The 72089-nt window shown below is 34.0% G+C and overlaps 2 protein-coding genes across 2 annotated transcripts; one reads left to right on the top strand and one right to left on the bottom strand.

Annotated features, from left to right (window-relative positions):
• Nucleotides 1-18514: 18514 nt before the first annotated feature.
• On the top strand, nucleotides 18515-23822 carry LOC139840547 (uncharacterized). Its single transcript, XM_071830808.1, has 2 exons — nucleotides 18515-19231; nucleotides 23691-23822. The coding sequence occupies exons 1-2, from the start codon at nucleotides 18515-18517 to the stop codon at nucleotides 23820-23822; spliced, it is 849 nt and encodes a 282-aa protein (XP_071686909.1).
• A 5058-nt stretch (nucleotides 23823-28880) lies between these two features.
• On the bottom strand, nucleotides 28881-29784 carry LOC139904131 (uncharacterized). Its single transcript, XM_071886067.1, has one exon. It carries the CDS (start codon nucleotides 29655-29657, stop codon nucleotides 28923-28925), a length of 735 nt encoding a protein of 244 aa, XP_071742168.1. The 5' UTR covers nucleotides 29658-29784; the 3' UTR covers nucleotides 28881-28922.
• Nucleotides 29785-72089: the final 42305 nt, after the last annotated feature.

Genomic DNA, 72089 nt, shown 5'->3' with positions numbered 1-72089 from the left:
AAATTAATAGACATCAAAATTTTCTGGTTCGTAGTAATAGTTGGATTTGTACGTGGACCGGGTTATTGGAGCCAAACAGTCCTCAATTATATTGAGACCAAACGAATCCTGCCCCTCTGCTGCATCTTTTGGCTATTCGAAACGTGGGCAAAATCAGAAAAGTCTATTGATTGGATAACTTATTATAATTTTTCTTTCCTTTTAAAAAAACTAATAGGATATTCAGTGAATGCACCGAGCAAGACGTTCATCACCTTTTGTACGTTCACCACCTGTAACTAGATCAAGACATTTAGCAAATATAACTGCCGTTGATTTTTCTTTAGAATCATCATCCAGTCGACCAAGTACTTCAGTTCAAATTTCCGATAATCCATTTTTTGAACCCAACCTCACAATTGAGAATCCGGAAAATATTCAGGAACGGTTCGTAGATCCTGAACCACTAAACTTTCCTCCGGAGCCACCAATCATTCAAACAGAGATTGTTGAGGAACGAACCATTAAATCAGAATCATCAAGTGATACCGATTCAACAAATTCAATTATGGAGAATCTGGAACCTTTAAGTATGGAAGACCGAATGAGAGCTAAACGCACTGGCCAAGGTCACGCAATTACTCATCCAGACATTAATGCGCCAGATTATGAAATCAAAGGACAAATTTTACACATGGTGACTAATCAATGCCAATTTAGTGGTGCGCCAAAGGAAGATCCAAATGAACATCTACGTACCTTTAATAGGATCTGCACACTATTTAAAATCCGAGAAGTGGAGGATGAACAGATATATCTCATGTTATTTCCCTGGACTTTAAAGGGAGAAGCCAAAGATTGGTTGGAATCGTTACCTGAAGGGGCGATCGATACATGGGACGTTTTAGTTGACAAATTTCTTAAACAATTCTTTCCTGCATCTAAAGCCGTAAGACTTCAAGCAGAAATTTTTACGTTCACACAGAAGCCAAATGAAACTCTATATGAGGCGTGGACAAGATATGGAAAGTTGTTAAGAGGATGTCCGCAACATGGTTTAGACACCTGTCAAATAGTACAAATATTCTACCAAGGATGCGACATCACTACAAGGAAAGACATAGATATAGCAGCTGGTGGTTCTATTATGAAGAAAACCGAAACTGATGCTTACAAAATTATTGATAACACTGCTTCCCACTCACATGAGTGGCACCAAGAAAAAGATATCGTTAGATCATCTAAAGCAGCTAGAGCCGATTCTAGCCATGACTTCGATTCCATTTCCGCAAAGATAGATGCTGTGGAGAGACGAATGGAAAAGATGACTAAGGATATTCATTCAATACGAATTAGTTGTGAGCAGTGTGGAGGACCACATTTGACAAAAGATTGTCTCAGTATTGAATTAACAATGGAACAAAGAGAGAATATTTCATACATAAACCAAAGGCCTGGAAATAATTATCAGAATAATTATCAACCGCCAAGACCTAACTACAATCAAAACCAGAACTATAACCGAAATGTTCCATACAACAACCAACAAGGTCCTAGCAATCAACAAGTATCTAACAATACTTACAATCAGCAAAGACCTATTTTTCCGATTAAACCACCACAAACCGACGAGAAAAAGCCAAATTTAGAAGATATGATATCAAAGCTAGTTGAGTCTCAAACTCAGTTTTTCACATCACAGAAACAAACCAATGAACAAAATGCTCAAGCATTTAGAAATCAACAAGCTTCTATTCAAAATCTGGAACAAGAAATAAGTAACCTAGCAAGGTTAATAGGTGAAAGAAAACCGGGAAGTCTACCTAGTGATACAAATGCTAACCCCAGGAATGAAACAGCTAAAGCTATTACCACAAGAAGTGGTACAACACTTAAACCACCTGAAATACCTGTAACTTCTGATGAAACTATTCCTACTCCACGAGAACCATAACCTGATCAAGATAAGAAAAAAGAACCGGTAGTTGAAAAGGTTAATGAAGATAACACAGTTAAGGATAAACCTTATGTTAAACCATACCAACCACCACTTCCTTACCCGAGTAAAATGAAGAAAGAGAAACTTGAAGCCGAGCAATCCAAATTCTTGGATATGTTTAAACAGATAAATGTAAATCTTCCTTTCATTGATGTGATTTCAGGAATGCCAAGATATGCTAAATTCTTGAAAGATCTAATCTCAAATAGAAAGAAAATGGAAGAACTCTCGGCTGTTACTATGAATGCTAATTGTTCAGCAGTGCTGTTGAATAAGATACCAGAAAAACTATCTGATCCAGGAAGTTTCACAATTCCATGTTTTCTGGGTAGTCTTAGTTCAATAGAAGCATTGGCAGACTTAGGTGCTAGTATAAATCTAATGCCGTATTCACTATACGCTAAACTAGACCTTGGAGAATTAAAACCAACCAGAATAAGCATACAACTAGCCGATAGATCAATAAAATATCCTAGAGGGATAATGGAGAACATGCTAGTTAAAGTTGGTACTTTAGTATTTCCAGTAGATTTTGTTGTTTTGGACATGGAAGAAGATTCTCAAGTTCCTCTCATATTAGGAAGACCATTCTTAAACACGGCTAAAGCAATGATAGACGTGTTCGGTAAGAAACTGACCCTAAGTATAGAGGATGAGAGTATTACCTTTTCAGTTGATAGAGCAATGCAACAACCACAATCTGCAGATGATACATGTTATTATATTCAAACTATAGATGCACATGCAGAATTATTAGAAGAATTTCCAGAATTACAAGGAACAGGAGAATGTTCTTTAGGAGAAGGTAATGAACCAATTGATGAAGCTGAAATGTTAGCTACACTTATAGCTAATGGATATGAACCAACAACAGAAGAAATTCAAATGCTAAAAGAAGAAGACAGATATCGATATAAATCATCGATAGAAGAACCTCCGAAATTAGAGTTAAAGCCACTTCCAAACCATTTGGAATACGCTTATTTACATGGTGAATCTGAATTACCTGTAATAATATCGTCTTCTCTTACTGAAAATGAGAAATCACAACTCATTTCTGTGTTGAAAGCTCATAAACCAGCCATTGCATGGAAGATTCATGATATTAAAGGAATAAGTCCTTCGTATTGCACACATAAAATTCTTATGGAAGAAGGTCATAAAACGTATGTGCAACGCCAACGAAGACTAAATCCTAATATGCAAGATGTAGTCAAGAAAGAGATTATTAAACTGCTAGATGCAGGTTTGATATATCCAATTTCTGATAGTCCATGGGTAAGCCCAGTTCAATGCGTACCTAAGAAGGGTGGCATGACTGTCATTACAAATGAGAAAAATGAGCTTATTCCTACTAGGACTGTAACAGGATGGCGTGTATGTATTGATTATAGAAAATTAAATGACGCCACCAGAAAAGATCACTTTCCCTTACCTTTCATAGATCAAATGTTGGAAAGATTAGCCGGAAATAGTTACTATTGTTTTCTAGATGGATTTTCCGGATATTTTCAAATTCCAATAGCACCCGAGGACCAAGAGAAAACCACATTCACGTGCCCTTATGGTACTTTTGCTTACAAACGCATGCCATTTGGACTTTGCAACGCCCCTGCAACCTTTCAAAGGTGCATGATGGCGATTTTTCACGACATGATAGAAGAAAGCATGGAAGTTTTCATGGATGACTTTTCAGTCTTCGGTGATACATTTGAATCATGTCTAGTTAATCTGGAACGAATGCTAATTAGATGCGAAAAATCAAATCTAGTACTTAATTGGGAGAAATGCCATTTCATGGTTAAAGAAGGCATCGTTCTTGGACATAAATTTTCAAAAGAAGGAATTGAAGTGGATAGAGCTAAAGTAGATGTAATTGCTAAACTTCCACATCCCACCAATGTTAGAGGAGTTAGGAGTTTTCTAGGGCATGCCGGTTTTTACCGACGTTTCATAAAAGATTTTTCAAAAATTGCCACTCCTATGAATAAACTCCTAGAAAAGGATGCGCCATTCATCTTTTCAGATGAGTGTATCAAATCTTTTAATATTCTTAAAGAGAAACTCACTAATGCACCGATCATGATAACACCAAATTGGAATCTACCATTTGAACTAATGTGCGATGCAAGTGATTTTGCAATGGGAGCCGTTTTAGGACAAAGGATTGAAAAACGATTTCAACCTATATATTATGCTAGTAAGACGTTACAAGGAGCACAAACAAACTATACAACTACTGAAAAAGAACTCCTTGCTATTGTCTTTGCTTTTGACAAATTTCGATCATATCTCGTTCTAGCAAAAACGGTGGTCTATACCGACCATTCTGCTCTTAGATACCTATTTTCAAAACAAGATGCTAAACCAAGATTAATCCGTTGGATCTTACTCTTACAAGAGTTTGATATTGAAATCCGAGATAAAAGAGGAGCAGAAAATCTCGCCGCTGATCATCTTTCTCGTCTTGAAAATCCCGAATTAGAAGTTCTAAATGAATCAGCCATACAAGACAACTTTCCTGATGAATATCTATTGAAGATAGATTATAAAGAAATCCCATGGTTTGCAGACTATGCAAACTACTTAGTTTGTGGATTCCTTGAAAAAGGATTATCGTACCAAAGACGAAAGAAATTCTTCAGTGATATAAAACACTATTTCTGGGAAGATCCACATCTGTTTAAAAGTTGTCCCGATGGAATAATACACCGATGTGTATTTGGAGATGAAGCTAGTAAAATTTTAAACCATTGTCACACAGGACCAACAGGAGGGCATTATGGGCCTCAACTAACAGCAAGAAAAGTTTATGAAGCTGGATTCTATTGGCCTACAATTTACAAAGACGCACACCTTCTTTGCAAATCCTGTGATGCATGTCAAAGGGCCGGAAAAATAAGTCAACATGATAAAATGCCACAAAATGTCATCCAAGTATGTGAAGTATTTGACATTTGGGGTATTGACTTTATGGGTCCATTTCCAAAATCTCATAATAATCTATATATACTCGTAGCCATTGATTATGTATCTAAATGGGCGGAAGCACAAGCTCTCCCAACTAACGATGCACGAGTTGTAGTCAACTTTTTAAAACGTCTTTTTGCAAGGTTTGGAACACCGAAAGCTTTAATAAGTGATCGGGGTACTCATTTCTGTAATAATCAACTTGAGAAAGTTCTTAAAAGATATGGAGTAACTCATAAAATCTCCACCGCATATCATCCACAAACAAGTGGACAAGTTGAAAATACCAACCGAGCTTTAAAACGTATTCTAGAGAAAACCGTAGGATCAAATCCGAAGGAATGGTCCATTAAATTGGAGGATGCACTCTGGGCTTTTAGAACAGCCTACAAAACTCCAATTGGAACCACACCTTTTAGACTTGTTTATGGAAAAGCATGTCATCTTCCAGTAGAAATTGAACACAAAGCATTTTGGGCTTTGAAAACATGTAATCTTGATTTACATGAAGCCGGACGTCTACGATTAAGTCAACTAAACGAATTAGAAGAATTAAGACATGAAGCATACGAAAATTCGTTAATCTATAAGGAAAGAACGAAGAAATGGCATGATAAAAGAATCAGAAGTTCAAAAGAATTTAAAGAAGGAGACAGAGTTCTTCTTTTCAATTCACGATTCAAGCTATTTCCTGGAAAATTGAAATCAAGATGGTCTGGACCATTCATAGTCAAAAGAGTTTTCCCATACGGAACGATAGAATTGATAAATTCAAATGGGATTGAATTTAAAGTTAATGGTCACAGAGTTAAACACTACATAGATAGTCCGATGGAATTCGACAATGAAGTTAATCACAATTTCGACACCACAGCTAACTAAGTGTGGGGAGAATCAAGTCTTTAAAGGATAATATGTATTTCTGTTAGAGTTAGATTGTCTGTTTTCGTGTAGTTCTCGAAAATGGAACCCGAATGGTCTTTCCCTAGCAGACCCTAAAGAACTAGTCTTCTCCCCCCATTCTGAATTTTTATTTTTTTTTAGGTTTTTACGAAATAAAGACTGCCTGTGAACTAAACCATGGTCTAATGCTACACGCTTTGATCACTAAACGTAATAATGACATACTCCCGAGTGAAATAGTATCAGTAATCAGAGAAAGAATGGACGGAGTTAGAAAAGAATCCAGATGCGAAGATAATAAGTTACAATTTGGTAAAGGAAAATCAAAATCCGCAGCGAAAAGAAGAGCACGACACCTAGAAAGATGTCACAAATGCGGAAAATGGTCACATGGAGGTAAATGTTCAAATAATCAAACCTATTCAAATACCGAATTTGTTACTTTATGCAGAGACGGACCGTTCATATGTTTAGAAGAAAAGACACTGAATGCTCGAGGTTACGCCTATGTAGCCATGGAAAACCAATTAAACCGACTATCTTATGAATGGGATAGATCATATAACTAAGAAATCTATTTCACAGGTATGTCTGTACAGTTTTTATTTTTATTTTTATTTTTAACCTTTTGATAATAAACGCTAATTTGTTCGCTAAAAAGTATTAAATTGGAATTAAATAAAATTAGGTTTGGCGACCGAAATTATTGATATCATTCAAAAATTTATTACATCACTGCGAAATTTAACGTTTATTCTTAAGGTATAAATATCTTTAAACAATCAACCCAAAATATTTCAAAAATTCGTCATGAGTTAAATTAGGTCTTGGAACCGAAATTACTTTACCGAAAAGAGGGGCGCATATTTTTGATAATATTTGATTGATTAAAGTGGGATAAAAAGACAAAAAGATTTTTAATTTTATTTTTACCATGTTTTTAAAATTAATATTTAAATCTTAAATTAATATTGTAAACTTTATAAAAACAATATATTTAAAATTGTAAATATTTGAAAAATTAATATAAGTTTAGTATGAATTTATAAATTTTTAAATTAAGTTTGGTGTGAATTTTTAATATTAATTTTGAATTTTATATTTAAGTTGTGTGAATTTAAAAACAAAAATTTACTTTATCTCATTAAGTTAAGAATATGATTTTTAAAATTCGTCGTAAGTTGAAGACTAGGTCTTTGAACCGAAATTGCTTTACTCAAGGGAGGGACGAGAACTTTTATTATCATTATTTTTAATCTTATTGAATTAAAGTATGCCAAAAACATTGAAAAAACTCAAAAATCTTAGCTTTTAAAACAATCGCTACAAAAAGACAAATTTTAAAATTTTGTCGAAGGACGGACTAGGACATCGATCCGAAACGACCTCGTCCTAAATAACAAGGGAAACAAAATTTTAAAATTAAGTACTTAATTGTTTCAAAAGTTAATGATTAAAAAAAAAAAAAAAAAAACAACTCCGCGAGTCGCGGAGTTTGGAGGGTAAATCCCCGCGACTCGCGGGAGGACCGGATTACAGAAAAAAAAAAAATAAGAGCTGCAACAGCTCAGTTTCACACTCCACACCCAAAAATACTGCGAACATAACCCCGAAAAACCACCCAAAAACACCCCAAAAATCCCAATTTTTAACCGTTAATCACCAAATTTTTTGCTAAAATCATGTTGAGAAGGATGCTATCTAAGAATTACTCAAGAAAAACGGTAAATTTCTACACCTAAACACCATTTAATTCGAAATTTGGTGTTCTTGAGCAATTTTTTCCCCAATTTGATTTTGATGCTTTTTAGTGTAATTAGACATAAATTGTTTATGTATTATGCTTGTATAACCTAGATTGATGCTGTTTAACATGATTAGAAGCCTTAAACTTCAAATTTTGAGTAATCTAGGGTTTGTGTTCTTGAGCAAATTTGGGGCTTTTTGATATAAACAGGTTATGGCCGATTTTTGTCATGAATTGTTGCTAAATTGAGTAGTGTAACATGTCTAGGTAGTTAAATGATCCAAACTTTGAGCCTAAACATGATTTTGAGAATTAAAGTGGACTTTTTCAAGTCTAAAATTCATGAACTTGATTTTTGAAAGATAATGCCATTTGAGACTTGTTTAATTGCTAGTAATGATTATTTTGACATGTTATTTGAGTTGAATGTTTATGAACTTGGCGAAAATTTTTGTATATGCTTATTTGAAAAAGTGTAGATTTGATGAAAATATGAAAATGAGCTTAAGTTTGATATAGATTGATAATGTCATTGTAATTGATGATTTTGCTGACACTAATGCATATTTGGATGCACAAAATTTGTGTTTGATGTGTTTTGCAGAATGAAAGGGGTGAATCTTCATCCCAAGCCCGCAATGCTCCTGCTGAGAATTTGGAACAACAGGAGGTGGATAACTACTACAAGCAGGATGTACCTCATCCAGTCATGTCCTTTTCCGATATGCACTTGGAAGAGTTGCACCCGAACCTGAGATTTGACAGACTTTGGATAGATTATCCAAAATATCAACGGGGTTTGCATACTCTTCATTCCAAGGTTGTTGAGGTACCGAGGGTCATAGAATGGGGACCCTTAGAAGTTGTAGAATTGGCCGGGCCAATTAGGGAATTACTTGTACAGAGGTATGGTAATTCTTCTTTTAATGACTGGGTATGTTTATTCACCATACGTAGACCTGTATATAAAGTATGGTGTGAAGAATTGTTATGTAGTATAGAGTTGAATGATCGGGTAGCTAGTTTAACCGATCGTTCTTTTATTAGATTTTTGTTAGGCGGTTCGATGCGCCACATGTCTTTACTAGACATGGCTCAGGCTTTACGTATATATACGCCTGAGGAGTTAGCGTCTGCCGATTGTAGAGGATTGATACTAAACGGTAGAAAGATAGATGAGAATTTTGATACACACGGTGTGTGGAGTCAAATGACAAGCCATCACCGTTTCAAAGGGGGAAATTACTCTTATTTGGATATAGATAGAGTCGAATTAAGAGTGATACATAGGTTTTTAGCTAATTCGATTACACAAAGGGGTAAGAACAAAGAAAAAGTAAATGAACAGGATTTGTTTTACCATATGTGTATTCGAGACCCACAAAGCGCTGTAAGTATACCATATTGTGTGGGTTATTATTTATCAGCTATGGTTCGGGGGATGCGACCACATAGCATAATAGGAGGTGGTATTTTTATTACTTTGATTGGTGAATATCTCGGTGTGGATATAAGTCGGGGGGGATTATTACTAGAAGAGCCGGAACCCCGCGATACTATAGGTTTAAATGTATACCATGGTGCGAAAGTTTTGAAGAGGCGAAATAACGCCGCAGTACGATACCATGGTAGACATCCACAGGTGGAGAGAAACTAGCAGCAAGGTAATGTAGGAGGGGGGAATGAGATGCAAGAAATGCATAGGTTTATAGCTTCTCAGGAATACGAAAATACTAGACAGAGAGCATTTGAAGATTGGCAAGTTCATCAGAACCAGATCATAGCTCATTGCCAACATATAGGTAGAAACTATATTCCTACACCGAAACCCATCTTCCCTCCTTGGTCTATAGAGATGCAGCCACCATATCCTACGTATGACCTTGCCGAAGCATTCTATAGCACTTATGGTTATGCCTGGAACCCCTATTGGTACCAATATCATCCTTAGTTTACTTATTATTTTTTATTATTTTGTAATTTGTAATTATTGATACGTTTAATACTTTTGTTAATATTGTAATCATTTTTATAATTATCTAACTTTTATTCTTAGATTTTAATAATTTTTGAATGTGGGGTAATAAACCAAACTTCAAAAATATGTATATATGTTTGCAGTTTATCTTATGTACACAACAGGGTAAAACAACGCATTTTTAAAGACTGGCATTAAGTTCAGCAAAAGCAACTAATTTTGACGACAAGATGCAAAATATATGTGAAATAACAACAAGACGGAATGAACAAATGATGTGCACCATTTATCGTTCAGCAAACAAACGCCAATATATTTGGAAACTTTGGTAAAATTTAATCATTTTCACACAAATCACCCTCAATAATTTAAATTGTTACTGATTTCTTGCAAATGAGGGCATTGCAAGATCTTAAGTGTGGGAAGGGGTTAAATTCTTTCGGATTTTAAAAATTTTTACTTTATACACTTGGTTACCATTAAAAATACTAGTAAAGCAGTAGTTGTATTAGAATCTAGTGCTCTCTGATAAAAAAGAACAGCCCTAGTCTTATATACTGACTACCCAATTCTAGTAAAATTTTTCAAAATTTTCAATTAAATGAATTCAAAATCATGTTTATACATATTTATGAACGGTAAAACTAGGTTTTAACACCGAAATTATTGTTACCTCGGAAAGGACATAAATTGAGAAACAAACCAAAATGTTAAAATTCATTTAAAATGGAATAGAGGACGATAAAAAAAAAAGAAAAATAAAAGCCAAGTGTGGGAAAATTTACCAAGTTATCTTAAACATATGTCACATATATCTGTAACAAATAACTGAAAATACTTTTGCTTTGGACTAAACTAAACTGTTTTACCCGATGAAAGAAAATAAGAGATGGATCTACACGATGAATCAATTCCATCATTAAAAGGAAGTAAAGTCTTCCGAAAAAGACACGCGCTTCTTGATTTAGGTCATGAAGTTGTCGTCCAGACCAGCTGTAGGTTGACGAAAAATCTAGAAAAGTCATCACTAAAATCAGCAGGAAATCCACGGACCTCAGCATTAAACAGGGTCGCCAAGTGGTCAGATTTATCCTAACCATGAGAAGGATTTATCTCGTACAATGGGGGGGCACCATGCAAATTAGCTGGATAAGACTAATGAATCAGATCCCCAGAAAGGATAATCTCCTTAAAGATTAAAAATCAGCTTTTAAGACTGATATTACTCAATCCTAGAGATTGACCTTAAAGATTGAGAATTACAAACTCATGGAATTCAATGATATCTAAACTCGAGCTTGAACGAGAAAATATTTTGATCAAAATTACAAACCGATTTGTTTTCTGAAAACCCTATTTTCAATGCGTTCATTACCATTGAACGTAAAATCCTAGGAATTCACCTGGAATTCATTAGGTCACCTGAACCAAATCGGGTGTCAACCGTAAGAACGGTGGTTGCATAGTGGTCAAAGACAGGACCTTGTGCCAGACCGAAAAATTATAAGGGTGAGCTTTACTATTGCTCCTACCAAGGATAGTAATTGCGTCCGACACGTTATAGACCATAATCAAAAGCATGTCACGGGACATTGCCTTAACAGTTGCTTGTTCAACGCTTTCCTTTACAACCGGACGGTAGTTTACCGAAAGGTAATATACGGGACAAGTAAACTGGACGTGTTGCTTTCCAAATACAAGGTTAGCAAGTGGGTGACACAAAACCATAAGTTTTGAGCTAAAATTTTCAAATCTGAAACCCACACAACCCACAAAAATAATTTGCAAACACCGGTAAAGGGTTATTCCGGAAAACTTATCTAGGGTAAAAACTAGATTTAATTTTCAAAAGATCAAATGTTTTCATAAAGATCCAATTTCCTTAATAGATCTAAATTTTTTATAGTCATGTGGGACTGTAAACCATATCGTTACTACCATTGTTTATACCGCCGTATAGAAATCACTGATGTACAAAGTGTGAAAAATAAAGAAGTGATTCTAGTATTTCAAGACGATATTGCTTGAGGACAAGCAACGCTCAAGTGTGGGAATATTTGATAATGCTAAAAACGAACATATATTTCATAGCATTATTCCTCAAGAAAGACAAGCTTTTAGTTGCAATTGTTCTATTTACAAGTGATATTCGTTTAAATAATAAAAGGTGAAGACAAAAGACAGATTCGACGAATTGAAGACGCAAACGACCAAAAAGCTCAAAAGTACAAAAGACAATCAAAGAGGTTCCAATTATTGATAAGAAACGTCTCGAAATTACAAGAGTACAAGATTCAAAACGCAAAGTACAAAATATAAAATTGTACGCAAGGACGTTCGAAAATCCGGAACCGGGACCAGAGTCAACTCTCAACGCTCGACGCAACGGACTAAAAATTACAAGTCTACTATGCACAAGAATATAATATAATATATAAATAATTATATTAATTATTTATATTTTATATTTATATATAAAATCCGTCGGCAAGAAAGACTCCAAAAGATGTGAGCTGTAATTTCAATCTCCGCGACTCGCGGAGTTTGAAGGCCAAAAGGGCCGCGAGTCGCGGAGCCCCAAAAATCGAAATTCCCTATAAAGCCAACCGAATTCTGATCACAATTCATATCTTTTTCTTCTCTTATCATACGTAAAATTTATATATATATATAATTTATATTTTAATTTTAATTTTAATTCTAATAATAAGGGTATGTTAGCGAATGTTGTAAGGGTGTAAGTCGAAATTCTGTCCGTGTAACGCTACGCTATTTTTAATCATTGTAAGTTATGTTCAACCTTTTTATATTAATGTCTCGTAGCTAAGTTATTATTATGCTTATTTAAAACGAAGTAATCATGATGTTGGGCTAATTACTAAAATTGGGTAATTGGGCTTTGTACCATAATTGGGGTTTGGACAAAAGAACAACACTTGTGGAAATTAGACTATGGGCTATTAATGGGCTTTATATTTGTTTAACTAAATGAAAGTTTGTTAATGTTAATATAAAGATTTACAATTGGGCGTCCCTATAAATTACCATATACACTCGATCGGACACGATGGGCGGAGTATTTATATGTACGAATAATCGTTCATTTAACCGGACACGGGAATGGATTAATAGCCACTAGAATAATTAAAACAGGGGTGAAATTACATTCAAGGGTAATTGGTGTAATTGTTAACAAAGTAGTAAAACCTTGGTTTACACGCAGTTGATAACCTGGTGTATTCATTAAACAAAGTATTAAAACCTTGTTACAATTCGAATCCCCAATTAGTTGGAATATTTAACTTCGGGTATAATAATAATTTGACAAGGACACTTGCACTTTATATTTATGACTGATGGACTGTTATGGACAAAAACCAGACGGACATATTAAATAATCCAGGACAAAGGACAATTAACCCATGAGCATAAAACTAAAATCAACACGTCAAACATCATGATTACGGAAGTTTAAATAAGCATAATTCTTTTATTTCATATTTAATTTCCTTTATTTTATATTTAATTGCACTTCTAATTATCGCACTTTTATTTATTGTTATTTAATCGCACTTTTAATTATCGTACTTTTTAATTATCGCAATTTTATTTTATCGCATTTTTATTATTCGCAATTTCATTATCGTTATTTACTTTACGCTTTAATTTAAGTCTTGTATTTATTTTATATTTTACATTAGGTTTTAACTGCGACTAAAATCTTAAAATCGACAAACCGGTCATTAAACGGTAAAAACCCCCCTTTATAATAATAATATTACTTATATATATGTTTGTATTTTTATAAAAGTAAATTAATATAGCGTTGAGCTTTGGTTAAAGATTTCCCTGTGGAACGAACCGGACTTACTAAAAACTACACTACTGTACGATTAGGTACACTGCCTATAAGTGTTGTAGCAAGGTTTAAGTATATCCATTCTATAAATAAATAAATATCTTGTGTAAAATTGTATCGTATTTAATAGTTTTTCCTAGTAAAATATAAACTATTTCGTATACACCTCGCATAACATCATAGAGCGTCAATAATTTTGGAGTCAATACATGTGTGTCCGTTTTTATAATTAATCAAAGAAGTAGCAACAGATTTTTGGGAAGTAGATGAGAGGAGGCCTAAAATAATTGCAGAGGAGATAGCGCTTTGAAAGACAAGGGAAATTAAATTTAATTTGAAGGGTAAAACGGGCCAAAAAATAAATTTGGTGGTGTATGGCAAATAAGAAGTGGTGTAGGGATCACCACCCTTTTCAAAAATAGTGTTAAAATGACAGATGCATTTAGTGGTTGATTCAATCCGTGTCAACAGCTTATGAATTAATTAAATTTAATTTAAGCAATTAATAATTCATAGAAAATGAACTTAAAAACTAAAGTGTAGAACATTCATAAACACCGATTACTTTTGATGTATTCAATTAATGTTCGAAATGGGAGTTATTGTTCAGCATATACCTCTTGGGTTTGGGTCTACATGACTCCTCCTATTAAAACTATGTACATTCGTTTATAGCTCACTTTCTTTTTTTACCGTTTTGTTTATAAATGGTCCATTTTAGTCTAAATGTGCCTAAAGTTGTGATCCAAATCATTCATATGTATTTCGTTATCAATATTTAGTTATCCAAATCAACAAGTCTATATAAATTCGCTGTATACTAAACCTATGTACATGAGGTTTTTGAGTAGTCGTGCATCGCACTGGCTCAAAACCTAGTAATGTTTATATACCCAATCTATCTATACCAATCTAATCTATCTACAATTAATATTAAAATTCTATAATGATGATGTCATTATTAGACTAATTCCTTTGTTAAGAAAAAATCAAAAAGAAAAAAAATCTTAGCATAGTGGGTGATATTATTAATCTAAATAATTTTAAATTAAAATTAAATCTTAATTAATTATTTAATTATTATTATTAAATCTTATTAATAATTCTTTTAATTTTTAAAATTAAATAATTCTGAATTATTTTAATTAATTATTTTGAATTGAGTACGAGAAGGTATAAAAGATAGGCAGAAGGAAACCAATTCTAAATTTATATTTTAATTTACACTTTTAAAATAAAATGACAACCAATATTATCTCTTATGATTGGATGTGAATTGTTTAATATGCATTTTAGGTGTTTGATGAAATGTTTAGCTGACGAGTTTCTTAGTCGGACTCTGTGGTTCCACGGGTCATTAAACTAAATAACTTTAGCATTTACGTTCACTTAATACTTAAAACATATCATTAAACTGTTTCGTTTAAACAAACTCGTGGTTTCACGTGTCATTTCACTAGTAATACCTAATGAATATTTAAAAGTTATTGGTTGATGCCCGGCCCATTTACTATCAGCCCAACAACAACAACAACAACAACAACAACAACAACAACAACAACAATCGCTGCAATCATTGTCCTGAAGCACTCCGAGGTTGTAACAATCATGGTTAAGGTGACAATCGTCGATTTAGTTCACAGTGTAACCAAAACAATGTTTATGGTACTTGTAATCGATTTAAGATTGATGACATTCCATCACAATGTTCAAACTGTGACCCATCCACTCAAATTAGTATACCAATATCTTTTGGTTTTAAATATCTTAATCCACTTCTCGATTCGCTAATTGAGAGTTCCCCTAAGTATTCTTCAAATCCAGTAGATATCCTTTCTCACAACGAGCCACTAAGAATGTGACCACAAAGATCACAACAAGTATCATCAAGAACACTTGTTACCAATAAGCATCAGTATCACTAAGAACACTGTTATTACAAAAAGCCACTAAATTGCATTATCACACATAACACTGCTTCCACTTAGGACCTCTAAGTTAGATTTAATAGACAAGGTCTATGGTGCTCACTAAGTACTATTTCATTTCAAATTTATCTGTTCGAAGTAACTCACAAGTTAACCACAATAGTACAGTAATTTAACGCACACAGATTCTAAAACAGTGTTAGAATCTCTCTTGCCACAAATCACGAATAATGCTTGAAAGCTTAAGTGAATTTGTTGTAGAATATTCGAGTGTTGTAGCGCAAAGGAAGAGGTAATCTGGGTTAGTCATCCATCAAATTTTCTTTGTGTATTTATATCTTAAAGTTCAAAGTTTTGTCCATGTCTAAAGAAATTTATCTGATAAGGTTATACTAGCGACAACCTTAGAGCGATTAACGTCGCAAAAATCATTAACCGAGTACTAATCAATCAGGATCTTGGTGAGAGTAAACGGTCAAATCTGTGAGTAATTGGATGACTAAGTTCGGCGAAGTTTGACTTTGACCAATTTTGACTGATTAATCCCTAGTTTGACCGATTATTCCCTACTTTGACCGATTGATCTTGGGTAATCTTGATCCCCAATTTATGGTGACCAATTAACTGGATGTTGACCGAGTAATCAGATGGTGACCGAGTAGTTGCCGAGTGATCCTAAATGACCAAAGATTGATCAATTTTGACCGATGTTGATTACTCGGCAAATCTCTCCAAAAACTAAGTGATCGACGATAAACCATGTACTATATGCGCGATGAATTGTGGTGTGTTAATGACGTATTAAATGAGATGATATATAAAACCATTATTTGAGCATTGTTGTCCCCAATCTTCTAAGAGAACGGTGTTCACTTAAGACATCGATCTCTTTATATAAGTTTAGCAATAATCTAAAGTTTATTGATGACTACGTTATATAGCTAACCTAATATAATCCTATTTTTAAGGATCATTTTAAAGATTTTTAAACTAATAATGGGAAATAAAAGAAAAAATGTTCAGTGGGCATAAGTTAATTTGTTTTTATTGTTCTACGGAATATATTTAATATTAGATATTAGATTAGATGAGCTACCTAAAATTTAACAGAATTATTATTAAGTTATTCAAATTGCATTTATTTTATTTTGAAATGCTTCGATTATGTGAAAGTGTTGGTTAGATCTTTAAATATGTCGTTTGGTGAAGGTGGTGTCGTTGCTAAGAAACAAACACTTTAAAATTAAAGTAATTAACATTTATTTATTTACATACTAACTAATAGAAAAAGTTATGAACAGTAATCATAGGTATTTTCGACTTCCCACCTTTTTTTAAAATTTTTTTAACTAAATTTCAATTTTGCCAACAAAGCCCCCCACACTTTTTTGGAAAATCCAAATTGACCCCCAAACAGGGGGTAAAGTGTCAAATAACAATTTTCATAAAAAATCTTAAATAAACTCCACCCAAATATTCAACGGGTCATATCTTCTCGCTCGCAACGAGTTAAATTTTTCCGACACCATCGTTAAACTCGGAATAATTTTAGGAACACAATGTCACTAGCTATACGCAAAACGCGGAGATGCACATATATTGTTAAGTTAAAATAACATTTAAATCTCTCACGGGTTATACCTTTTAGTTCGACTCGAGTTGCGCTTCAACGACATCATCGTTAGCCACAAAATAATTTTACTAAACGCAATAAAATACATTGAAAATCGAACCCCCGGCGCGAAGCGAGGGTTCGATAACTAGTTTTAACTATTAAACAATAAATAAAAATAAATAAACTGCGGATACATCCATCCATGCTAGAACCGAAAAGATATATTCACACAACATTTACACAAATTTATTTGTATAAATTACAGTATATGTATCAAAGTATCAATCACATGATGAGGGAGAGAGTGAGAAACCCAAAACAATTTGATTGACGTATTTACTTAATACTTCTATGTGAATTTTATATAGATATAGAAAACCTCTAACTAAAATAAGGATGTAAATCAAGTTCGAACAATCTCAATAAATCAGTCGAGCTAATCGCGAGCTATTCGAACTCAATTCATTAAAAACTCGATTCGAGCGGAACTTTATATGTCAAGTTCGAACAAGCTCGTGAGTCTAAACGAACTTTTCATCAATACACAATAACTAGAAATTATTTTCGTAAAAATATAATATTTAATATATATAATATAATTGTATAATTAATATTATATAAATATAACTGGTAGTTAAAATAATAATGATATATATATATATATATATATATATATATATATATATATATATATATATATATATATATATATATATATATATATATATATATATATACTTATTATACTTATTATACGTGAATAAAGTTAACATAAACAAATAGTATATAAAAGATATACGTAGAAAAAAAAACTATTATGTAATTACAAGTTGAGCTCCGGTCGAGTTCGAACTTGTAAAAAATATCAAACGAGCCGAAACTGTAGTTAAAATATTAAGCTCAAATCGAGTCGAGCTTGATCTTGAACTCTATAAAACTTAAACGAGTCAAGCCCTGAGCTAACCGAGCTCGAGCTCGGCTCAATGACACCCCTGGATTTCTTGAACTTGGTCCTTCCTTTAATTCATTTTGTATTGATTATTATAGTCCTCACTAATTTATTGTCCTTCAATAATTCCAAATTTAATATTCTTTCTTGGGCATGGACACTTTTACCTTTATTGTATTTAAACGTTCATTTTCATCGGACTTTATTAACATTCTATCAAAACCAAAAAAAAGATATTAAATTTTTGGCTCCGTTTGGCTCACGGAATCCACTAGGATTTCGACGAAATTGGAATTGAATTTAGACACACGTCATGTCTAAATTCAATTCCAATTCTGCCGGAATTCCTTTGAATTCCGTGAGCCAAACGATGCTTTAATATTCTTAATTTCATAATAAACATTAAGGGAGGAGGAATCCTCTGTTCAAGTTACTCAAGATTGCGAAAATTTTAACCCAATGTGAAATTTTTTATATCAAACACATTTAGAGTACCGTTTTTGTTTTTTCAACACATTCTTACTTGTTTTGTTGGGTACCGTAGGACGTACCAACATTTATTTGTTTCTTTACAAGTCAACTACCACATGTTAGGGTGTGATATTTCTAATTCTTTCGTTAAAGTGATAGGCACAGGCTCAGACACAAGCTTTTGGGATGAGGTATGGTGTGGTAACGAAGCATTCTTTCTCAAATATCCCAGGTTACATAGACTTGAACTCCACAAAAACGCTTCGGTTGCTGACAGAATCTCTTGGTCAGACAGCAGGCCTTCTATCACCTGGGAATGGACCTCGCAACCAAGGTGGAGGGCGGCGGATGATCTCGAAAATCTGGAAAAACTTCTAAATGTGATCCCCCCTGCTTGTGGTAAACCAGATACATGGACATGGAAACATGAAAAGCATGGTAAATATTCTTCGGCTTCGTTAGCTGCTGTTTTAACGAATGCTTTCTTGGCCAATAAGCCCCTGCCCGAACCTACCTTGCTCAACAAGTTAATCCCTCAAAAAATTGGTATTTTCATGTGGAGAGTGCAAAAAAATAGGCTCCCTGTTAGAATCGAATTAGATAACAAAGGGATTGACCTTAACTCCGTTCTTTGTCCGGTCTGCAATGACGATATCGAGAGTATCAACCATGCACTTGTCGCCTGCAAATCAGCTGCGTCTATGTGGGAAAAGGTTCGGTTGTGGTGGGGTTTTGATAATCTCCCAATCACGTCCTACTCCGATCTTGCCTTATGCCCTTCTCCGCATATTCGTGATAACTTGGGGTCTCAGATTTGGCAAGCGGTGATTTGGGTAACAACCTATTACATATGGAAAAATCGCAATGCCCTCGTCTTTGGAAATAACGCATCAAGCATCCCCTGCCTTTTCTCGGATATCCAATCTAAGAGTTACGAGTGGATCAATTGTCGCGGCAAAAATATTGAACTCGAGTGGCTCACGTGGATTGCCAATCCTATATCATGCTCCTTCAATTTAAAATCTAAAGATGGAATAGGTTAAATTGTAGGTTTTTTTCACACTCTGAAATTTTGGCCGAGGCTATGTTTTGGGCTAAGTGAATGGGGGTTGAGTTGCTTTGTCGCCGAATTACCGGTACTGTAATTCATGTCTTCATTCGGCTTGTCTTTTTCAAGTTGTCCCAACGTAGTGGAGGTCTTAATGAAAGAGTGTTTTTTCCTACGTTGTCGAGTTCCTTCCTGTTTTTTTCTTTTTTTTCGAGCTCTTTATGTATATGTATTTATTTTTACCTGTAATGTGTCGCGGTTTAGGTTGGGTTTTGCCCTCCTCTTTGTATCTTCTCTTTATTAATAAAATCTCTGTTGATCTTTCAAAAAAAACTACCACATGTGTGTTTGGAAAAAACAGTTGTCGATTACTAAATTAATATGGATAATATAATTTAAATATCTTTAGACAAGTCATACATAAATTAATTAGCTATATCTAGCTACAATTCTAAGTTTTACCAAATTGACCTGTTTTTTAGAATAAGTATACACTCAATAATTAGGAGAGGAATACATAACCAACATTTCCTTCACAATTGTTTGTTTCGTACATTTATGATTTACTAACGTTGACCTGTTTTTCAGAATAAGTATACTAATACACTCAATAATTAGGAGAGGTATATAGACCACCATTTCCGTCACAATTATTTGAATCGTACATTTATGAGTTAATAACGTTACACCGTCATCATTTTTTTAAGATTAAACCTAACAATATGCTACACACTTATACGGAGTATTAATATAAGGTCAAATGGTCTGAAAGATTAATGTATATTACGTAAATTACCTAGAGTAATATGAGTTTCGAATGTGTTTTAAATTTTTACCTATAAAGAACTATAATTTGAAAAATGAAGGAAATTTGAGTAATATCCTTGAGCTGACAGTCACGCCAACCCCACATAAACGGCAGTATGTCACGTAATCATCCTTTTTAACAATTACAAAAATTACATTATCTTTATTGGTCATTTTATTCTTTTATGCAACATTTTTGTGCTATTTGACAATTAAAATTTCATACATGTACAATTATGATTAAAAATTTCTTATTCTATTTAGTGTGAATTACGAGTTCATTTTCAAATCGAATTTGTGATTTACTCGCAATCACTTATAATGGACTTGTAAATCACAATCGGACTTGTAATACAATCTCAAATCGGACTCCTTAATTCACAATAATTTCAATTTAAATTAGATAACACGATTCGAATCAAAGTTAAAAAAATTCGAATATTTAAAGGTCAAACCACCATAACCTGCAACTTTTCAATTCAACAATCCGTTAAGATTACTTTTAAAGCGCGTGTTCGGACTAAAAAAAAAGCTTCAACACACCACCCAACACGCCGTAGCGCGGCGTGTTGGTAGCGCATCACCCTGGCATGTTGAGCTTTTGCATGAGACATGTACTTGGAGTGTTGATGATGTGACGGCTTCTTGTTGGTTCTTTTTTGTTTTTATGTTTTAATACTTTTTATACGACATTGAACTTTCAATCTCAATTTGATACATCATCCCAACACACTAACCATCACGCTACTCAGCACGCTATCCACTACTCCACATATTCCCATTTGTCACGTCGTCGTCAACAACCTTACCTTACCCTCCAACACCCCAAAAATAACCTCCACCACTACAAGTGATATAAGAGTTACGATCTTGTTACTATAAACTATGAAAATGAAAGTATTAATCCTTTTCTAATTTATTAATTATCATAATTATATATTTATGCATTAAATACTTATAAGATACAAATATTTAACGTAAAATTATGATAATTTTATTTAAATTCATAATATCACTACCCTATATCATCTATCACTATTAACTGTTACTATATGTCTATATGTATTGAAAGAAGTGAAATTACTAGTATAAAAAGGCATAATAAAATATTTAGATGGTACACCACTACGTACTAATCTGAACCATTGACTTTCCATATATAACATCCTTGCTTGTGGACAGCTGTTAAGTAACACACTTAACTGCAGAGTTCTCATGGAATTTACTGTACTTGTAGCCCTAAAACGCATTGTGTCTGGCATGGAAGAGATTTACTTTATAAGGGACTCAATTTTTCTTACACAATCCAATGTGGAACGTGGTGTTACAAACACCCCCCCCCCCCCCCCCCCCCAACATAAATTTCGTGCCCGTCACATCCTGAGTGGCTAGAGATCTGATACCATATGTAACATCCCACATTCTCATGACCAAAAAATTGTCTCGTTTGCTCGTAGGCACACGATTTTTTCTTAGCGGCCACACGAGGACTTTCCGGGAGGTCACTCATTCTAGTACTAGACCTATTCGAGCACGTTTAACTACATAGTTCTTATTAGATCTGTTGTTGTGCTTGTAGTCCCAATATGCATTGTGTCTGATAAGGAAAAGATTTACCTCATAAATGACTTAAACTTTCTTACACAATCCGATGTGAATTGTGGTGTTATAAAGTAGCTATGTAGATTAATACTCATTTCATTAGTTATTAGAATTAATTAAAAGGTGACATGTTGGAAGTCAAGGAACAATTCAAAGAGCATAAACATATGTAATTTTGTAGAAGATAATCTTACCAACTAAGATAACCCATATACTTACTATATATATATATATATATATATATATATATATATATATATATATATATATATATATATATATATATATATATATATATATATATATATATATATATATATATATATAGTGGTAAGATCAAGAGGGAAGTAACCAATTGAGGGGAAGCGGGGGGAAGCAAATTTTTTTTTTTTCGTTTTTTGAAAAAACTTTGTTCACGAACATTATAGATGTGATGAAAATATGAACATTTAGTCGAGACACTTTGTAATAAAATTTTTTATTTTGACGGAAAAACGCTCGAAGAAGTAATATATAATAATTATCGTGTTTTTCGAGCGTATGTTGAGGTTTTAGCTATTGGGGTTTAGATATTAGGGTTTAGATATTAGGGTTTAGAAATTTAGGGTTTAGGGTTTAGATTTAGGGTTTAGATTTAGATTTAGATTGAGTTTTTAACACGAACGGTTTAGAGTTTAGGGTTTGGTGTCCATAAACCCAAAACGCCAAACCCTAAACCCTAAACTCTAAATCGGACTAAATTTTACTTCACAAAACATGGGGAAAAAAACGTTCATATTCTTCACGAACAATATTATCTTGAATGTTATTTTTGTCGATCGTTTTCCCGCCTAAATAATAACATTCATCACGAAGTGTCTCTTCTAAATGTTCATATTTTCGTGTGATCTTGATGCCGGAAAAAAATTTCAAAAAAAAACGAAATTTTTTTTTCGCTTCCCCCCGATTGGTTACTTCCCCATTGATCCTGCACCTATATATATATATAGGAGTTGATTTGATGTATATATACCAATAGTAAATACGTATAGAAGCTGGGTATGATACGGGTACATATACCCTAGATATACGTATAGAAATCTTGAGGAAACGGAACGAGAATTCAAATATAGCTATCTTTTGTGAATATACTTATATTGTTTTATGTATTTAAGTCCTTAAAAAGTGATTAAATACATTATATATACGATACATGTATAAGCATTATAGATTATAAGTATATATATAAAAGAATGTTACGTATAGTTATCGTTTTGAAAACTTAAGTTAGTATATATATATATATATATATATATATATATATATATATATATATATATATATATATATATATATATATATATGAGTTGGTTCATCTACAAAAAAAGGTTAAAATACATAAGGTAAGATGACACAATTTGTTGCCATGTGTCCACCTAAAATAATGGAAAAATATTTAAGCAAAGGGTACTTGTGTAAAATTAAAACTAAATAATAAAATGAATATATTAATTAATTAATTATTAATTAATTCTATCTATATTTGTATTTTTAATAAAACAATCGGGATACCCAGCTGATCTAAATAATTAGCGACTATGTGATCTAAATGTATCATTAATTGGATTATATTCATGGAGATATAAATGATGCACAACAATCAGTAATTAAATTTGTTGTTCGTCAATTGATTTGTTGTTGTGTATCATTGAATGGATAGATTAGTTTCACACTAGTTACATAAATGGTGCACACTGATTATCAATCAAAAATCTCCTTTCATCAATTGATTAGTGAATATGTATCTTTAAATAGATTCATTTCACTCAGTGACATATAATGATGCACATTTGAAGGTGAATACGGTAGACGAACAAATTGAAGGCGAAGGAAAAATTGGTTTCTTCGAAGGGCTTGCAAAGCGGGGTTTGATTTCTCCATTTTCGGGCACCATTGTCAGTGACGGGTCGTCGAATGTCTTAACGTAATTCTTTAACTAGGTTGCGGTCAATAAGGTTGATGGCTTGGCATCTACTTCGGGTTCCAAATCTAGTAAGGGGAAATTGGTAGTCGAGTAATGCGGTTACGGTCGCCGGGTTGATTTTATTGTCCCATTGAGTTTGCCTCTTTTAATTTTTGTTTTTGTTTCCATTGTATTGGTTAGTTGTGGTTGTTAGTGTCTCGGTAAGTTTTCCATTCTTTTGCTCGTTTAGTGGTTAGTTAGAATTGTTAAGTCATATTGAGTCTAGTCGCATACTGCTTGTAATTTTTTATTTATTTTCTTTTCCGGAGAAAATACTCTTTATAAAGTATTCGATTTTTTTGAAAAAATAATATATATAAATAATGATGCACATTAATAAGTAATCCTATTTTTTATCGCTACTATGTATCATTCTTTTTGCTATGTGCATCAACAACATTTTCAAAGTACAATCGTTAATCCTGTATCAACTTTTGAGTTTTGATGTGTAAACGTATCTATTCTGATTTAGATTGGTGTATCTATTTTTACATGTATGAGGATGAGAGTCCAATTTTGTAAGTGGTCAACAAACACCACTTTTTGAGGGAGTGGAGTTTACGATGCTTAATGGACCATAATGCCCTTGCCAGCATCTGAATTACATCTTAAAATTTAGTTGTTAAATCTTCAAATCTCTTGAATCCAACGGTGTAAAATACTTTGTACCCTTTTGTATTTTAATAAACTGTGTACCATAACCAAACCATATATATATATATATATATATATATATATATATATATATATATATATATATATATATATATATATATATAGTGGACCAATCCATGGATAAGCACTAAATGGGGCACAAACTAGATAAGTAAAATTTCAAATTTTTTTTTAAAAAAAAACGATCCTTTAATATGCAAATAGAAGAAAACGAAAAAATTTTAAAAAGTTTTTGAACAAAATCGTTCGAAAATCGATGATGAATGGTAAACATCGATGATGAATGGTAAAAATTGATGATGAATGGTAAAATTAACCATTCATCTGGTTAATTTATCATTCATTTTTGTTCGCGATGAATGATAAAATTAATCAATGCTAAAAAAAGCAGATGAATGATTAATTTAACCATTCATCTGTTTATGATGAATGATAAAAAAACATATGAATGGTTAATTTAACTATTCATCTGGTTTTTTTTAGCATGATTAATTTTATCATTAATCGTAAACAAGATGAATGATAAATTAACCCGATGAATGGTTAATTTTACCATTCATCGTCGATTTTTGAAAGATTTTGAACTTTTTTTTTATGAAAAAAATTGATTAGAGGTGCATTTTAATGCAGATTTATGAATGTAAAAAAAATTCAAAAATTTTTTTTTTATTTTGCTTATCCGGTTTGTATTCCTTTTAAACTTATCCATGGATCGTGCCCCTATATATATATATATATATATATATATATATATATATATATATATATATATATATATATATATATATATATATATATATATATACACACACTAGACTTGAACACACATTATATTAATTTTGTTGCTGCTCACAATGCTCCTTATATATTTTAAGACTATATGTTTTTTTTTGGAACGCCCACAATTTTATTAAAAGAACGTGTTCCTAGCAAGTAACTAGAAAAACAAGAAGATCACAATGGCTTTTGTTGCTACAAATTCCAATTTACAACTTCCCTTCCTCTAGAATTTAACCAACTAAACGAAAACAAACAAACAGAATCAAAAAGGACGTTTTTCTTCAAAGCCCTAGGGTTAAATAAAACGTCGTTCCCATATCTCCAAAGATGCCAAACCGTTGACGCGAAAATAACGAACAATCTCTTCTTTGATGTTGTCGAAGCTATCCACCCATCGAACCAAACCAATAAATCAGACCACTCCACAAACTGCGGGATATCAAAATCAATCCATCGATATACTCTACTCCATAGCTGACGTGCTACATCACATTCGAATAAGACATGTTTAGTCGATCCGATCCTGTTAGAGCACGAAACACAGTGAATCTGTTTAATTTCCAAACCACACCGGGATAAATTAAGACTGGTCGGTAATCTATCTCGGGCTACCCTCCATATAAAGATATTAATCTTTCTAGGTAGCTCTCTCGTCCATATAGTACGCGGTTCTGAAGAAGGCAGAATAGCATCATCAATACATAAGCTTGTATAGAGTACTGAGTAGCCTTCATCGTCAGATAGTTTCCAAATCCAACTATCCTCCTTAGTTGAAAGTGAAACAGTAGCAATAAGGTCAGTAAGTAGCTGAAGTGATTCCCGGTTTCTCGAACCAATATCACTTCGTCTCCATGACCATGACCATTTGCCATTACGGTCCGCCACCTGAACCTTTTTGATCACTCCCCAACAAATATAATCTAGGAATCAGGAAATCTAGTTTTCAATGACTCTTCACCTACCCAAACATCTTCCCAGAAACGTATACTCGAACCATTACCAATCTTTAACTTTAGAACGTCTCTTGGTATCCACTCGTTCTTCCTAACTTTATCAAAACTTTTCAACAGTGAGAACCATATTCCTTTAGTTTTAACCATGTTGGGAGTAAATAGCGAATGATCACCATGAATCGATTTAATCACTCTAACCCACAACAAATTAGGACAAGCCTCATAACGCCAAATCCATTTATATATCAAACCAAAATTATACACCCGCAAAATCCCAACCTCGAGCCCTCCATTTTCGAATGAATTTAAAATTAAATCCCATTTTATCCAATGAATTTTCTTACTCGCGTCGCATCCACCCAAAAAAACTAAGCTCGTAAGATCTCCAACTCTTTTATAACCGCTTTCGTACAACATAACAAAGAAAGATAGTAGACGCCCATACTACTCAACACCGCTTTTAAGAGCGTATATCTACCACCGATTGAAAGCAAGTTTGATTTCCACCCGGATAATTTCTTACGAAAACGATCACATAATGGTTTCCAATTACGAGGCGTATTCATGTTTACCCCAACTGGAAACCCCAAATACTTAAACGAAAACCCACCTTTCGAACATCCGAATTCATGCACAAAGTCGTCTGAAGGAAGTAAAATTTTGTTATTATTATTAATTTTTAATATCATAAACATTAAGATCATGTGAAAATATAAACATTTAGAAATGACATTTTGTGATGAATTTATTATTTTGACCAGAAAAGGCTGAAAGAATAACATTCATCACGATGAATGTTATTCATGATGACGACAGGTATAACATTCATCGTGATGAATGTTATTCTTCATACATTTTTTTTTGTCAAAATAATAACATTCATCACTAACCGTCTTTTTTAAATATTCATATTTTCACTATTTTACCTTTGGTTAATTTAAACGTACACTATATTTGCGACTCGTTTCAACTAGACATAGTTAGCTATGAGTCTACAATATTGAACATGTGAGTTGACGAAATTGGACTGAAAACTTAATCGAGCCATGGTGATGAAGCAGTTAAGTTGCCAAGCGGTTTCGAAGTGGCGGTTGAAAACAAATTTGGTGGGATTGTTGGAGTTGCGAATCTGGGTAGGCGATTTTACGGATTTGACATATCGTTGAGAGGTACTATGTATGTCTTATTATACATACGGAGTATTATAGAGGTGAGAGGTAGCACCTCTGGGGATGATGTCAACTTTCTCGTACATCGTTATCATTATCATTTTCATTATCATTAATCATCATTAAATATGTTTACAAGAGGGTGATAATTCGTACAATGTTATATATTCTATTTATATCGTTAAATTTGTTTTATTAATATATATTATATAAAACTTTAATATATTTTTTTGAAAGGCAGAAAAGAATTTTATTAAACTATTAACGCAAGAGTACAATACAATTTGCGGGATAAACCGGACTTCCCCAAAAAACGCTCCTATCTACAACAACAAGAGCTATAGGCGGACACAAAGAGGGTATCCATCGAATAACTCCTATCCACAATATCGCAACAATTTACAAAGAGAAATTAACTTATAAGACGCTTATGGTTGACTAGCCATGTGTTCCAATCAATCGATATCAACTTGCATCTTTTCGCGATTCATTCATAACTCTTCGATTGTATTTCGTTGAGCGCCATCGGAGAGTTCCAACATATGTTCTTGAAAACCTTCCTATTTCGATTTTTCCATATAAGGTATCCGCACGTCCATTCAACCGATTGCCAAATTTTGGATCCAACTTCCGTCATTTGAAAAGATGAGCGACCTCTAAATGAATTGTTTTGATCCAAAGACCCGCAAGTTATGTCGAACCACTTAAAGATTCTCTTCCAAACCTCATTGCTTGTGTTACATTTAAAAACCGCATGTTGAACCGTCTCAATGTCACTATCACAAATGGGACACCGAACGGAATGAAGGTCGATTCCCCTTTTGTCAAGTTCCGACAATACGGTGAGTTTACCATTCATTGCTCTCCAAACAAAGACTTCGACTTTCTTCGGAACCAAATTATTTCGCATCGTCTCAATACCGGAAGCCCTTGAGTTGATAATCTTTGACCGCACCAAATCCGAGAGAACCTTTGTTGAGAAATTCCCGTTAGAAGCAAGAGTCCATAACCATCGATCTTCCTTCTCCTTGTTACTATATACCGAGTAATTATTACTATACGTTTAAAAATTAGTTGTATGTGAATCATTTTCACTCAAAATATATTTTACTAACATAAGCTAGGCCTAGCATGATATATAAAGCTAGTGATTAGGGTCATTGGGCCAAGGCTCAATTTTTTGCCCACCAAAGCATTAAACGACATATGGCCCTTGTGCTGTTATTATTATTAATAAAATAATAATAATTAATTTTTTTTTTTTTGAAAAGCATGATATATAAAATTATACGGAGTAGATATATAGATTATAGATGTAACTCAATTTTCGAATGTAGAATTGTATTGAAATTATGGCAACTACTCGTACCATCTTTTATCCATAATCCATAATAGAAATAAAAATAGAAATAGCAATTACGAGTAAAAAATCATTACTGCTTCCATTGTAATTTCAAATTTTGGATTCAATTATTACTATCATCTACATTAATCTTCAACCATACTCTGTTGCTTAAGAAACTTTTGCTGTTTTAAAATAAAAGCCTCAACAGCAATTTTAAATTCTTCATTACTCATTCTGTCAACCACTTTCACCGGCGCCGCTGATTCTCCAACGCTAACCGTCCCGCTCCTTTTCATCTCCGTCACCGATCGCCGTAACTGACGATGAGGCCTCACCGATATCTTACTCTTCAATTCCGATTGCGTTCTTTGAAACCTCTTTATTTGCTTCGCCGCTTGCTTAATCGCCGGAAAAACCGCCGTACATTCCGATTCCGATTCCGATTCCACTTTTTTAATCAACTTTTCATTAACAGGATTCGGAATCGATATGATTCGATTTTGAACCTCCGATAACGATTCCGTCGGTTTCCGGATAGTTAAAGCGTTATCGGAGTGAACTCCATAACTTCCGGCGGAATCGGTACCGGATTCCGAGTAACCAGATAGCACGTAACAAGCGATGATAATTACATTTCCAAAGAGAAACACAACATGTTGATTCATCAAGTAAGACGAAAATTCGAACAGATACTCTCCGGAGAATTTAAACAGAGTCGGAATTCGAGTTGACGTCCATGAAATAAACGAAATAGCAACGAAAACTTCGAGTAATCGAATCAATTTCGTTATATTCGTGTACCGTCTGTATCGTGCAATCGCATTTGCCTTTTCGGCTTTCACTGTGTCGATAATATCATAATCATAAGTATTCATCATTTTACTGGAGAAATTAAGTATGATTTAAATACTAATGGATGGAGTGTGAATAGTGTGTGTTTTGTATTGTGAATTTGTGATGAAATTGGTGATTGGAAGAAGTAACAGAGTGAAATAGTGAAGTGTGTTTGTGTGTGTGTGAAATTAGTATGAAAGTTTCAAATGAATGGTAGGAATATATATAAAGTGATGAAATAATATTAAGGGGGGTAGGGAACATAACAGAAGATGAAGACCGAGCCATGATCCCCCACGCGTGTGAGATTATGGTGGTGCTGCCATTTACGGAGTACCATTTTTATCTTCCGGTCCCACCATCTTCTTCTTTCATTTTTCCTTCAATTTTGTTTTTAACATTTTTACAATTACTCGCTCCATGTTTATTTTTTTCATAGGTTTAAAATATTTGGATAACAATGTTAATCATGTTATAATATGTTATAATGGTGATGCACAAAAGTCGTGTGTTGGAGGTGGAATGGGGTATTTAACGCTGATGTGATAGACGTGTTAGTAAACTGTAAAATAATTCGTGTTGCGTTGGAGTATGAGGTGGATTATTGTGTAATTTATTTGAGTTTTTATTTTGTTTAAATGTTAGATTTTTATTTTGTAATAATTACAATAAATCAAATAAATAAAACACACAAAAATTAAAATTAATAAAACGATTACAATTTATTAAAAGTCCAAAAAATTAAAAATTAAAACGACTTAAAAATAGAAATTTATAATAACTAAAAGTCATAATACAGTTACTACTTATTAAAAGTCATAATATGACGAGTACTTAAACAAAGTTAGTTTTTTCAATCGAGTCTTGACTCACGTATCTAGATTCGAGACAACTTGAATCGGAAGGAACCCAGTTATGACTCGATTGGTCTAATTGTGTAAGATACAACTCAGTCGAGACGGGTGTGTCTTGGGCCTCTTGGCTCTTACTTTTTGAGCATTCCATATGACATCCACAAACATGAAAAAAATTCCTTCCTGTCTTTGTCGAAATACATACTATCCAAAAATACAATCGGTATTTCTTCTTTGAGAAACTTGTTCAAATTTGATAAATTAAAGTCAGTAATGTCGAAATCAAAAGAGTACGACTTCCAGTTATACGCTGCTTTACCTTCGTGATGTATGTCCAACGAAACCTTAGTCGGAGCTATTGATAGTCTTTGAGAAGTTATTGGGTTTGAGAAGTTGTATAAAATTTAGAGAGAAATGATAGAAATGAGAGTTGAGTTGTATAAAATTGTGTTTAATTGTATTGTATGGTGAAATTGCATACATTTATTATTATTATTATTATTATTATTATTATTATTATTATTATTATTATTATTATTATTATTATTATTATTATTATTATTATTCAACTGTTTCACGAACTATCCATTGTAATATTATTATTTTTTTAAATATATTTGAAACAGTTGAACTAGTGATTCAATTTGAAGCAGTTGCGTGTCCAACACACTTAGGAATTCCTTCGTGCCGTTGGCTAGCACGCCGCATTCGATTACCCATCGTCATGCCGCACTAGAGGTGTGTTCGAGCAAAAAAAAACCTATCCAACACGCGCGTTTGAATAGGTCTAACTTCTAAGGGATAAATATGTGAACATGCACTTATATATATATATATATATATATATATATATATATATATACTCAATCCGTCTCATATTAATAGTCCACATACAAAAACACACAGTTTAAGGAAATATAAAAGTACTGTATTTTCTGTTTACTTTTCAGTTTTACCCTTATATTTTCTTTCTCCTTTAATCCTATCCACATACATTAATGACATAATAGAACTTAAACTTCTTATTCTTTTCTATTTATGAAAATTGACTATTAATTTGGGACATTCTAAAATGGAATACTGAACTATGAATATGGGAAAGAGGTAGTAATATGTATCTAACTTCATTTTGACATATCATGTGTAACCAAATTATTAAAAAGTCGTTGTTGTATGTTTCAAGTTGCACTTTCATTAATGCATCAACTTGTATTGATGTCGGGTGATTCGTCATTTGCTCCGCTTCCTCTGCTTCTTTTCGTCTCATCTTCCCTTTGGCTTAGTGGTTCGGTTCCTTATTCTGTTTATTTTGTCAAGGGAGTTTTTTTGTGGGTTTTCATCGTTTGCTCTCGGGTTTGTTTGTAGTGTCTCTTGATTTGTGCTTTGTTTTCATGTTTGGTCACTAGGTTTTTGTTTGTAGTTTAATGGCTTTTCTTTGCTTGAGTGTGGTTTGTTGTGTTTTAAATGTGTGATTGTTGCGTAGTTTGACCTCTCAAGTTTTATTCTTTGAGTCTTTAATCTATGGATCAAAATGCCCCGTTTTATAGTAGTTCTTAGTTGTTTGCAAAAAATATGACACACCTTACGCAAATGACACTATACCGAAGTATTATAAAGTACATACAATACACATGTTTGCAATTTGCAAAGGTAGTAGTCGAACTAATGTTGATATTATAATGATCATAGTCGTTCAAAGAATGTTGTATCTATACTTTTTTTGAAATGAGAGTTGTCGACATCACTCCTATGAGCATTAACTACCTTTGCGATCATTTGCCACACATGCACGTATTTTTAGGCGAAAACCGAAATCATATTACATAGATTCGAACCTTAAACCATCTAGAGGGATAGACCGGTCAAACCTGGATCCCGAATATTTAAAAATACTTTTATACTAGTAAAAACTATAGAGAGAATTACAAGGTCTTATTATGGACGGTTAGTTAATTGGTCCATGACCTTTAAGTTATTGTGTCATGTCAAGTAAGAGTTATGTTCACTCGATTGATCACCCTATTTAACTAGAAATAGAAATACGTTAAATAACATACGTCTAATCGAATAAACGACAATACATTATCCAATGACACATGCCATCAGCTTATGAATTTCCTTTTCAATTCCAAAGATTTGGTGTTTCGCATTGCCTTTTTCATGGGATTATGGTTTTATTTTCACATAGCATAAAATTGTGGATAAGTTTACACCGCAAATTAGCACCTAAAATAAAAGGAACTATTTAGAGCAAATATAAAACGAGTAAAAGTTACTCCGTACTTTAGAAAGATGAATATTTTTGCGCATATTATAACAACCCTCACATTTTCATACTTGAATTGACTAATTTGCCTATAGGGTTGTTATTCATACGTAATATATAATTAAATTCGACGTTGATCAAATATTTATTTTTAGTCGACACGTTTTGTTAACTAAAGTTTACACTAATTATATAAAATAACTTTAGTTAATATTAATATTAATGCGTACTATATTTAAAACAATATGTAACATATTTATTAATTAAATGATAAGTTATTTTAATCATTATATATATTTTTGGCTTATAATTTTTTTTTTTATAAATTAAATAATGAGCCCATGAATTTTGACTAAATATTTTCAAAGATAAAACTTATTAAAAACATTTTTAACATGTTTTCTTTTCTTTTTTTTGTCAAAATTGGCACCTTTATTTTATTTTATTTTTTTTCTTTTTACCAACCATTTTTACCTATAAATTCATGACTCCTCATCCATTTTTTCTTGCCAAAACAAAAACTTAAGTTATTCTCTCAAAACCTTGAAGAAAATTTAAGATACTTTCTATTTTTTTTAATATTGTCGATTATATTTATATTTATTGTATATTCTTTGTAAAATTCAAAATTAATTATGTTTATATATTATAATTAGTATTATAAGTATTATAATGTATAAAAATAATTTTGATAATTTATGAAATATTATTTATAATTAAATATGAATTATGTAGTATTTAAACAGTAAAAATAATGTAAAATTCGTAATAAATATTATTTACCAAAAATAAAATAAATATAATTTTTTTCTGAGTTTATAAAACTTATATAGATCAGCAAAAATTATAAAAATAATTACATGGGTCAAATTGGTAATTATTATATAATTAAACTCTATTATTATGTAATTCGAAGGTAAATTAAGAATAAATATAAAATAATAAAAAATATTTTTTAAATATTTTTTCTACAGGTTATTAGACTGATAGAAACTTATAAAAATAATTTTTTGGGTTTATTTAGTAATTATATGGAATTAAACTTGTTTTGTTAACAAATTAAGGGTAAAAACAAACATAAATACAAAAATATAATAAAAACATTTTATTAAATTTTTCTACTAATCTATATGATTAACTAAGACTATAAAAATTATGTATATAATTTTTAGATATTTAATTAATTAGTTAGACATTTTTGAATAATGTTCGATTAATAAAGCACTATAATTTTTGAAGTAATTTAGGTATTTTTTTTAAAGGTAATTATATTTAATATATATAAGACATACTAAGGTATAATAACTAAATATTAAATAATACTTAGGTTATATTATCACATATATAATTATTAAGTACATTAATAATTCGTTGTGTGTATACACCTATAACGTGAAGGTTATAATTAAAAGATAACGTGCACTTTATACGAACCTCACCGCTACTTGTGGCCTAGGGTAGTCCTTGTTGCCTTATGGGAACCGCTTGTGGATTTCGAATGCCATGACTTAGATTCTGATCAAGAATCCTGGGCGCCCGGTAACAACAGATCATTCGAGTGACTTGCATGATATCAACGAAGTTTGGGCAAGATTGTATAATATCTTTTTGAAGAATTATAACCCGAACTTCTTTAAACTAGAAGCTTACTATAAGTGGAAGTTTTTCATAAATAGTAGGTTTTCAAAAATAGAAACTTTTGAGAAATAAGAACTTTTCTCGAAAACCATCACTGTTAATATAGTTGCTATATTAATAAACAAACTTTATGTCTGTTAGATATTAACTAATCAAATATTATATCTCTAGGTTAAGATCTCCGATCACTTACTCCGTTCATTCTTTCATTGCGTGGAATAACTTACTAGCTACTAAGGTGAACTTCATAGCCTCACTTTTTAATGTTTCATAACTGTTTTTATAACTTTTGGGGTGAGACACATGCTTGCTTTATAACTGTCTTACGCTTAGACACAAGTACTAAATTATTAACTATGCTGTCATGCTTTGATTCATGCTAAATCCCTACCGTAATATCGTCAATTGCTACGTTTAAATGCAAACTTAATTATTGTGAGTAGGCCTATTGAGAGTAACGTCTCTAACCATTCGACCGTTGGTCTTTGGTTACATAATAAGGATTCCACGACACTGACAGTACAAGGTGTCATTGGGTAAATTGTTTAGTAGCGATATTACAAACTGCAGCAATACTTTTAGATTGATATATCTATATTGATTAACTTTAAACTAAATCTTGTGGTCTAAAACTTTGGATATTATTTATAAACCTGTGAATTTCACTCAACCTTTTTGGTTGACACTTTAAGCATGTTTTGTCTCAGGTGATGATTGAGCTAGCTGTTTGCAACTTTGTGATGATAGATTTGATGCTTGCATGGAGTCCACATCGCATATTATATTTTAGTTCATAAACATTTATTTTACATTTTAATAATAATGTAAACATTTATTACTGCTTCCGCTGTTTTGTTAACAAAGGTTTTATTTAAAAAGTCTCATATAGAGTCGTTTTTGTTTATACAACTGTGTTATGATATGATTGGTCATAATTACCCCTAGTCCATTTTGGGGGTGCGACAGATTGGTATCAGAACAGGTTTTTTGTAGAGAACCAGGATTGCATATTATGTGTGCCTTATACAACTAGGTACCATAGCAATAGGACTACAACTTTCTTTGACTATAGTGCCTTTAATTATTGCCTTTAATTGTTAAAAGCTACACTATACCTTAGGAACTTCACTTATTGAATTCTTTAATCTTTCTTAGAATGCTGAGTCAATCTAAGAACTCTGCTCACTCTCCTAAGTACTCTCTAATTACGCCACCGCATTTAAATGTGACACCATGAATCTTGAAATTCTTGACATTCCTATGTCATCTATCATAGTTTTGTGTATTACGTATGTATTACATGAAATGCTATCCATGACTTTTGAAATTTCTATGTTTATAATTACTTATACTCATATGTATATAACCTCCCTATTATGTTACATGCCCTTATGCCTTTGTGCATTGATTTGTGAACCAAAAAATGCCATTATTGACTCATAAAGATTCTCAAGACATTATAATGTCATCACTATTTATATTCATTACTTTTAAAAAATTTTGTTTTCTCGTTATTTTTTTGAACTTTCTTGACGGATGGCGTCTACGAAACTCTAGGATGGAAGGGTTTGGATTTTCCGATTTAAAGGATCCTATAGCTCAAGCCCCTAGACCTGAATAGTCCATTACGAATTAAAAGTCTTTAATCGAAAGTTTATCTGATTACGTGCTATCCTTAGAACGTTGGTCTTAGTGAACCAGGTCTTGCATTAGTGTGTCTAACTGATAGTTGTTATGATGCATTAGTAAGTCTAGACTTTGACCATGTCTGCATTTTTGCTTATAATTCCTTGTCAGAAATCATTTGCTTATTATTTATAGTCTTGACACGTCATACTGCAATTATTGCATAAATGGAGTATAGACAAATCATATCTTATCATATCTATCCCAGTAGACTTTGTCTGACACTTTTCCTAAATTTTCTCCGTAAATTACGGAATCTTTTTGCTATATATACGTATTTGATGATATGAAGATATCATTCAGTAATCAACACCCATTTCAAATCAAAAACCCTTTATTCCAATCACATAACATGGATTTCTCACTTGATTTCTCGAGCTCCACAAGCAGCGTAACCGGAACGAACGAACCAATCAGTCATCATCAATTCTGGATGGATTAGGGATGGGTTCGTAGCCGACTTAATCAATGGAGGCGAGAAGAAGGAGATCCCTTTCACTCATCAAATTGCCCTATTGGTGAGGAACCTGAAGCACTTACCAGCGAACCAGTCCGAAACACCATTTTCTCTCTTCTTTCCAGGGTATCCCGTCACGACTATATAATATCTAGAATTCTAGATCTTATTCATCCCCTTGTTCCAACCGCCAATTATCCCGGAGTAATAGAAGAAGTCAACGAGCTTCGCGCTCGAGTAGTGGCTTTGGACAATATGGTGCAAAATTTACGAGTACCAGCAGCATCACCAGCATCAACACAACAGTACCATTACCACCACCAACAACAACATCCGCATCACACGTCTCAACATTCCACTCGGTACCTCGAACATCAACATCATACGCCCCATAGATACCAAGGAATACCAACAACAATAACCGAGGAAGTATTGATTCATAACTTCATTGGAGAAATATTTCGCGACGATTATGTAATCTCTAAAGTTTTAGGGATTATTCATTTCTAGTTCTAGCTAAAATCAAATGAGTTTAATAGTATATTAACTCATTAAATCTATATTACATCTGCAGAAAATATATATTTTCATAAAGACAGTAATAAAAATACTCTTGTACAAAATATTACTTGTGAAAATTTTTTAACGGGTAGGTAATGCCCGAGAAATATTTAAGTTCACAATTAAATATGTTACATTGTACATTCTTCAATTTTGATTCAAAAATCATCAAATCCAATTATATCTAGAATTATAACACGACCTTAACAGCCAAACCTTATGTCTGTTAGATATTAACTAATCAAAGATTATATCTCTAGGTTAAGATCTCCGATCACTTACTCCGTTCATTCTTCTTTGCGTGGAATAACTTACTTGCTACTAAGGTGAACTTCATAGCCCCACTTTTTACTGTTTCATAACTGTTTTTATAACTTTTGGGGTGAGACACGTGCTTGTTTTATAACTGTTTTACGCTTATTAGACACAAGTACTAAATTGTTAACTATACTGTCATGCTTTGATTCATGCTAAATCCCTACCGTAATATCGTCAATTGCTACGTTTAAATGCAAACTTAATTATTATGAGTAGGCCTATTGAGAGTAACGTCTCTAACTATTCGACCGTTGGTCTTTGGTTACATAATAATGATTCCACGACACTGACAGTACAAGGTGTCATAGGGTAAATTGTTTAGTAGCGATATTACAAACCGCAGCAATACTTTTAGATTGATATATCTATATTGATCAACTTTAAACTAAATCTTGTGGTCTAAAACTTTGGATATTATTTATAAACCTGTGAATTTCACTCAACCTTTTTGGTTGACACTTTAAGCATGTTTTGTCTCAGGTGATGATTGAGCTAGCTGTTTGCAACTTTGTGATGATAGATTTGATGCTTGCATGGAGTCCACATCGCATATTATATTTTAGTTCATAAACATTTATTTTACATTTTAATAATAATGTAAACATTTATTACTGCTTCCGCTGTTTTATTAACAAATATTTTATTTAAAAAGTCTTATATAGAGTCGTTCTCGTTTATATACTACTGTGTTCTGATATGATTGTTCACAATTACCCCTGGTCCATTTTGAGGGTGTGACACATGTGAATACACTTTAATTAAGTTATACCGTGACGTAGTGTTCCTAGGAATTTTTTACTAACTCAAGATATGCAAGAACTTAACTTTTTCTTTGAATTGAATATCATAACCACAATCATTAGTCCAAATTTTTTTTTGGAACCGACTCGTTTTGCGAGCCGACTAAATCCAGAACAACTATCCGTTTTGTAGATAATCTAGAGTCATCGTTCCTTGGCCACGCTGTGGATTTGAACTCATGACTTCCACGTTAAAAGGGTGAACATAGTCACTCCACTCCCACCTTGAAGAGACAGTTAAAAGCATTGCATCATACAATTTCATGGATTAAAATATTAGTAGTTTTTTTAATGTTTAACCATTGGCACGACCCTTATTAAAATATTACATGCTATGGAAGTTTCGAAACTTGAAGTTATTCGAGAAAAAAGATTGGAGTGTCCCGATGGTGGTCAACGAAATACAAGTAAAGAGTTTTCTTTGGATCTTGTCACGTCTAAAGAAGGGTCGTGTTGAGTGGAATCAATGGCTTCTAAACCCTTGGGTGGACGAGGACATTGACGATCATGGCTAGCTCCTAATTTAGATTTATCTTTCATGCTTTGGTTAGTTTTTTTAGATTGTATCCATTGGCATTGTTCTAATCTTAATCTCCTTTGTTATGCACTACGTAGCTGCGCTGTATCATGCATATTCTCAGTGCATGAACATGTACTCCTGTATCATTTTCGAGTTTATATATTTATTAGCTTTTCCAAAAAAATAATAATAAATAAATGCTTAACTATTGGCATGTAATTAAAATTGGTATGACCGTACGTATGGGTTGATGGAATGAAAAAGGAAAATCTTACAACTCTATAGTGTGAAAGATCATGGTTGGTTGTATTTGGTAATGAAATGAAACTTTACATAGTGAGATTTAAGTATTTGAAACTTCGACTTTTTTGTCGTATTCATCAATATAATGAAACTAAGGATGCAAACCCATTCTTCTTTCTAACTTTGTTATTGAAAGGGTATCATTTTCGTTTTCTGCTTTTAATTGTGTACACTACTAGAAAAAAGAGGACATGCGACGAAGGCTTTTTGCGGCGCACCAATCTCGCCGCAAAAGGGACGCTAAACGACAAAATTCAGACTTTTGACCAGCTGGATTGGGCCTACACGCAATTGCGGCGATACGTCGCCGCTAATAAATTTAACGTATTTCCTTTTTCTTTTTTCTTCGCTGGCAAATTCTGGTCAAAGGTTGCCGGATGCAATTGCGGCAATTCGTCGCCGCTAATGGTGAGACGTAATAGTTTTTGGCGCTTAATTTTTCCCTCCAAACTACTTCCCGCTAGTTTCTATCTCCTGCTAGTTTTTGGTGCGTCGTAATATAGGTGTCGCCGCCAATGGTGTGTTACAGATTCTATAAATAAGAGTATAAATATATAACTAATTAACATTACATATATTTTACACTCATGCACAAATCAAATACAACGAAAATGGTGTTCCGTCGATAATTGTCTCTTTCGACGTGTATTACGAAGATGATTGTGTTCCGGAATTGTCTGCTACATATCTCCGAACAGAGGATCAGTGGAACGGTATAAAAGAAACCTTCAGTGGAACAACACCAAAGAAGGTCTGAAGCAAATAGTGAATGTCCTTCAAAGCAAATCGTCAAAACTCACCAAGGTCGAAAGTCATTCGTTCAAAGTCGATATGAGCATGTAATTTAGTTTAATTTTATTTTGGATAATATATATATATATATATATATATATATATATATATATATATATATATATATATATATATATATATATATATATATATATATATATACATACATACATACATACATAGATACTTACATATAAATATATATACATATTTATATATATTAATAAATTAGTAAAAAAAAATATGTACACATCTATCAATTTCATATATTACAGCGTAATCGGGTACTAACGAGCACGAGATCTTAATCGAAGGCTATACGAGGAACAATACAGATGACAAGGGAAATTGATATGAACCTTCCGAGGAAACCGTTCGCAAATACGTAAGTAATTATAATCACTAGCTCGTTAATTTGTATAATAAAAACATGTGATGACCCGTCCAAATCCATTTAGACGAATACATCATTCATCGATTTCATAGTGAGGTACTGACCTCTATATGATACGTTTTGTAAACATTGCATTCTTTTGAAAACGCACACCATAAATGAATATCAATTTTCAAGGTTTTCGGCATCTGATGATTTCTACATATAGACAATCAACGTAAATAATAGTTTACCATAATACATCCGTTATCAATGCAGTCAAAATAAGATACATGGTGATGATTTTGTGAATGCAAAGTTTTCTCGAATAAAGCATGTATGACTCCATGCACATAGCTTGTATAACGTATAAGCAAAGAACGAAAGACTTCTAGTAACCTGAGAATAAACATGCTTAAAAGTGTCAACACAATGGTTGGTGAGTTCATAGTTTTAATGTTGTGCATAATCTGTATATAAAGGTGGATCACAAGATTTCAGTTGTTTCATCCGAAACGTTTATCAAAAGATTCTACGAAATTGAGCACCCTGGTAACTAAACTTTAATGTTATAATAAGTACCCCTGTTTTAGCATACATGTAACCAACATGTACAATACACGCAATCCAACGTGTACTAAACTCAAATAGCATACGTCTGTTTTATAGTTCAGGCTAGGGTTTCTATACCTGGAACAGACGGGGATGTCAAGCCCTATGGATCCATATATAACTACTCACGCCCACCAGTTCTTATAACCGGCAGTTACTAGTTACCAAAGCTAAGGGATTTTCAGTTCAAACTCGATGTAGAATTTAGTATGTACTTGTGTCCATTGCGTTTAAGATAAAGTGCATGTATTCTCAACCCAAAAAAATAGATTGTACAAGCAATTGAAAAGGGAGCAAATAAAACTCATGCATATAAATATTGTAAAACAGTTATTAAAACTATGCATGAATTCACAGTCCAAAAATGTAATGAGTAAAAGGGATCATATGAAACTCACCTTAGCAGCACATAAGGTCATTCACCGAAATTTGACCGAAACTCAGAATGCAAAATAACCGTAGATCTCAACCTAGAGAACATATGTTGGTCAATACATGTCTAACAAGCTAGGTCGGGTCATAGTGTATCACAATCCTAATGCTTGAGAAAGACATGCAAAAGTTAACAAAAGTCATCTCAAAAGTCAACTTTGACAATTGTTTAACAAAACGAGACGTGTCTTATATAAGAATTCATTTACTCGACTAGTAGTATCCAAAAATCCAATTTATTAATCTTATAAACAATTTGTTTAAATATTAATTGTAGATTCAAAATCAATTTCAATGAACGTCAATCATAATTCAGTTGACCATAACTTTTAATTCGTTCATCGAAATCACGCGATTTCTAAATGAAAAGTTAATAATTTTTCGCCAGCTTTCCAACAACATGCATATCATATACTTTATATCAGTAGTATATGTATAAATTCGTGATTCATCATAAAACTATCTAACGACAAAATTTAGCATACAAGCATGCATAAACATATATACTCGAGCACTAGACATGGATACACTATTAATATATAAAAGATAAGATATGAATGCTCACGTATCAATATTGTGATTCAATATTGCAGGAAAGTACGTAGACGCAACGGAAATGATAAACGCTAGGTTGACCTTTGACTCACGATCATAACCCCCAAGCAATACCCATAACCTCCATAGCTATAACCCATAATTTCCTTAGTTCTATCCCGCTCGAAAAGCTTGTTTTGAAATAACTCGCTCATGACTTTGTCGTAGTATTTTATGTATAATACTTATAATAATACAACTTAATAATAATATTAAGACTAATAATAATCTTAATAATAATAATAATAATAATAATAATAATAATAATAATAATAATAATAATAATAATAATAAATTAAAATGATACGGAGTAAATTGAATGAGTGAATGAAACAAGAATCAAAAAACGAGTTCAATTTATAGATGTTTGCCACCAGCCCCTTCCATGCGATCGCATGGCCTTAAGTTCCAGCTCATGATCGTTTTGTATTTTAGCTTGTCGACATATTTTTATAATATATATATATATATATATATATATATATATATATATATATATATATATAATTTATATTAATTACATATATATTATATTATTTTCACGTGTATAGGTGACTTGCAAATTTTGCTCCGATGACTCGTACGTTATCACTTGACTTATGTCCCGGTTTCGGTTTTTCGAACGTTACTTCGTATGCTTTAATAACTTGTACTTTATGTTTCGTGTATTGTACCTTTATAAATAACAAGACTCAAATCAATGAAAAACTATCTCACTCGTAATGTAGCTTGTATGTTTGAGTGTTATGGTCATTTACGTTTATATATTAACGTCTTAATATATAATAATATTATTTTAAATTAAAACATTTTATATCTAAGTTAATATTATATTTTATAACATTTGTACAAATTTACATACATTTTCATTTTGAAATAGTGTTTTACTGTAGAAAAATAATTTTTACTGTAGCAAATAGTGGTTTTCGAAAACACTGTAGCTTTTCGGGTACTGTAGCAATTAGAAAATACTGTAGCAAATTAGTGTTTTACTTTCTTATCTTAAACGTTTTAGTTAACTTATATAAATATCAATTGAATCAATAATCGAATGTTACTATCGTTTACTAAATAACTTGAAATTATATATATGTATATATCTTTATTTAATATACATAAATCAGTTTTTTAAATACACATTGCAAGTTATTTATAATTAATTTTAATATTCCAACTTATTGTATATATATATATGTATATATATATATGTATATATATATATATATATATATATATATATATATATATATGTATTTACAAATAGATGTTCGTGAATCGTCGGTCAATAGTCAAAGGTTAACTGAATATATAACATTAGTTCAAAAATTTTGAGAATAAATATTACAGACTTTGCTTATCTTGTCGAAATCATATAAAGATTAAGTTTTAAATTTGGTCGGAAATTTTCGGGTCGTCACAGTACCTACCCGTTAAAGAAATTTCGTCCCGAAATTTGATAGAGATTGTCATGGCTAACAATAAAAATGTTTTCATGACGAATATGAGTTGATAAATGGAGTTTCATCATTATTGACTAATATAGATAAAATGATTTGATTATGTGAAGCGTACAAGTGAAGCTGTCACAAAAGGTTGAGATAGAGATTTAACTTTTGACGTAGTCACGGTGGATTTCCGGATTTCAAGGAATTTAAAGATAATCCTTGAAATCTATAATAGATTTGATTCTCCGGTAATTAAGGAAATTAGGATCTTCTTTGATTAAATGCAATGATCTATTTCGATTGCTCTGTCGGATATTTTACTATAAATCCACTCCCTTCGTTTCCTTATTTCCACAGCTCACATCTTCTATTCTTTCTCCCTCAATTCATACTTTAAATTATTCGTTAATATGCTCCATCCAGTTCTGATTTTTGATATACTCCTAACTTTCATATCTGTCATTCTTCTTTTTCATCTGCCGCTGGAAGAATCTATTTACTTCTACTATACTCTTGGTTTTATAGTGTTTTTAGTTCTCCCGTGTCTTTATATTGCTATATGTATCGATATACATGGTTTGTAATTTTTGAGTTGTTATTGGGTTTTATATCTCTCCTTATATTTCGATATCCCTGCTTCTGTCTTTCTATAATCATTGACATCCACAGTTAATGCTCTCTCTTATTTACTGCGATTTATACTCCCATTTCTATTTCGGAGCTTCATGTTTTTGTTTTCTTTTCGCAAGTAATGGTCCAGAATTCATAGATATGGCTAATGTTTTAAGAGAGAAATTGTAATAGCACGATCTTGATTGATTAAATTACCAGAATTCAAGAGAAAAGATAGAACTATCAAGAAATTATGTTCTTTATATGTTTATATACTAGATAGAGTGTAAGAGTCGTGTAACATGGCACATAATGACGTTATGGTATGTGAATCATCACGTTCCATTAGAAACTCAGCATGACTTACTGTAATATAATCACGTTGATCAAGTGTCATTATATTATATTAACTCATGCTTCAATTCCCAACACTTCTTCAAAAATATTCATAATTTAAACTCGAAGGTTTACAGAATATAGAAACTAAACAGTTTCCTTTATGATGTAATACAGATAATGCGATGAGATAAATGATTTCAGATAAGGATAGTTATGAAAATATCTCTAAAAATATCGAGGATATTTATAATGAAAGATACGATGATATCTTAGAATTTCTAATATCGAAGGATGATGAAGAAGTTTTGTCCGTAAAGGTTTAGATTCAGAAGTAAGGTATTTGTTAATGACTTCAGCAGATAGTGAATAATTTGGATTCTTTGAAGGCAGGTTTAGTCTTTGTGATTTGTCTTAGGCCTCCTTCATAGTTTTCTCAATCCTTTTTCCAGTTCCAAACCTTCTCTTTTTCTGAGCTTTGCCAACACACTATTCTTTATCATCAAAATTTTGGCTGTTAAGGTCGTTTACAGTTTTTGCTGCTTCATCAGCATTTTCCAAAATTTCGAAAACTGATTCGTAAATTGGAGTGCTTATTCAAAATTTCAGAATTGAAATACATAAGTCCAGGAGATAGACGTTATATGTATATGTATAACTGTTGATGTAGAAAAGCTTCGAAATTTGAGAATAATGATTGAAGCTTTTTGGTATGACAACTATCATTACAAGATGCAGATGGGCATATGATGGGGTTTCGATAAATATAATGATTTTTTGGAAAGTCAAAGATCAACAAAATTGTTGGTAAGTTTCCTGCTAATGTGGTGGGAAATAAACGGTTCCCCGGTAACGATGATGAAAATAGAAAACGTATATATCAAGGTTACAATGAGGTTAATCCAAATGAAAAAGTCAAAGTTGATTTGCTGTAGGTGTGACAAAATTGGTTAATTTGGAAAGAGATTGCAAAGTTATTTTCGGTAATAACAACGCCAATGGATCATAGATTCGTGTTAAACTTCTACTTAAATTCCAAGAGTTTTCCAGGTGTATGACTATATGCATAAGTCTTTCCTTTCGTAGGTAATGTTAGGTTGGATCATCCTCTCGGTTGTTTCTTAATTGAGATGTTTTCAAGAATCATGCAGGGTTTGAACGCATATTGTAATCGTCATATGATGTTCTAGAATTTTGAATAACACAATTATTTTTCAGGGTTTTATGAATAGGAGTGATGTTCTAGCACAGTTTTGAAGTCAAAGTATAGCTTTGAAAGATGTAGGAATCTAAGAGTGATGATATCGGTTATATCTCGACTTGGATTCTGATATGTTAAAATTAGAATATGTAATTGAATTTGAATGAGTATGGTTGTTTTGATTTTCTATGAAAGAATATATCTCGTTGTGAAAGTAGTGAGTATAGTTGATGATTTGTTGAATCAGAATCGAAGAATGTAACATATTAATTGTGAATTTATATATCTCTCGGGTATTACCTGCCCGTTAAAATATTCTCACCATTAACAGTTTGTACAAAAGAATTTTTAATTACAATCTTTATGAAAATATACCTACATATATATTTTCTTTAGATGTAATCATGGATTTAATGAGTTAACATAATATTAATCTCATCTGGTTTTCGATTAGAACTAGAATATATAATCTCTAAAACTTTAGATATTACATAATCACCGTAGAATATTTCTTCAATGAAGTTATGAATCGATACTTCATCGTTTGTTGTTGGTACTCCTTGGTATCTATGGTGCGTATGACGTTGATGCTCGTGGGACATCTTGTGATGTTGAATCATGAGATGTGGATGTTGTTGATGGTGGTAATGGTAATGTTGATGTTGATGATGGTGGTACTGTTGATGCCGGTGATGCTGCTGGTGCTTGTAACCTTTGCACCATATTCTCTAAAGCCACTACTCGAGCACGAAGCTCATTTACTTCTTCTATTACACCAGGGTGATTGTCGGTTCGGACGAGCGGATGAATAAGATCTAGAATTTGAGATAGTATATAATCATGACGAGATACTCTGGAAACAAGAGAGAAAATGGTTGAGACGACCCGTCCTAATCCATCTGGACGAATACATTACATTTGGTTACAACGCGAGGTACTTAACCTCTAAATGATACATTTTACAAACATTACATTCGTTTTTAAAAGACAAACTTTCATTTCATCGAATGTTGATGGCATGCATACCACTTCATAATATATTCACTATAATTGACTTAGTAATACTCTTGATGAACTCAACGACTCAAATGCAACGTCTTTTGAAATATGTCATGAATGACTCCAAGTAATATCTCTAGAATGAGCAAATGCACAGCGGAAGATTTCTTTCATACCTGAGAATAAACATGCTTTCAAGTGTCAACCAAAAGGTTGGTGAGTTCATAGGTTTATCGTAAACAATAAAGTTCATCATTTTGATAGACCACAAGATTCAAATACAGTACACCTACCTCGTGTACGAAACCATTTTTCATAATGCTCAGTAGAGTAGGTTCGTATCCTTTTCTCCCTCGTAGGTTGCCTCGCGATTTTTAAATAACCGTACACATATCTCGTGCACAAAAACTAATACACATAACCTGTGTATAAAAATCATTCTCTCGATATATAACATTCACTTTGCTTTCATAGCTTGGCTTGGTAACCGACCTTAACATATAATGCGCATCAATAATATCCACAAAACAGAACATCTCGTCTGTATAATATATAAACTTTGAAGTACTAAACACCACGCCCACTAGCTCTTCCGTCTAGTGAACATTCTGGGTGGGGGTGTTAAACCCGGTAGCTACCTTTAGGATTCGCGTGAATTAGAGCCATACCCGATTCTAATTCTTAGGTTACCAAGCAATAATAATCAAGGGGAAATATTCACAACAATTACTGGCAATTATCACGTCCAACTAATTCAATCATAATCAACAGAACTTCTGTCTGCATAATAATTCATTCGAGGAATGTTTAGCTTGTGTCATGTCACGTCAAACATTTATAAAAGCATTTCATGTATTCTCAGTTCAAAATATATTTCAAAATCATTTAATAAAGCAGTTGTAAAAACAGCGCATGTATTCTCAGTCCTAAAAATGTAAAGAGTAAAAGGGAGCAAATGAACTCACTTAATGTATTTTGTAGTAAAAATACATATGACGACATTGAACAATGCAGGGTTGGCCTCGGATTCACGAACATTTGTATATCTATTAAAATATATAATCGTAATTGAAAAACTCATATATTATATCTTAAATTATATTATATATATATGTACATATTTAACTTGGGTATATATTCAAACTGATTATTATTTATATAGTTATATTAATATATATATATACATTAAAAATACCTAATTTATTAAAAATGTTAATATGATTAGTAACATAACATCATTATCAGGACACCTCCACCGTATCATCATCATCTCAAAATAGTAATGGTAATTTGAATGAATACATGCAGTTGTTATAGGGTCAAAACCTCATTACTAGTTATCATCAATATCCCTTTTTTTTTAAAAAAAATCCAAAAGTCTCTACACTTCTTTTGGTTGGCCATATACTTTGGATTTAGTCCCACTTGCCTAAACTTTTGAGAATTTAATAAAGCATGGTTTAGTAATATTCCATACATAAATAAAACCTTAAATGTGAAAGTATACCATCTGTTTCGTTGCATTATCCTGCTCGATCCACAATCCATACATCTTGCAATTGGTGTTGGTTAATGGTGGTTTAAACAAAAAGTATAGCAGCAGCGAATGTAGACAGAAACAGATACATAGTAGTAGCAGCATGTTGCCGTTTAAATGAAGTGGTGTGGTGGTTGTGAAGGTGAACAAAGGTGGAAGTCAAAGTGGCTGTTCGCGTATTGTTATAGCGATGATGGTGGTGCAAAAGTGATTGATTAGGTTGTTGATGGTAGTTCATGAAGAGATAGAAAAAGAAAAAGATGAAAGGTGACGTTGGAAGGGTGGCAGTTATGGTGTTTGTTCCATGGTGGTAATGGTTTCCGGTTAGATGTCGAAACCCACATCATAGCAGTGGCAGAGATGAAACCAAAAACAAATATAGTTGTGGTTGATTTGTTGTGTCACGGAGAGAGAGAGAGATTTAGGGAAAGAGAGAGGTGAGAGAGAGAGATGTGGTTCACGATGGCTTTCATGGTGATGAAGTGGTATTGCAGAAGTAAGAAATAGAAAATAAAATGCTCAAGTGGTGGTTCTCGAATGGTGATTAAAAGAGTGGTGTGAAGGTGTCGATGGTAAGGGTGGCGTTAGGCGGTTGTCTAGGGTGACAGATAGAAGTGAGCCAAGAAGGGAGTGATGGTTTGCAGAAGATTTTCGGAGGTTTTGTTATATACATCATGTACATGATTGCTTATATAAACATAAATATGATATGACAAACCCACTAAACGAATTGTAATACTCATCAACTATTTCAAATAGTAATCACAATTAAATTTTCAATCATTTAGAAAGCAAATAGTATTACATGAATTCAATATCAAACAGTTAGCAGCCGATATATTTGGATTACTCTACCGACAGTTTTTACGGACTGTCAATCGTCTACTATTTGAAATCAGTGGCGGATAAAAGTGTTCAGAAAAATCTTATATTTTTAAATTAACTATATTTATTTATTTTGGTCATTATGGTATAAGATTCGATCCTTAATTTGTTAAATAAAAATTACATCAATTGTCCCTCTCATTTCTGGGTAAAATATAAAAAGTGTTAAAACTTAACAAATAGTTCCTAAATACATTCTTAATAAGCCTAAAATTTATAGAACTCATTTTCGTATCACCGTTTATTTTAAAATTACATAAGTTTGAATTTAACTTGCTTAATATCAATCGAAACATCACACGTGTATTACAGTAATTTAATATTTATTTTTAATATACTTTATTTATATATAGAGATATATTTTAAATAATAATTATTATAATATCCTATTGTTATTTTATTAATTTTTTTATCACAACAACATATAATACTTCAAATTATATTTCGAATTATTATTTATATATATATATATACACATATATCTATTTACAATTAATTTTTCATAAATCGTCGGGAACAATCGAAGGTCAAATGAATTCATGTAACAGTTCAATTTTTTTTTTGAAATTCAATTTAATAGACTTTGCTTATCATGTCGAAATCGTATAAAGATTAAGTTTAAATTTGGTCGAAAATTTTCAGGTCGTCACATTACCTACCCGTTAAAGAAATTTCGTCCCGAAATTTGAGTGTGGTGGTCATGGTTAACAATAAGAATGAGTTTATGATGACTATGAGCTGATAAATAGAGTTTTATTACCATTGAGTAATAAGGATAAAATAATTCGATTATTCGAAGAGTATAAGTGAGGCTGTCGTAAAAGATTGAAATACAGAAATAGAGATTCGTCTTAACTTTTGACGTTGTATTGGTTGAATTCTGGAATTCAAGGGATATAAATAAAATCTTCGAAATCTAAAAGATTTGATTCTTCGGCGAGTAAGGAAATTAAGATCTCTATAATTAAATACGGTGATCTGCCTCGATTACTCTGTCTAATATTTCCATTATAAATTAAACTCTTCCGTTCCATTATTTTCACCATTCATATACTTTCTTTCTTAGTTCATACATCCAAAAGATTGTGAAAATGCTTAATCCAGTTCTAATCCTTGATATTTTTCTAATTATCATTTCTGTCATCCTTCTTTTCAATCTTCTACCAGAAAAATCTGTTTACTTCTACTATTACCTTGGGGTGATACTATTCTTAATTATACCGTATCTTTATATTGTTATTCATACTAATATCCACGGTTTGTAACCTCCGTGTTGTTTTTGGGCTTTATATTTTCTCTTATATTTCGGAGCTCTTTGCCTTTTTATTCTCTTCTCGACCTCTAGTAAAGCGAGTAATGGTCCAGAATTCGTAAGTATGGAGTTTCGAATGAACTTAATGTTCTAAACAAGAAAGAACGTAATAGCACGATTTGATTTGTCAAATTACCAGAATCACCAAGAATAGAACTATCAAGAATATATTTTCTTGATATGTTCAGAAGTTAAGCAGAATGAAAGAATTATGTAACATGGCACATGATGACGTTATGATCTGTGAATTATCATGTCCCATTAGAAACTCAGCATGACTTACTATAATATAATCACGTTGATCAAGTGTCATTATATTATACTAACTCATGCTTCAGTTCCCAACACTACTTCAAAAACATTTATAGTTTAAACTCGAAAGTTTATAGAATATCGAAACTAACAGTTTCTTATATGATGTAACACTGATAGCGCGAAGAGATAAATGATTTCAGATAAGAATAGTTATGAAAATATTTTAAGAATTATCGAGGATATTTATAATGAAAGATACGAAAATATTCAAGATCAGAAGATGATGAAAAAGTTTGTTTGCAAGAATTTAGAATAAGTAAGAAGTAAGGTATTCGCTAGAGATTTCATCAGAAACAGAATCATCTGGATTATTTAAGTACAGGGTTAGTCCTTGTGATTTGTTCACAGTCTCCTTCATGGTTTTCTCAATCCGTTTTTCAGTACCAATTTTTATATCGAGTGTTTCCAACACTCCATTCTTTATTATCAAGCTTTTCGCCATTAAAACCATCTATAGCTTTTGCTGCTTCATCAGCATTCTCAAGGTTATAATAAGGTTGTTTCGAACGAAAATTCGATGTTGACTTGCTGGAGCTGTGACAAAATTGGCTAATTTGGAGAGGAATTGCAAAGTTATTCTCGGTAATGACAACGTGTTAATCGTTTACTCAGGTTCCGAGTGTTTTCAGGTGCATAACTATATGTATCAATCTTTTCTTCCGTAGATGAAATGCGGTTGGTTCATTCTTTCGATTGAGATGTTTTCAATAATCATGAAAGGTTTGAACGCAGATTGTAATCATCAAGATACAAATGAGGTTTAAGATGGAATCAAGTGGCAAACTTGAAGAATTGTTTAGTTTCATATGTTATAATCAATATTTTAATTCATTTTAATTGTCCAATGTTGGCAGTTCACAGTTAGTAATTCAATAATTCATATATAGTTTAATATATAATATTCAAATTAATTAATAGGTATCGTGACCCATTATATACATGTCTCAGACTCGATCACAACTCAAAGTATATATATTATTTCAGAATCAACCTCAACCCTGTATAGCTAACTCGAGCATTACCGCATATAGAGTGTCTATGGTTATTCGAAATAATATATATAGATGCGTCGATATGATATGTTAAAACCTTGTATACGTGTCCTGGTATTTAAAGTGCGTAAAATAAATAACAGAAATTAAATGACGATAAATAAAATTGCGAGAATTAAAATTTACGATACATAAATTGCGATAAATAAATGTAATAAGGAATTAACAGTTAGCTAGGAACAGTTAGCTAGAATTTTGTTAGCGTGGATTCTTAACAAAATTTCTCATTGTTAATTTGTTTGTTTCTAACAAATTTTATTTTGTCAAACGTTTTCTTCATTATGCCACTTGTTGGATTCTGATAAGTTCAAAATCCAAATATGAAATTGAATGAAAATAGTTATTCTGTGGTGAGCGGATACGTATATCTGTGGATGTAAGTAGGATAGTAAATGACTGTTGAATCAGATTCGAAGAATGTACAATGTAACTTATTAATATGGAATCTAAATATTCCTCGGGTATTACCTACCTGTTAAAATATTTTCACCATTAACAGTTTGTACAAAAGAATTTTTAATTATAATCTTTATGAAAACATATATACATATATATTTTCTTCAGATGTAATCATGGATTTAATGAGTTAATATGATATTAAACTCATATGATTTTCGGTTTGAGTTAGAATAAGTAATCTCTAAAACTATTAGGAACCAAATATTCTTCGCAGAATATTTCTTCAATGAAGTTATGGATCAATACTTCATCGTTAACTATTAGGAATCACATATTCTTCGCAGAATATTTCTTCAATGAAGTTATGGATCAATACTTCATCGTTAACTATTAGGAATCACATATTCTTCGCAGAATATTTCTTCAATGAAGTTATGGATCAATACTTCATCGTTCATTATTGTTGGTACTCCTTGGTATCTATAGTGCGTATGTTGTTGATGCTCGTGGGATAGATTGTGATGTTGAGGTGTGGGATGCGGATGTTGTTGTCGGTGGTGGTGATGGTACTGTTGATGTTGCTGAAGCTGGTAAGTTTTGCACCATATTCTCAGCATTGATTACTCGAGCGCAAAGCTCGTTGACTTCTTCCATTATTCCGGGATGATTGTTTGTCGGAACGAGCGGATGCATAAGGTTTAGAATTGTGGGTAGAATATAATCGTGTCGAGCTACTCCGGAAATGAGAGAAAAGATGGTATTGCGAACAGGTTCGCCGGTAAGTGCTTCAGGTTCTTCGTCAAGAGGTGAATTTGGTTGGTGGAACGGATCGCCTTCTTCGCGTCTCCATTGGTTAAGTCAACTACGAACCCATCCCCAATTCATCCAGAATTGGTGATGACTGGTTGGTTGATCCATTCAGGTTACACTGCTTTCAGAGCTCAAGTGTGTATCCATATCAGAATAACTGTCGGAATCCAAAGAACTTGAAATAGTTGTGAGTTCCATCTTGTACGGTTAGATAAAAGGTTTTCGATATGAAATGATTTTTGGATATCGGATGATATTCTAATTACATAGAATACCTATGTATAGTACAGAAGATCCCGTAGATTACGGAGGAAATTAAGGAAACGTGTCAAACAAAATTTAATGTGATGGGATATGAATTTGTCTGTACACCATCTATGCAATAATTGCAATAAGACGTGTCGAGACTGAAAATGATAGGTAGATATTTTTTGACAAAGAACGATAAGAAAAACTTTTGACATGCAGACCAGGTTCAAGTCCAGACTTATTAATATAACCTAACAACTACTAGGCCGAAGTCCAGACTCATTAATGCATCCTAACAACTACTAGTTAGACACACTAATGCAAGACCTGGTTCGCTACGACCACCGCTCTGATACCACATGAGACGGCCCGTCCTAATCCATCTGACCGAATACATTACATTTAGTTACATCGCGAGGTACTTGACCTCTAAATGATACATTTTACAAACATTGCATTCATTTTTAAAAGACAAACTTTCATTTCATCGAAAGTTGACGGCATGCATACCACTTCATAATATATCCACTATAATTGACTTAGTAATACTCTTGATTAACTCAACGACTCGAATGCAACGTCTTTTGAAATATGTCATGAATGACTCCAAGTAATATCTCTAGAATGAGAAATTGCACAGCAGAAGATTTCTTTCATACCTGAGAATAAACATGCTTTCAAGTGTCAACCAAAAGGTTGGTGAGTTCATAGGTTTATCGTAAACAATAAAGTTCATCATTTTGATAGACCACAAGATTCAAATACAGTACACCTATCTCGTGTATGAAACCATTTTTCATAATGCTCGGCAGAGTAGGTTCGTATCCTTTTCTCCCTGGTAGGTTGCCTCACGATTTTTAAATAACCATACACATATCTCGTGCACAAAAACTAATACACATAACCTGTGTATAAAAATCATTCTCTCGATACATAACATTCACTTTGCTTTCATAGCTTGGATTGGTAACCGACCTTAACATATAATGCGCATCAATAATATCCTTAAAACAGAACATCTCGTCTGTATAATATATAAACTTCGAAGTACTAAATACCACGCCCACTAGCTCTTCCGTCTAGTGAACATTCTGGGTGGGGTTGTTAAACCCGATAGCTACCTTTAGGATTCACGTGAATTAGGGCCATACCCGATTCTAATTCTTAGGTTACCAAGCAATAATAATCAAGGGGAAATATTCACAACAATTAGTGGCAATTATCACGTCCAACTAATTCAATCATAATCAACAGAACTTCTGTCTGCATAATAATTCATTCGAGGAATGTTTTGCTTGTGTCATATCGCGTCAAACATTTATAAAAGCATTTCATGTATTCTCAGTTCAAAATATATTTCAAAAGCATTTAATAAAGCAGTTGTAAAAACAGCACATGTATTTTCAGTCCCAAAAATGTAAAGAGTAAAAGGGAGCAAATGAACTCACTTAATGTATTTTGTAGTAAAAATACATATGACGACATTGAACAATGCAGGGTTGGCCTCGGATTCACGAACATTTGTGTATCTATTAAAACATATAATCGTAATTGAACAACTCATATATTATATATATGTATATATTTAACTTGGGTATATATTCAAACTGATTATTATTTATATAGTTATATTAATATGTATGTATGTATATATATATATATATATATATATATATATATATATATATATATATATATATATATATATATATATATATATATATATATATATATATATATATATACATTAAAAATACCTAATTTGTTAAAAATGTTAATATGATTAGTACATACTTATATGTAATATTACTATAAGTATATTTTTATATCAATAATAGTAACAAAGGTTGTATTTGATTTTAATGATAATATTAATATTATTAATAATAATAATGATAATAATAATGATAATAATAATAAGCCTAATAATAATAAAAATGATAATTTTACTAAAAATGTTATTTTTAATAATATTGATAATAATAATTTTTAATAAAAATAATACTTTTACTAAAATGATACTTTTCATAATAATGCTAATAATGATAGTTTTAGAAATAATGATGTTTATAATAATAATGATGTTTATAATAATAATAATACTTATAATACTTAATGCTAATACTTATAATACTAATAACAATAACAATAACAATAACAATAACAATAACAATAACAATAACAATAATAATAATAATATTGAAAACTACCTTTAAAGCTTTTTCCTAAAAAAAAAAAGCCTCAGACTGGGCTTGAACTCGAGACCTCTCGCTCACCCATAACACCCCTTAACCATGGCTCCAATACTGTTTTTCCTAATTAATACCAGACTTTTATTTATTTAACCCATTTATCTGTTCAAGCCCAAAGGCAATTAAGGGCTCAACAACACTATAGAACTCGGCCCAATCAACAAATACCCATTTTGTAAATCCATTAAATCATATACAGCCCAACACATGATTTATGTATGCTGGATCCAAAAGCAAAATGGGATTTGAGTTCTGTAAACGGATTCGGCTGTAGGAGTAAGAAAGAAAAAAAAATGCCTCACTTCATCATCTCTCCATTATCTTTATCATAACTTAATACTATCGATCGTCCTTATTCTTTTTCACATATCTAATCATCATCCTATCATATACATATTATCATTCTTATCATCATCGTGTTCATAATCATAATCATCTAAAATCATGATCATTAACACCCATCATCATCGTTCAAAATCTTCATCTACGTTTCATTATTAATGTTATCTAATTACATCATCATCTTTATTAACATAACCTCATCATCGTATAATCACAATAGCCTCGTCTCCAATTCATCATCATCTTAATTGTTATTTTATGTAACATAACATCATTATCAGGACACCTCCACCGTATCATCATCAAAACTCGATAAATGATAAGCAAAACTCGATAAAAACAGATACGGTCATAGTACAGACTCACTAATGCATCCTAACAATTACCAGTTAAACACACTAATGCTAATTCTGGTTCCATATGACCTCAAGTTCTAATACCAGCTGTGATGACCCGTCCAAATCCATTTGGACGAATACACCATTCATCGATTTCATAGTGAGGTACTGACATCTACTTGATACGTTTTGTAAACATTGCATTCTTTTGAAAAGGCACACCATAAATGAATATCAATTTTCAAGGTTTTTGACATCTGATGATTTCTACCTATAGACAATCACCGTAAATAATAGTTTACCATAATACATCCGTTGTCAATGCAGTCAAAATAATATACATGGTGATGATTTTGTGAATGCAAAGTTTTCTCGAATAAAGCATGTATGACTCCATACACATAGCTTGTATAACGTATAAGCAAACATCAGAAGACTTCTAGTAACCTGAGAATAAACATGCTTAAAAGTGTCAACACAATGGCTGGTGAGTTCATAGTTATAATATTGCGCATAATCTGTATATAAAGGTGGATCACAAGATTTTAGTTATTTCATCCGAAACATTTATAAAAAGATTCTACGAAATTGAGCACCCTGGTAACTAAACTTTAACGTTATAATAAGTACCCCTGTTTTAATATACATGCAACCAACATGTATAATACACGCAATCCAACGTGTACTAAACTCAAATAGCATACGTCCGTTTTATAGTTCAGGCTAGGGTTTCTATACCTGGAACAGACGGGAATGTCAAGCCCTATGGATCCATATATAACTACTCACGCCCACCAGTTCTTATAACCGGCAGTTACTAGTTACCAAAGCTAAGGGATTTTCGGTTCAAACTCAGTGTAGAATTTAGTATGTACTTGTGTCCATTGCGTTTAAGATAAAAGTGCATGTATTCTCAGCACAAAAATATAGATTGCAAAAGTAATATAAAAGGGAGCAAATGAAACTCACGCATATAAATATTGTAAAACAGTTATTAAAACTATGCATGAATTTACAATCTAAAAATGTAATGAGTAAAAGGGATCATATGAAACTCACATTAGCAGCACATAAGGTCATTCACCGAAATGTGGCCGAAACTCGGAATGCAAAATAACCGTAGATCTCAACCTAGAGAACATATGTTGGCCAATATGTCTAACAAGCTAGGTCGGGTCATAGTGTATCACAATCCTAATGCTCGAGAAAGACATGCAAAAGTTAACAAAAGTCATCTCAAAAAGTCAACTTTGACAATTGTTTAACAAAACGAGACGTGTCTTATATAAGAATTCATTTACTCGACTAGTAGTATCCAAAAATCCAAATTATTAATCTTATAAACAATTTGTTTAAATATTAATTGTGGATTCAAAAGCAATTTCAATTAACGTCAATCATAATTCAGTTGACCATAAATTTTAATTCGTTCATCGAAGTGCCATTTCATGGTGCGAGGGGGTAGTGCATGCCACATACGCGTTCTTCTAATTCTCCGATTCTTCAACCATTTGCAGAACCCGAAAGAGAGTTATTCAGAGCGTTAAGTCAAGAGCAACAGTCTACAGTGGATTCATCTTTTTCTTCGAGTGCTAATATAATTAATTTGGATAGTAGTTCTGAGACTGTGGTGCCCGATACACCACCTGAAATCAGAGAAGAAGAAGAATCTTACATTTCATTAGATCTTTTCGAGACTGAAGATATGGCTGACCAAGCTGATTAACCGAATCGTCCTCAGACTATGGCAGAAAAGTTGAAGGCCACACGAGGGGGCCAAGGCAATTCAATTACTCAATCGAACATCACTCAGCCTTTTCAAATTACAGGGCCGATCCTGAGTTTGATTTCTTCTGACTGCCAATTTCATGGCAAGGATAGTGAGGATGCTAACGAGCATCTTCGTATTTTCAACGATGTTTGCAACTTGTTCAAACTGCATGAGGTTGCCGATACTTCAATCAAGACAAGGCTTTTTCCCTGGACTCTTAAGGGAGAAGCTAAGAGATGGTTAGATAAGCAACCAGAAGGAGCGATTATCTCTTGGGATACGTTGGTAGATAAATTCTTATCAAAGTTTTTCCCTGTGTCTCGAGCTGCTAGACTTCAAGCAGATATTTCTCAATTCAGACAAAAGAGCAGCGAGACACTATTTGATGCTTGGGACCGTTATTCAAATTTGTTACGCTCGTGTTCGCAACACGGGTTGAATGATTTAGAGATTATTGAAAAGCAAGATGCTTACACTCACGAATGGCATCAAGATCATGAGTCAACTAGTTCAGCGTCAGTTAAGAGAACCGAAACCACTGGTGCATATGATGATTATGGGTCTATTAATGCTAAGTTAGACAAGTTTGGTAGACACTTGGAGAAGTTGGAGAAGGACATGCATGGTATTAAGGTTGGTTGTGAATTTTGTGGGGGATTACACTTATGAAAAGATTGTGATGCGGGTTTGACTATGAATCAGAAAGAAGAGATTGCTTATATTAGTCAACAGAACAACAATCAGTTTCAGGGACGTGCGCAGTTTAATAGGAATTTCAACAATCCCTATAATCCTCAAGGTAATCAAGGTTCAAGGTTCCAGCCAGGTTCTAGTGGAGGATATCAACAGCAAGCTCCTGGGTATTTTCAGAAACCTCAAGCCGAAGAGAAAAAGTCCAACCTTGAAGCTATGATCGAAAAGCTTGTGATGTCTCAAACTCAGCTGGTTACTACAGTTACTCAAAACAATGAGAAGAATGATCAAATGTTTTGAAATCAACAAGCGGCTATTCAGAATTTGGAGAAACAAATTGGTCAGCTTGCTAATCAGAATAATGAGAGGAAACCGGGGGAGTTATCGAGCAAAACATATAATAACCCGAAGAATGGGCACGTTAATGCTATCACCACCTGAAGTGGTTCAGCTTATGATCCACCGAGGAAACCAGATGAGTATGATTTGCGAGTGCCATTGGTTAAGGATAGTGAGCCGGTTGTTGTTAGTAAACCGGAGGGGGATAAGGAGCCAGAACAGGTGATTGAGAAAGTTGTGAGGGTACCGAAAACTGTTGCTGCGAAGCCGGTAGTTAAAGAGTATCAACCACCGCTCCCATTCCCGAGGAAGCAGAGATTGGAAAAGCTGGAGGCAGAAAAGTCCAAGTTCATGGACTTGATTAAAAAAGTTAACATTAATTTGCCTTTTATTGATGTGATTGCAGGTATGCCCAAGTATACAAGGTTTCTTAAGGACTTGCTGACTAACAAGAAGAAGCTGGAGAACGTGTCTTCAGTCAGGTTGAATGCTGCATGATCAGCGGTAGTTGCAAACAAGCTTCCCGAGAAGCTCGAGGATCCTGGGAGTTTCACCATTCCTTGTTTACTGGGTAACTTGGATTGTATGAGGGCGTTGGCAGATTTGGGGGCTAGCATTAATTTAATGCCTTATTCTATTTACTTGAAGCTAGACCCCGGGGAGTTGAAACCCACGCGTATGGCTATTCAGCTGGCGGACCGCTCCATTAAATTCCCTCGTGGAATTATAGAGAATATGCTAGTTAAGACCGGGTCGTTGGTTTTCCCGGCCGATTTCGTGGTGTTGGATATGGAAGTGGATGAGAGGATTCCACTGATTTTGGGTCGGCCATTTTTAAATACTGCTAGGTGTATCATTGATGTCTATGGCCAACAGTTGACCCTTAGGATAGATGATTTGCATGCAACTTTCTCAATCGACCATGCTTTAAAATACCATGCCTACACTGATGATACATGTTATTTTCTTAACACTGTGAATGTTCAGTCTGAGTTTTTGCAGGAATTCCCAGAGTTACAGGGTTCAGGAGAGTGTTCATTGGTTGAAATTGATGAAGAGTTGCAGGTTGAGGAGGTGGATATTTTGACCACTTTGATGGAAAACGGCTATGAGCCGACTAAGGAGGAGTTCAAAGAACTTGAACATGATGCGGATTACTGGAGCAAGTCTTCAATTGAGGAACCTCCTGAGTTAGAATTGAAGCCACTTCCAGATCATTTGGAATACGCTTATTTGCAGGAGGAATCTAAGCTCCCGGTAATTATTTCTTCTTCTCTTACTACAGGTCAGAAAACTGAGCTTGTAACCATGCTCAAGGCCCATAAACCGGCCATTGCATGGAAAATTCACGACATCAAGGGTATTAGTCCCTCCTATTGTACCCACAAAATCCTAATGGAGAAAAACTCCAAACCTGTGGTGCAACGTCAAAGGAGGTTGAACCCGCACATGCAAGATGTCATGAAGAAAGAGATCATTAAGCTCCTCGATGCAGGTCTGATTTACCCAATTTCTGATAGTCCGTGGATTAGCCTGGTACACTGTGTACCGAAGAAAGGTGGTATGACTATTACCACCAATGATAAAAATGAGTTAATTTTCACTCGGACTGTCACGGGGTAGCGTATTTGTATTGACTATCGGAAGTTGAACGACGCCACACACAAAGACCATTTCCCGTTACCTTTCATGGATCAAATGCTAGAGAGGTTAGCGGGAAAAATCTTTTATTGTTTTATTGATGGTTTTTCGGGCTATTTCCAAATTCCTATCTCGCCCGAGGATCAGGAGAAAACTACTTTCACGTGCCCGTATGGCACATTCTCATACCGACACATGCCCTTTGGCCTTTGCAATGCTCCGGCCACTTTTCAAAGGTGCATGATGGCCATATTCCACGATATGATAGAAGATTGCATGGAGGTGTTCATGGATGACTTTTCGGTCTTCCGTGACACTTTCTATTCATGCCTTCTTAATTTAGAGCGGATGTTGGTAAGGTGTGAGAAGTCTAATCTTGTGCTCATCTGGGAGAAGTGCCATTTCATGGTGCCAGGGGGAATAGTACTAGGGCACAAGATTTCTAGGGATGGTATTGAGGTGGATCCCGCGAAGGTAATAGCTATTAAGAACCTTCCACCTCCCACCGATGTTAAGGGTGCTCGGAGTTTTCTCGGGCATGCCGGTTTTTACTGGTGATTTATTAAGGATTTTTCTAAAATTGCTAACCCGATGAACAAACTCCTCGAAAAGGACACACCGTGGAATTTCTCTGAAGAGTGCCTTAAGGCATTCAATCTTCTTAAGGAGAAACTGATCAATGCACCCATCATAATTGCTCCGAATTGGTCCCTTCCATTCGAGCTTATGTGCGATGCTTCTGACTTTGCTGTTGGCTCTGTTCTGGGTCAAAGGGTCGAGAAACATTTCCGACCCATTTATTATGCAAGCAAGACCTTGCAAGGAGCGCAATTGAATTACACTACCACTGTGAAGGAGCTCCTTGCGGTGGTCTTTTCGTTTGATAAGTTTCGGTCCTACTTAGTCTTATCTAAGACTATAGTCTTTACGGACCATTCCGCTCTAAAGTACCTTTTCGCTAAACTGGATGCTAAACCTAGACTTCTTAGATGGATCTTGCTTTTGCAAGAATTCGATGTTGAGATCCGGGATAAAAAGGGTGCTGAGAACTTAGCGGCCGATCACCTTTCACATCTTGAGAATCCCTCCCGTGAGGTTCTCGATGAGACTACTATTCATGATGATTTTCCCGATGAATATCTCATGAAGGTGGAAGAGTGTGAAGATCCTTGGTTCGTTGATTTTGCTAATTACTTGGTTGGGGGGTTCTTAGAAAAAGGTTGGTCACTTCATAAACGTAAGAAATTCTTTAGTGACATTAAGTATTATTTTTGGGAGGACCCTTATCTATTTAGGCGGTGTTCCGATGGAATGATCCGTCGATGTGTTTCCGAAGACGAATGCGAGCGCATTCTTGTCCAATGTCATCATGGACCGACGGGTGGGCATTATGGTCCCCAAGTTACGGGGAGAAAAGTCTTTGAGGCCGGTTTTTATTGGCCTACTATCTTCAAGGATGCCCACCGAATTTGTCAATCATGCGATGCTTGTCAACGGGCGGGTCAAATCACCCAATGAGATGAGATGCCTCAAAATGTCATCCAAGTTTGCGAGATTTTTGATATATGGGGGATTGACTTCATGGGCCCGTTTTCGAAATCAAATAATAAGCTTTACATTCTCGTTGCCATCGATTATGTTTCGAAATGGGTTGAAGCGCAAGCTTTGCCCACTAATGATGCACGGGTTGTAGTTTCGATCCTTAAACAACTCTTTTCTCAATTTGGTGCCCCGAAAGCTTTGATTAGTGATTGGGGAACTCACTTTTGTAACGCCCAACTTGAAAAGGTGTTGAAACGATATGGGGTGACCCATAAAGTTTCGACATCTTACCATCCTCAAACCAATGGGCAAGTCGAAAACACCAACCGAGCTTTAAAGAGGATTCTTGAAAAAACCATTGGTTCTAATCCTAAAGAGTGGTCGTTTAAGCTTGATGATGCCTTATGGGCATTTAGAACGGCGTACAAAACGCCAACCGGAACCACTCCTTTTCGGTTACTTTATGGTAAAGCATGTCATCTCCCAGTGGAGATTGAACACAAGGCTTTTTGGGCTCTCAAAACGAGCAATCTTGATCTTAAGGAGGCGGGACGCCTTCGTTTGAGCCAATTAAATGAGCTAGAGGAGTTAAGGCTAGATGCTTATGAAAATTTGTTGATTAGTAAGGAGAGGACGAAGAAGTGGCACGATAGTCATTTAAAAGATCCTAAGGAATTTAAGTAGGGGGATCGTGTGCTTCTTTTCAATTCACGGTTCCGTTTGTTTCCCGAAAAGTTGAAGTCTAAGTGGTCGGGACCATTTATTGTTCGTAAGGTGTATTCTTATGGGGCGGTTGATTTGGTTAACTCGAAAGGGGAAGAGTTTAAGGTTAACGGTCATCGGATAAAACATTATGTCGATGGACAACAAGAGGTGGATGATGAGATTAAACTCATTTTTACCTCTAACGACGCGTGATAATCTTGGTGGTAATCTTTGTTGTAGAGTTTGTATATTATTTTTGGTTTGTATATTTTCATGCTTGAACAGGTACAATATGATCATTGTTTGGATGCTTGGTTGAGCGAAATTGTGTTTTACTTGAAAAAACTTAAAATTTTAAAAAGGAAAATTCGCCTGTTTTAAGCCGCGACGCGGATTTAGAGCCCGCGGCGCGGGGTAACAAGGGTTTTGCAAGTCGAGGGTTTTTAAAAATTCAGGGATTTTTGATGCATTAAGCTGTGGCGCGGCTGGTGAGCCCTCGGCGCGGGACCTATCTGATGGAAATTAAAATTCGTTTTTTTTATAAAAGGAAATGGGTCAAACCCGACCCAATGGTAATACCCAACGGGAATTTAGCGTATTTAGGGTATATTTGCTGTTTGAAAAACACACACAACTTATAAACTTCAAGCACGATTCAAAAATCTCTCAAACCCTAATCTTTAATCTTCAATCTTTGCTTGAATTTCTTCATCAATTCTCTAATCAATGGCACCAAAGGTCCGATTTTAACTTTCTTTATCTTGTTCTTGCCTAATTGCATGCTTAATTGTTGTTTAATTTCGGATTAGGTTTAGAATTAGTGTGGGGTTGTTAATTTTGGTCTTGTATGCTTAATTTTATCATGGGTCTTTGTTGAAAATGATTAGTATGTATGCAATTCATGATCTTTTTGTGTTTTTCATGCGTATCTTTGATTCTAGGGTTCATGGTTAATTTGATTTTGAATCAGAGATGAGTAATTGGGGAAAATTGGTTATGGGTCTTGTTAATTATGGTTTGACTTGAATGATTAGTGTGGGGTGTGTCACTTTGGCCGGGTCATTAGGGTTCTAGTCTTCATTGAATGGTTTTCTTATGATTAATTTGGTTTTATATGATATAGATACCATGAAATTGATGCTATGATGACTTGGTGCTAGTTGTTGTTAATTTTTTGGATTGAATTACCAAATTTGGAGTTTCAAACTATCGTTCCACTAATGTTATTGATTCGAACGGTTTAAGTGTATGTTGAGATGTATTAGTGAATGATAATTGTTTGCGTACTTGGAAAGGGTGATTGTTTGTGATTTTCATATTGGTCATAATTGATTATTGCTTGTCGAAGTTTGTTGACTACGGTTGACTTATGCTTGAAATGTGGATTGTTTTGCATATGAGCAGGGACTAATCTTTAATGCTAATGGCAATCTTTTGCTTTTGTGTTTGGTTTGTTTGGTGTTTGTTGATACAGAAGCAAAGAATCTCAAATGCTCAAAGGGAGGAAGAGAGACTTTTGGAAATTCAAACCAATCCTGAAAATTGGTTACAAGCGTTAAGGGATGATGAAGAGTATGCCGAAAGGTTTGGATATATTAGAAGGCGTCTCATCACCGGTACTTGGTATTTAGACTGGGCCCCGCTAGAACGAGCGGGAAGACATTTGAGAACTCATCTCCAAGGGGTGCTTACATGCGTAAAACAACCAGGGAACCATTTCATTCACGCATGGGAGTAGGCATTTTTGTGTACGGATATTATTTATGAGGAATTGGTGTGGGAATTCTTCTCCACATTGACTTTTAATCCTCGTCGTGCAGTTTCAGATACGAGTTTCTTACAATTTTGCTTAGGAGGGATGGATAGGGAGATGAGTAGGTTTGATCTTTGTCGGGCATTAAATTTGTACCCCGAAATGGATGATTTCATTTTAGGACAGTATTTGAACGAAACTAAATTTTATGGTGCCGAATTCTTTAATGCACAACAATATTGGTATCAACTAAATGGAAAGAATCCATTTATGTCTAGTGAATCAAAGGGGTCGGGCATTCGGGACAAAGATGCAAGATTGATTCAGAGGTTGTTGGGTTCTACGTTTTGTGCACGAGTGAATGGGTATGACAAGGTGACAAATCATGATTTGTGGTCCATTTATATGATTAAGCATGGACAGTTTGCTGATTTGGCGAATTTGGTAGGTGAGTATTTGCGTATGCATGCGATGGAGAAACAAAAGGCAAAACCACTTTTGGGTGGTCACTATGTTACTAAAATTGCTCGGTTTTTCAATATTAACTTCACTCGTTGTACACCGGCTCGGGATTCAATGAAACCATTTGGGGTTCGATTTTATATTAATGCGAAAATTTTGATGTGGAACTCGGATCGGTCTATGTTAGTTGAATATGTTGAGCCATCTCAACAAGGTGGGGCGAGTGGTAGTGGTGCGCAACACGATGATGATGAGGAAGTTGCGGCTCGCATCCATGAGTGTTTTGGTTCCGAGTCAGAGGAGCACGTTGGTTCGGGTAGTGGTCAGCCTTGGGGTGTTTCAGAGACAGTTTGGAATGATTTGGTTTCGAGGGTCGATAATGTTCAAATCGGTGTGTCAGATAAATTTGATGAGTTTCGGGGAGAATAACGGTCGCATAATGACCGTATGTTGGAAAGTCAGTAGTGGGTCGATGAGAGGTCGGCTGAGTCCTTACATGACCAGCAATGGATGGCATATGGAAACGATTGGCAAAGGCACAATGCTTGTCTTTTCTACTTCAACCCGGATCATTATTATGGTACTACTGCTCAGACACCCGTGTATTATCGTAGTCCAGTTCGGCCACGAGTGCATGCCCCAATTTATAGTGAGCCGGAAAGGTTGGAAGATGCGCATCAGAGCTTTCAGCAGCAGTATCCATACGACAATTGGCCGTATGATGGTTTTCAGTGAGGAGGGCCTGCGAGCCCGATGATCATGTTGTATTTTGTTTGCAAACATTTTTATTTGGTTCTGTACTTGGACAATTATTTACTTTAATTATGTACTGTGGATTTATTCGGGGACAAGGCGTTTCGGTACCGGGTGGTGCCACATTGTCCCGTTTTATGTAGTTGTTTTTATTTTCTTAGGTTTGATGGTGAAACGATTTTTCAAGTCTGGCATTAAGTTCAGCAAAAGTGCATGATTGATGATATTGATGTGATGATCGGGAATGGACGATGTTCTTATGCTGGCAGTTAGTTCAGCGCCATCTGTCACTGGCATTCCGCGATCAGTGGTTAACTCGATAAGTTTTTATATTTTCTTTCTCACATAATCCTTTCGATTTTTATCTATTTTTGATCTCAAGTGATGGGGACATTACTTGATCTCAAGTGTGAGGTGAGGGATGTAAAATCTCTCGGGTTGGTTGTTAATGGAATCATCATCATATTAGTTTTGATTTAAAAAGACTTGACGTTTTACGGGTTTTGGTCGTAAAAAAAAATTGAAAATTTAGGGGTAAAATAAAAAAAACAGAAAAGTTAGTTTAAAAATAAAAAAAAGTAGAAAAATAATTGAAAATTCGGCCAAAACCTTTATTCTGAAATTGGCTTGGTATTTTATGGTATATTTCGTGTTTTCAAAGAAGCCAAAATTGTTTCACATGTTCATTATTTTGAACATGAAATCCTACGAGTTCGGGGAACTCAATAGTAGGTCACATGTACCAAAACGGGTGTAAACTGTGAGAGAGCGGTGATTGCATAGCGTGATTGTGACCGAATCGCGTGCCAGTTCACAAACTTTTGGTTACTTGGTATAGCAGACTTTCGAAACTATACCATTTTATTATTACATCATCTAATGGTGTGATACTGTGGGAAGAGGAGCCTAGAGCTTCACCAGTGTTGTCCTTTTTAGGAACAATAGCTACGTGCTTGTGTTTGCTTAGACAACACAACCCATAGCCAAAAGCTATGGCACCCAAAGGTTTTTGGGATTTAAACCGAGTGTCAATTGAAATAGATTGGCATTCTCGAGTGACTCAGATCCACTCATTAAGGAAGTAAAGTCTTCTGACCATTTCACTTGGTACGTATACCTCTTAAGCGATACCATTTCATTACCCATCATTTCACGATGAGGTACTGTTAGAGGAGAAAGTCTTGAACTTTCAAAACATGTTCATTATTTTGAATGTGAAATCCTACATGAACATTAAAATTCATACGTAGGTCATCTGCACTAAGGCAGGTGTCAACCTTATGAACGGTGATAGTAGCATGTGGTCGAAATCGGACCATGCGCTAGATCAAAAACTTAAACAGGGCGATCCTCATTGTTTCTCCTAACAAGGACAATGTTGCACCCGACCAGTTTATTTAACCATACAGGATGTATCTATTCAATCCTAAAGGGAGTCAAGTCTCCCGAACGACACACTTGCTGATTTGTTTCAGAAGTTGTAGTCTAGACCAGTTGTAGGGTGACGAAAAATCTAGAAAAGTCATTGCTAAAATCGACTGGAAATCTACCAGGCCTCAACGTTAAACAGGAAAACTGGTAGTCAAAGCTTATCTCAATGAGGGAGATTTGCTAACCAAATGGGAAGCGCACCAAGATACACAAAATGTCAGTGATTGATCAGATTTCAAGTGGATAACCTCCGGAAAGGTAAGATATCAGCTTTTAAGCCTGATGAACCTCAATCTTTATGATTGACTTAACGGATTAGATGATTACCTCATGATTATCGATGATATCCGGACGTAATGATGAAACATGACTAGGAACTTCGAGATTAATAGGTTTAATTCACACAAAGGCGGAATTAGTGAATCAAACCAATCAAAGTGAATATGGGTAGCTTTTTGGGATTAAATTAGTCAAACCACAACAAGGATTGTGATTAGATTAATGTCTAGAGCTATTATTCACTACCAGGAGTGATTTGGGTTGAGAGAGAATCGGATCAGGTGAACCAGATCTGAGTGATAGTGTGTGAGAGAGGCTTAACCTAAAATGAAGAACATAAGACTTTATATACCCCTGCTGTTCACTCACCCGTACGAGTCATCCATCACACGTACGAGTTGGCTTCATCAGCCGTACGGGTGATCACTCACTCGTGTCTTCTCATTCAGGTTATATTATGACTTAGCTCAGCATCAACCGTGCGTATGAGCCTGTCAGCCGTACGAGTGATGCTTCACTCGTACGTCTGACTAAGTCTAACATAGTCAAACATCCGTATCGCGTTCCTGCAGTACTTGTAATCACATACGAACACAGATAGGATAATAACGAGCGATCATGGTATCCCATAAACTGAAGTACTAATCACAAACGTAGGCAATATGTCTAGGGACTTACAGAACATGCATCAACAACTCCCCCTAGGACCTAGAACATCAATTACAATAAAGTAAACGTTTATGAAATACACATAAGTCCAAAAGTAACATCAGTCTAATATCAATTACATATCCAGATTCTCTCTCTCTCCAAAATACATCATCATCAAAAACAAAAACAAACAAAATTACTAACTAGCATCACAGTATTCGACACACATCAGCTGGCTTGAACTTGGTTTGAGCTTTGAGCAACACTTTCTCTGTTGAGGTATGCATAGAGGGCATCGATCACACGTTAATATCTCATAGCTTCCTCCTTTCGATCGTCTCTGAATGTAATGTGATGGCGGTGAAGAGTCTCCACATCAAATCTCGACAAGTTCCACAGCCACATAGGATCTAGAATCCTCACATTGTCGAACTGTATGCTTCCATCATCCTTCTCCATTGCAGTCAAGATCACTGCTTCTTCCGACAACTCATCATAGAACCACCATCTGAAGTTCTTACAGATATCTTTGGGTAATGGCATCAAGGGAGATTGTTTCATATACTTATCTGGACGGAACTTAACAACACGGATAGGTCCTCCCTTAGAATTTTTCTTTGTCGGGTGTATGGAAAACCTAGCGTCCGTTGACTTAAAGATGTCCCATTTCCCTGTCTTATACTCATATCTGAGTTTTCTTTGAAACAACCTGGAAAGGTCACAATCTTCAGCATTCAACATCTTCAACTTAGCAAGTTGCATGATCTCGAAGTACGGTAGAGTTTTGAAGTGACTTGGACGTGCCATATAATCTACTCCCCCTTCCCTCTTGATCGCAAAACAATTGATCTCCTTGAAATAGCCCCAACTCAAAATTTTACCCTTGGAGTACTTCTTGGTTCTTTTACCTTTCTCATAGAAACTGACAAACTTCGGCTCGAGTTCTGGCTTATCTACTTGATCAGGGTTAACAACGTTCTGTCTCCACCAACTTTGACGATCTTCGTCTTCCTTAACGTTTCTATTCACTTTAACCCTATCACGTTTGAACCATTCATTAATCTCATTCCATGTCTCGGCTTTAGCTTGTTCGGCTCGGAGTTTCTTATCTTTCAATTCATTTTCTTTTCTTTCTTTCTCAACGAGCAGTTTCTCATGTCGGATCTTATTTTTCCTTTCTATCATAACATCCACTTCTTTCACTTGTTCTTTGTATACCTTCCTTTCCTTTTCTAACTCAATTAAGTTCTTTCTTTTCTCCTCACAACTCAGATTGAAGAAGTCACTTAAGGTGTTGAGTGGCGGATGGGAGTATGGCTCAAGCGAAGGCATAACAATCTCAACTTCTTCTTCTTCTTCTTCTTCTTCTTCTTCTTAATCATCAGATTCTGTCACAAATTCGTCCTCGGACTCAATAATCACATCCTCTTTCAAACTATCTTTACGAACAGAATCTTCACTCTTCTCATCAGCAAACAAATTATCGAAATCACTTAAGTTGATATTTTGGATTGATTCGGGAGGGATACTTGACAATGACTCTTCTTGTGGAGCCTTGTTTTCAGCTTCAACTGAATCTGCATTCTCCGTATCGTTTTCGCTGTCATATGCTAGAGCAGCAAGCTGTTCCATCGGAAACTCACTTAGTGGAACGTCCCCCTTTTCTGCATCATTAAAAATATTTGAATAATTCATATAATATTCAGCAGTAAAGACCTCACCATATTCATTAAAACTTCAAATAGGTATCACTAACGGTATATCAAAAGAGGGTCCTCCAGTTCCAGCATCTTCTTCATCATCTTTTTCATCACCTTCTCCCAAATCAGAAGAATACTCTTCTTCTCTCTCCTTAATCAACTTTGTTTTACCAGAGGTAAGCTGTTCAATCTTTTCATTCAACTTCTTCATCTTCTCCCTGTTCGCACTCTTAATCGCCAAAAACTTCTTCTTCAACTTATCTGTTCTTTCCTTCTGACCGTCCAGCCTATCCGATAACCTCTTGTTCTCTTCCACCAATGATTCAATCTTAGCATTACTGATCTTTTTCTCCTCAGTAGCTTGATTCTCCAGATTGGTTATTTTTGTGACCAAAGACATCAACATATTTTGCTGAGTCTTATATTCATCTGACGTGACCTGAGGTGTTGTTGTGGCAAGTTTTGGTGAGGTAACAGCAGCTCTTGCATCCTTCATGAAACTGGATGGCTTTCTCTGAGCTTGTTGCCTTGAACCTCCCTGTGATGATTTCTGAGGTGACTCATAAGAATACTTCGTTCTTTTCTACTTCTTCTTGAGTTGTTCTGCGGTCATAGGATCCTTTCCTTTCCTTTTTCTCTGAATTAAGCTGGTATCCTCCTCAGTTGCTTCATCATCACCCTCGATAATCTCATCATCAACATTACCTCCTCCTTGAGCATTACCAGTAGCTTTCTGATTATCACCCTCACCTTCCTCATCTGTAACTTCATAGTTAGAGTCTGAATCCTCATTCCTCCAAGCATTACCTGCTGGACATCGATAGTTCTCCTTGATAAGATGACAAATGAGCTTTCTATTAAAGTCAGGCTTTAAATTCTCATTCCTTGTCTCTTCCATTCTGCGGAAAGTAATCGGATTCATCGGCTTCAGGTGGATAATATCCTCTTCAAGCTTAGGTAGATCAGGTATAGCATCATTAATGATTAATTGAAGAAAACGAGCATAGATCAGGTATCTCTGGGAAGAACTGAAGTGGTTTGCCTTGAAATAGTAGAAAACAAAACCCGAAAAATCATATGGAGCCTTGAGAATAAGTGCCACAAACATACTCTGCACTTTCTCGTTCAACTTATCAAAGCCAGATTTGTGTCCACTCAAACAATGCATGATTACATGAGCAAGATATCTAAAATGTGGTGGCAGACATGTCTTCACCAGCTCAGATTTGCCAACAAGGTAACCAGAATAAGCACATCTTCTGAAACAACCATGGATTCGTTCTCTACTGATAGTCATATGGGAGCAGTTCTCGTCATTAAAACCCAAACTCCTTCTAATCACATCCTTAGAAACAGTAATATCATGTCCTTGAATCTTACTAACAAGCTTATCTTCATCAACATCCAACACAGCATTTCTCCAGAACTCTCTCTGATGACTGTAATATGCAGTGCATTCAGTAGAAATAGCAGTGTGTATCCTTGATCTCTTAAGAAATTCGATAATCTCCTTAAAGTGAGAACCTCTCTCTAAAGTAGGTTCATAGAGAGCGACTTGATTGTTCAGTTCACCCTTCTCTAGAGGAATCTCTTGCTGAGCAGGTGGGATGACCGGATTCACTTGAGGATTAGCTTATGGATTAACTTGTTACTCCCCCTATCCTTCAATGTTAACAACCGGAACGTTTACTTGTTGTTCTGCCATTTGATGATATCTAAACAGAAACTGAGACATTAACAGAGATGTTAGATATATAAATCAATCAACATAAAGCATTAAAGCATTTGCATTAACGTATCATAAATATGTTGAACAGGATGAAACGTGCGAGTGATAGTGTCACACATGCGGTTGAGAGATCAACCGTGCGAGTGATATAGTCACTTGTGTCATTGTTGACATGTTTGAGCAGTAATATGGTTTTAGACAATGTACACGGTTGAGGCAAAAATTCTAAGCGAGTGAGTCAACCGTGTGGTGACTCGTGCGGTTAATCACACGTGTCAGCTCTTGCAGACAACTGATCAATAAAATCAAGACAAACGAGTAAGCTCAAAAGTCCACACGGTTGATCATCAACCGTGCACTGACTCGTGCGAGTCATGTCTCACGCATGCGAGTGACGTCACTCGTGCATGTCTGATAAAACTGAATATTAAATGCCTTTTTCAAATCAACAAAATCACATAATTGTGCATTTTATGGACCTATTTACATCACGATAGCATAATAAGGTACCGTTAAAAACAAAACAATTACAGGTACACATCAAAACAACCTTCAATTTCATGAAATTCGAGTTGTACACACTTAGGGTTTCGACTCATTAAAACAACAAATTAAGGTACTAAAACTCGATGAAATCATACCTAATAGGTGGCGCTGGATTCGTCTAAAGATGCTTAACGTTCGTTAAGGAATGCTTGATCGGTGATGATCGAATTTAGAGAGAGAAAACGAGATGG

This window comes from Rutidosis leptorrhynchoides, chromosome 4, assembly GCF_046630445.1.
Source record: "Rutidosis leptorrhynchoides isolate AG116_Rl617_1_P2 chromosome 4, CSIRO_AGI_Rlap_v1, whole genome shotgun sequence".
NCBI classification, from domain to species: domain Eukaryota; kingdom Viridiplantae; phylum Streptophyta; class Magnoliopsida; order Asterales; family Asteraceae; genus Rutidosis; species Rutidosis leptorrhynchoides.
Note: the sequence above shows the minus strand (reverse complement) of the source record. Positions and strands in the feature narration are given on the sequence as shown.

What these genes read in the sequence shown, in the direction of transcription:
- LOC139904131 (XM_071886067.1), bottom strand. Translation starts at nt 29,657, where the DNA reads ATGATGAATACTTATGATTATGATATTATCGACACAGTGAAAGCCGAA.
- LOC139840547 (XM_071830808.1), top strand. Translation starts at nt 18,515, where the DNA reads ATGTTAGGGTGTGATATTTCTAATTCTTTCGTTAAAGTGATAGGCACA. An exon ending in TTTGGCAAGCGGTGATTTGG is followed by an intron (nt 19,232 to 23,690) that starts GTAACAACCTAT and finishes GCACATTTGAAG; the next exon opens with GTGAATACGGTAGACGAACA.